Raw genomic sequence first — 72,089 nt, forward strand, 5'->3', positions numbered from 1 at the left:
TATTGCACTTTAAATCTTTATACAGTCCTTTGTGGAATCCGTTTGTAAACCTATAAGGCATCATAATGCATTTTTTCTTTTAGAGAGTCGCTTGGGACTTACGTTGAGCGTCCTTCAGTTCCATTAATATAATGCCTGTTATTGGAAAAAGGGCTTTAATGTTAATATTTTTCATATTCTTAAAGATTATTTTTATCATCTGACGATGTTAAAAATCATGAAATAACTCATTTTATAATAACTCGATTCTTTCTCTCCAGTATTTTTATACTCTCACTGCAAAAGTTTTCAAAGCAAAATCCAAAACCTCAAAAACCGTTACCCAACCAACTGTTCCAAATGCAAAAACGATTTCTTTATTCGAATGCAGGAGAAAAAGGAAACGGCCTGTGAAGAAATATGGCGGCGACGTCGGGCAGGGTCGGTTATAAAACATAACGTTGAACCGATATAACACCCGGGATATTGTGTGAACACGGAATTAGATGCGCTATCTCATACACTTTATGAAGCCTCGTGTTTCAGACGTCTAGTGTGGAGCTCAGATTAGACTACGACACTATGTTCTATAAATCGAACGTCTTTTATGAATATGAATCTTTATTGGTTGTGATACTAGCTAAATTATGTGTCTACCCACCTGTGTCAATTGCTTTGACATTGATTTTGGAAAGAAAGTAATCTTTGTCTAAACATATGAGTTTTCTTCCGTTAAATGAGAAAAGGCTCAACAATTTTAAATTGATAAATATAGTTTAAATATTGAATTATCTGTAAAATACTTTTTATTGCCAATTATATGGCAGCCGTAAAATTCATGAGAAATAATTTGGTATTAAGACAACTTTATTATTTCCTATATATAGACACACTACTCTAGGAAACAATAAAGAAAACAAGCTATTAAATAAAATACTTATTTCTATACGAAACGGGTAGGTACTGGAGCCACTTGATAAAATACTCATTTGTATATTAGTAGTTACAACTCCTCAGATATGAAAAGACAACTTGTTTTCATGTTAACAGAAATTAATTCAATAAGAGTAAACGAAATTACTCCGAGCGAAGTTGAAGCGATAAATATCAATTATTTGGAGACTATTTAAGTGACGCTGTATTCAATAACAAGACTGTTTTATAAAGACATTTTAGGAGTATTTTGGCACATTTTTCGATTTAATTAAACTTTTGTGTATAAAGCAGAAAAAATCTAGAAAATAGCTAACTCTACCCGGAAATCAAACTAAGAGACTTCTACAAAATTTTACTATCTATATGAAAATATGAGAGTCTGGACTAACGATCTTAAAAAAAGGTAAAATGCTCCACAAATAGCCAACAGGATAGTTTTAAAAGTTCATAGTCGTACCACGGTATACTTTACTTTTGTACTAAAACCCAAAAATATTAACCGACTATTTTATTCTCTCGACGCGACTTTATGAGCTTCTCTCAAGAGAATTCTCATTTTAAAAGAACCACTTTAATTTGAAATCTCTCACAATATTTGTCCAAGGCGAGTTATTTTGTTGTATGAGGCTGTGTTAATAAGTCGGCGGGGCGCGGATGAAAGGGAACGTGCCAAATACAACATAAATATCACAACATCGGACTTTTTGCCATTCAATCTAGTCTCCGTGGAATAAAGCCGCATTTGACGATGTTGCCTTACGACAAGGGGGGTATACGTTAGAGCTTTAACATGTAACAAAGCGATGGGAATATATTGTGTATCTTGCTTTTGATGAACCGAACATGGTTCGATCAATTGACGTTTGAGCTTTCTATGTTTTATTAATCACGGACTGAAATATAAAGAAAAGGGTTATTCTCCCAGTAGATTAGTTTTCAATTACTATCGAGAAATTGATTAAAAGATCTATAAAATCTGTGAATTGCTCTATCAAATATACCACTAAAGATGTTTCACGCTACAGAATGTCGCGACGGCCCGGGGCACAGCGAAAAAATATGGTATACTTTTTGCCTGATCGGCGTGAATCTACCTTTTCACTTGCAAAATAGCGTATCCACCATAAATATACTTAGGAATGTATGTTAAAAAAATCCACTCACGAACACCACCGAACCGATCACATTCGCCACACACGAACATTCGCCAACCCACAAAACAGCTCTAATACATACTCATCTTAAGACAATGTCAAAGCTGGGGTCGTTTTTTACCCAGGACGGGTGTAAGAGGCACGAGGCCCCCGGGAGCGCGCTATGATCCCGACATGAGGAAATACATTCTAAATAATAAACACCAAGCCAGATTAACGAACGCTTTTACAACAAATTCAGAGGATTTGCCGGATATTTTTGTTATAGAAAATAGATTGAAGGATTTTTATGTAATTTGTTTTTTACATTAAATTATATTGCTATAAAGCTGTGGGTTCCTATTACTTAAGTCGTAATCATTTGACACTCTAACATTCAGTGCCAGATAACGAACAAAGGTATTCAGTGTTAATATTTTTGGAAAAATAATCAGTTGCTTGATTTAAACTTGGATGAACCAGCTGTACCAGTGAAACATTTTTGGATTAAAATGATGTGTTAAATTAGTTCTACACAGCGTTACACAAGACAAAAAAGACAAATAGTATAACAAATACTGCATGTTAAGAGACCGACGTTCACAAGTTATTACTACATTATTTCGTCAACCGTTTTGTTGTAACACTCCTAAGTGCTCAATTTTATCGTAGCCTAAATATAGGACAACACCCACAGGACCTAAAAATATACGCAACAACGAGACATCCGGAGCGTCTGCAAACTTCAAAAATCTAATTACAAAATCTAATAAATTTGGCAATATGAGCGCTATTGTGCTCACACACGGCCTCTACGGCGTTGCTATTAATTTTTGACAAGCCCTGCCCTCGGTACAGACCTCGAATACTTTATTATATTTAATATTTTAGTTAATTACTTTACATGGAGGACGCGTGCGGTACTCCCGCTTAGTTCGTCAGCTAAAAATAAAACGGGTATTTGAAATTACGGGTTTTTTATTTGAAGACCAGCCGTTTTTGGTCGGAAAATTCTAGAGACTCCTAGAATTTTGGTAGTGTTTTTTTTATTTTTTGCTTTGTTAAGAGCCTTCAATTGAATTCTGTGGAAGTTCTCTATTTAATAAACCTACGTACAGCGCAGTGACCGCACTTCTGACTTGATTGTTTTTTTAGAAAAATCTAGGAATGTGTAAAACAAAATTCGTGTGTGTTGTTCGATATTGAATGAGCTTTATCAAAGTTTTTTAGTCGTGGTTGTGTATTTCGTTTAATTTTCATTAAATGTAATAGAGTACATGTAAATGGAGCAAACCAACTTGATTTACCTACCTTATAGATGAATATTTAGACTACATTATACCTACCTATCTAAATAATACACAAATATTCGTAATCCGAAATCCACAAACCTCAAAGCTCTTTGTAGAGATAAAATAAGGAATATGAATGAAATATCGTTTGTTATCAGTCGTGGTATAGTCGCTGTATCGGTATACTGTGTGGTGTATATATCGGTACTCTCGCTCCGCTCATACGAGATATATACGGGGACCGATACCGCGACACAGCTCTTCTTTATTATATAAATAATACGAAATGTGGAGGCTTGTTGCCAACGAGTTACTAAATAAATACGCATGTTAGGATATAAATAGAATTAACGGAGCACGTGTAACGCAGTGGTTAAAGCGTTGTCCGCTAGTGCTAAATGAACAAAAAATGATAATTCAGAACGATTGATTCGTAGAGCGAGGATTGGCTTTGAAACCAAGTTAGAAACAATATTTCTTATATACGTAGTCTCTCGCTTAATCATGGTAAATTAAAACAAAATTAGAGCGTTTTCAACACACACAAAGTATTTTAATTTCCATGAGTCGTCCTATAAATTATGAGTCCGTTAAATCAAACGAATAAACCAATAACATCCCCCTTAAACTTACGTTTTACTGTAACTGTTCTAATTATCACCATTGATCAGATTTTATATAAAACTTCCCTCTTAAATTGTTCGATAAAAGGTAGTACAATTATAAATCGATAGTATAGTTAATATGCAGAGCCGCCGGCTCGTGTGCGGTGTGTGACGCTGCATACCTAAACATTGTGAAACAAATACACGATCATGTTTGCTTCAGTACGACCGGGTGGAATATACACCTAATGTTTTGAACTTGCAGGGTTTTGTTCGGGTATAGAAACATTTATTATTATTACTGTCAGAGATATGTAGGAACAATCGGTTTCTTGTGTCAAGTCAAAATTTGATAGAAAAAAATTAACTGCTTTTCTAGCGGACTAATAATATGAAGTGAGAAAATTTGCAATATATATTATAATATAAATGCAATGTACTATAGATAGATTATATTCTGAGATAAACAACAGATAAATTGTAAACAAAAAAAAAACTAAGTACATACACCTAGAAACCGAAACCAAAATACATAGATAATTTTAAACTAATTTACATTATTTTGTACAACTGACTAACTGAAAACATTGCTATGAGTATAAATGTCAACACGTCAATATAGATTGTAAACGTAAACAAATAACTCATAAATATAACATTATTTTAATTCACAAACACATTGATACTCACAATGAAACGATTCCACGTAACAACATAGTACGAGTTTGTAGTGTTTCACGAATCACGCGGGAATTAGCTATCAATTATAAATGTTCACGTTCAATATCAAATGGACTGCCAATATGTAATTACATTCATATTGAAAAGCCTGTGGGAAGAGGAACAATGGGCTTGTTTTGTTATGAGCTTTGCGCAATTTTACATGTATTTATTATTTTGTAAAATATCGGCTTATGTTTTACCCCAAAATATTTTTTTATACTGAAACGACAAAATATTACCTAATCAGTTCAGGTATTTAGCTATAAAAGCATGAAAAACAGTGCTAATTATTATTATGAACTTACTATATATATTTATAATATTCTCACTAGTTCTGTTGTAATGCGTGAACATCTAGCATTTAATTTGTGTAAAAAAGTTTTGGACTTCTTTATAATTAGGTAAACCTAGACTCAAAAGACTTACCTATTTCCTACGACACTAGGAGACCTCAAATAAAACCCCTGTAGCCCGCAGAGGTTTTATTTGAGGTCTTCATATTTAAATAGATTTTCATCTCATTCTTACTTAAAGTCAAATATCTAAATAGAAACCAGATTCCTATCAATCTCTTAACAACCTACTAAAACTATCAATTTTTGTATCACGACGAGCAAAAGAAGCCAACTTATCACATATTCTCTCGTAGATTCTTATCAAACTGCCTCCGCAGACATTTTACCGATATGTATCATACAACACGCGAAAAAAGCACATTTTACTCTTATCTGGAATCGAATCTGGCACCATCCCATAGAATAAATTGTGTAGCGCAATTTTCCCTCATGGGTGTGATTGATCACTGTTTTGATTACAAAATGGCGGCGATTGTCACTCGTAACAAATGGGAAATAACGCAATCATATTTGAGCTTACTGCGAAATACACTACAAAACAAAATATTGTTTTATTTTCGGCAAAAATCCAGTGTGCTAGATAAATTATATTGGAATTGTGATGTGTATTTGATAATATTCAGATAGTTCTTTTTAAATCGCTTGGATTAGGTAACGTTGTAGGTTAATCAAATCAAAAAATCTGATTTACCCAGTTAATATGACTTTAACTTCATATTTCTTGCCTTGGCAGGTCTTTGTTTAGTGTGATTGTGAATATAGGTAGAGAGGAACACTTTCTATTCCTTCACTCTCAAAGCCTCCGTATATATCTACATTGTGTTACATACACAATTCTCGTAAAACAATCCATTCAGCATTTTCAAAAGATAAATCTTGAATCCATAGTTGTTAATCCGAATGCATCGAGTCAAGTCAGTTGGGAGCAAAAGCTTTCAATGTTAGACCCATATCCCCGTGTTATTACCCCCACTATCAGTTCCATTCGGATTTCTCTCGGGAATCGAACCTGCCACTTTGTAAGCTGCACCGCAACGCAGCCAAATCTTCGAGATATTACTGTAACATTGCAATTCGGGAAGTTTAACTCTTCTCTCATTGAAAATTACACTTTATTTTCTAAGGCATAAAGTTGTTTTTGAATTGTGTTAGTGGCTGTCGCTTTAAGCCCTGGTTTCAGCGAAAGGCGCAATTAAACTCACAGACACGTATACAACCTGCTGAAGTTAGAAAACTAATATTGTTGCTTTAAAATATACGAGTGTTTCTAAGAATAAAATTCTATTTATAAGAATAGAAGATTTTGTGGCGGAATCTCTTCAACCAACTAGAATCTTTCATTTAATATTTTTTCTTGTGTCGCAAGGATTTTTACAAACATACCAACAACGGTCACAAAGTACTACCAGATCCGAAACAACTATTTGTGGGTCGCACAATTAATTATTTCGTGTGGGTATCGAACCCACGACACAATGGTAGTGGCGTAGCAACCTTAACCACTGCGCCACGCAGCTAGAACAGATATTAGCTAGTTTTAGAAAATATAAAAACTTATAAAGATTTGTGATTGATACATATTTGGTTTATGACAATTATTGCATAGCAAGTTACAATAAAACAGCACGATAAAAAAAATCTGTGTTCGTATGTTTTTTTTTTGTCACACAACCTGACATTTTTTAATATCAATCACCTTTTATAAAATCTAATAACAGCAACCAACGTGTAGGTGCTTCAAGACTTGTTCAATATATTCTAAGCCCGTCCCGTTGGCTTTACAGTTATTCTCAATACTATTGATATTAAATTCCTCGGAGTCTATTTTTATATGCTATCACAGTACTCAGCCGAAGGTATTTTATGATTTAGTTTGTTCGAGAGCTTTGTTATTTCGATTCTAAAACTACCAACCCATTTCTGTCCTACTGCTGGGCAAGGGTTAGGTTAGACCTTGAGTCTACTACGCTGGCCAATTGCGCGTTGGGGACTTTGCATACCTTCAAGAAATGTTGTTATCACGTCACGTTCGCATCACGATGTTTTCCATTAAAGCTTAAATAATAATAAAATAAATATAACAATCTGGGTCACAACAAGAATTCTGTAATATGAGTTGAGTATTAAATAGGTAGGTACCTATTTTCCTTGAATACAAATTGTGGCTTTAATTCTCGTTATTGGGATTTTTGGCAGAAATGCTGTAAAACAGAACTGATTTTAAGACCAGGCTTTAAAGTTTAAAGTGGCGCATAACGATTCGAAGAAATTTGAACATAGCGAAACTAACTTTTTTCTTCTAGCCAGTTTAATAAATAGGCTTATTGTTTTTATAAATTGTCTAATAATAAGTTCAGCAAAAACGCAAAAATCACGACATAAACATACATACAAACTGAGAACATTCTTTTATAAAGTCGCTTTAAAATATGAAACAGGCACTTCAATTTTACAGCTAAATAGAAACATAGCCTCCATCTTGCCGTATATCTTGCTGAAATAGCTGAAACAAGGCCACATGGTCTAAGTTGCAGTTGGCAATAAAAGCAATCGTGTGTGAACTAGTTGTCGAACTCGCACTACGGTTATTGGTGTTATTGCCACTGAGGCGCCCCTGCAATCAAACCCGCAGTATAGAACTAGTTTCCAAGACAATTTCTAGAATAAGATTTTTGAAAATAAGTGCACAGTTATAGGTGAATGTATATACATATATTATATAGTAGATACATATGTACATAATATCACAACTATTTTACCCAAAAGTGTAGACAGAAGCATATGAAAAACCCATTAACGAGTTAGTCTGTCTGTATTGTGAGGACAAAGGCAATCACTAAGTATTTCTTGACTAGAAAACAATTTTGATCCAAATCCAGGATTTGAACCCAAAATCTTTGCACGGCAGATTTTGGGTTCAAATCCTGAATTGACACACATCATATTTAATATTTATTGCACGGGCTTTTATAACCTGTAAAGAATCAAAGGCTACCTTCTGCAAAGTAAGGAAAGCCGCGAAAATAGGCCTTTCTTATGAAAATATTGAGTCAAATAGTATCTACTAAAAATACGTCTTTAGTAGAATATTATTATATTTTCTACGAGCAGAATATTAAGCAAGCAGGCTTACTTCTATCTAACACACTGTGTTACAGCACTTTTAGAATAATATATTAGACGTTTTGATATATTTGATATTTTACTTTTATTCTATTCAATGGTATTAGTTTCAAAAAGATATTAGTTTGTTGTATGCTCTATGGTTATACTCTACGCATATTGAGTACTTTTGAGAAAGGATAGTCTATGTAATTTTCAGATTTAGCTATCGCTTTACAAAAATGTTACCCGAACGCTCTAGCATTTTAGGTGTGTTTCAATAAAATATGGCTGTAGTATTTATAAGACAATATTTCAAGAAATTATTGTAGGTACTTACATATTTGGGCACCAGCATATTATTATTATAAACCTCAATGCGCTTGTTTCACATTTTTTTCATATAATGTCGAGTAACTTATACATTTTTTTTAAAGTTTATAATATGCTTGAGGTAACTGCTTTACTTAGGGAAATTACTAAAAAAATAATAAACTGTAGTAGGTATGTAATAACATAACAAAATTTTACAAGACTGCAAGACTTACTTATTAACAATAACAACATGAAGCGTTGAAAAATAATCTCTTAGAAAATGTTCCGATAAATAATTAAGCAGGGTTCTAGTCTGTTAATATAATAACACTGTTTTTTCCTCCTTTCATATTTTATAAAAAGCTCTCGGAATTCGAGAGTAAAAAATGTAAAACTTGTTTTGAAAAAGATTATAAAAATCTTTTTATTAATAATTAGTAGCGCGATTTACCATGTCAGTGCTATAGATAGTTTGACATTTAAAATGTACTTAAGAGTTAGTTCCTTCGGCAACCGCTAAAGGCGCTGGGTCAGGCTTTCATGCCTAATTTGGCAATCGCTAACCGGTCATTGATACTAATTAGTGGTAGAAAACCGTGTTTCTGGATATAATAATTAGTTTTGTTCAACTTTTCAATCATAGATTTGATTGTTATTAGACTGCTTTAGTTGTTTAGTGGTGCATACTACAGCTAATCACAAGGTATCGGATTCAATTCCACGTCGGAAAAAGTATTTCGATACTTTTAATGTATGACACAAAATTTTAGTTCGTGTATTATGTTTTCAAACGACACAAACTCCTTCACTTTATCATTAGAATACCTAGAGCCTCTGTAAATAAGCTCGTACATGAAACACAGACCTACACAGACCTCCTCAGACAAACAGGCCGCAGTGCCGTGGTAATCCTGCGAGGACCTCGACTAATGAGCAAACTTGCCCTTTGACGACCTTAAGTAACGTGGGAGGACTCAAAACTAGAACGAGATATGCTTTTTATAACTGTATTATATCTAGATTATATTACAATTTCGTAAATGTGTTTTTTTGGGATTTTCCGATTGTTAAAATGTATTTATTTTAATTAAAATTATGTTGCCTATGTTCAGACATGTTTTTGTTAAGGGTTACTTTGCAAGGGATTACCCATGTGTACATACATATTGTCGATGCAGATTTTTTATTCTAAGACTATTCTAATAGTAGGCCAATTAAATGATAGCTATTGATAACGAAAGTAATTGCTATTCGTAAACCCTAATACAAAAAATAATTTCCGATTATTACACAGCAACACCAAATATTTTAACTATTCAAAAATATTTCCATTCGACAATAAAATATCACCGAAAGTCTATTTAAAGGCGCTGAAAATAAAATGATTGATGAAAATTATGTTCTCAAAATAGTCCTTCAAAAAATATTCTTTAATTATAAGTTCTAATAAGTTAGAAAGAAAATTGGAAACTTCATACTTTTGTCAAGTGAAATGTTTCCATACTTGTTACTTACATTTATTATAAGAAATTTTACTTAAGATATTAATTTTTGACATGCTTTGTAAGACGTGGCGATGATTAGGTAAGTTGCGTTAAATGACTAATTTACATGAAGCAGATAATTTGCAGCTGATTTTTAGGTTGACATATTTTTCTGAAGGTCATTGTCTAATTTTAAAAACGTCTTTAACTGCTTTTAAAATATACTTGTTTATTTTGTTATAATATGTTATTTTAACCGAATCACCACACTATTTCACTGTGCCTATTGCTTCTGCAAAATGACTTAATTAAAGACTATTGTACCTATTTATCTAGTCATAACCGATAGCGTCTTTTATCATGAAACTCTAGTTTCACTGCCTATGAGTACGTCTCAGTTAACGTATGTGATAGATTAAAAAACGTAAAGAGCGAGTTTTACTGCCTATAAATAAGTCTTAGATAACCTATCTATATACTCTATCCACCAGATAGGCTATCTAAAACAGCGGCAAATATATGTAAAACAGTAAAAAATTCATCAAACACACTATCTGAAACTTAACCAGAACCTCTACACTCTACAATTTATTAGCTTTTACCAACATAGTCCATCAGAATAGTGCTCAACTATTCAATTACGGTTCAAAACTGCACGTATTGTTGTCTGCTGGCCCCAGGTCTTTTGTGCTGCTCCTCAGACCCTCATTATACCCACAATGCAACCACTTGTTGTATTGTGTGTGGAGATCTTCGATGGTTTGTTGGATATCATGGCTTGTTTGAACATGATGGTCAATTTTGTACAGCAAGCTTGTTGGAGAGGCTGTGCTCTTTGTGTGAAGATATGGCAATTTAATGGAGCTGCATTTGAGCTACGAGTGTCTCTCGGTGATCGAGTTATTCTAGATATGTCGAAGGCAAGTCTACGGTTATTAATATTTTGCATAGTTTCAAGATTCGATAGATCGCCATGTTTCTATAGTCTTAACTAAAATTAATTTCACTTGGAAAGTAAGCCGACAGAAATGTTTTTGGTAACACAAACCTTTAGCAGAGTAAATAATCTTCTTATTAGTACCTGAAACAAATAAAAACTATATTTTAACAAAAACATGACATGCGAACATAATATCACGTCGTTCTCTCTAAGGGGTACTCAGAGACCTAAGATCGCCACATAATACGATCCCCACAAACTTCCCTTGCCTCATTCACATCCATCCATCTTGTCATGCAGAATATTATAAGTACAGTTACAAAAACCTCAAATCAAAATACTTAATCCACCAAAAAAATAATTTAGTAAGTACATAAAGCGTTAGGCCACAACTTATCCTCAGGTATAAAGCAGAACTCCCAGGCGACGTCTCAAAGCTATCAATGTAAACATAATTTCGCCGGAGCTAATAATACAAGGTCTTGATACTAGCGCTGTACTACGACCTTCTTGATACTTGCGCAATTTATCCTGACCTTTGACAGACCTGTTTACTTCACAAACACGTAAATCACAATTTAAAAGTTCTTTAATTTCATGTCACTTAATTTTTGTAAGGGTGTATATAAGTGTGGCGTATGGTTTGTGGCAAATAGTTTGCGAGAATCTGAAAGCCTGGTTCCTTTTTTACCAATGATCAGTTTAAAGAAATAATAACAAATATTTATTTCCCTTTTATTAATTTCTATTTTTGCACTTGCCCAATGGGGGACATGAATGGCTTAAAAAAAATATTTCCATATCGTCTCACTGCTGGCCGAAGGTCCCCTCCATATTCTTTACCTTTTTTAACCGTGCCTACTCAGCCTTGAGACCCGCTGCCTCCAAAATTGTGTTAGACGAAATTCGTTTAATAATTAATTAGTCATCTTTATTCATCAATAATAAAATAAACTATCCATACATCTAAAACAAAAACAAGAAGGAAAAAACCCTTAATTCAATAATGATTAATAACCTATTTGATGTTTTAAAACTAAAATAAGAATACGCAACACTTTGCTTTCAGAAGCTCAGGATATGCTAATCATGATAACATTTTAAGTAACGTTTTTCTTAGAAGAAAATAAGCTGCTATTTACAACGGTTTTAAATTTTATATAATACTACTTTTTGTACTGGATCTGCTCGCGGGAATGTGGAATGGCGAAAGAAACTGAACTGAACAATTTCAAAATCAAAATATTGCAAATCGGTAAGTTTATTTTTTAATTTTGACGGTCTGAGAGACATTGTAAAGTCTTTAGTCGTATTCATACTTCATATTTTGAACCTACTACTATTCGTTTATTTTAAGGGTAAGATCACTTTTTTGATGACTTCTTGACCGCATAGTGGTATTTGAGCTGGGCGTCTGAGTGCTTCGGAGGGCACGTAAAAAGTCAGTCCCGGCTGTTGTCTACTAAGATAACAGTCGTTAAGCCATGTCAAAGGGCTTTCGGGCGGCTTGAACAACTTTGACACTAGGTTGATCACTAACCACAAGACAAACAAACAACAAATGATGCTAAAAGCAAAATTAAGAAAACAAACACAAAGTAGAATTTGAATTGTATATAAGTATGGTATTAAAGGTTTTGCGTTATATTTATGAAACTAGATGAAAGTAGATCCGTTCGTGGTGAGAGCAAGTTTGATTAAATGAAGTTTGCCAAGTGCCGCGTCGTGTTGACATCGGGTGAAAAATACTGACAAATACAACGAAATGCTCTACACATTTTATTATGAGATTGAAAACCATCGACTTTTCATATTTTGTTAAGATTTTGGATTTAAAAGAAAGTATACTGTTACGGTAATGTATTTTTGTGATGAAATTTTCGAAGTTTTCCTCTGTTTTTTGTTTGAACACAGTCAACTTGCAAAGGTTATAGTAAGTATATTTAAGACTTAAAGATATCTCATCCTTTTCTAACTCTAATATTTTTATGTAGAAAATTGCCACTTAATATTACATTTTCAGGTGCAGCAGGTTTGATTCCACGAAGAATAAGATATGATGCTTCAGAATAATAATATAGTCGATTTCATAAAAAAAGTTACAAAAAAGGGTTTAGCTAGACGCCGCAAAAATCCAGATCAACCTTTAAAAATATTCTATAACTTAAACAAACAAAAACAGAATATTTTGTCAATTTGTTAGGACCGTTCATCTTCCCACACGCCCACAAGATGGCATTTGGCTAAAGCCCACATACTTCTTCACAGATAAACCTATTTACTTGATATATAGAAGCAAATTAGTTGTAAATTGAGTTGGCTTGAGGACAATTTTATTTACAATCTAATATTCGGGCTTGGTTTTATGTAAATATGTTTGTTTTGAAATTACAAAACGAAGAGTTTTATTTTATTTATCAATTTCGAATAGCCGCCATTGTAACGCAGTAACGTTAATGATCAAGAGTACTATTGGTTGATTTTATTACTCTAAATATCCGTAAAGCAATCATTTGACCCTGTGCTTGATAGTTCTTTGGTTGTGCCTATTTAATCTAGTTATAAAATACAATAATGTACTCACTGTAAAAATGACCATGTTACGCATTTTCCGTTAAGCCTACTAGTTAAATTTACCAAATGATGGTGATCGGCAAAACAAAAAAAACTGACAAAATCAGAAAATAGATTTTTGGCGTGTTCAGCTTGAGAGTTACTTTTAAATGCTACGTTACAGTTAAATATTCGCCAACCGAGTTTTTATATTCTAAAATTGTCGAAGAATCAGAGAATTCCAGTTTTTACCTACAAATTCTAAATGTTCACAATATCAAAAGTCATATCACCCTGAACCATATTATTCCTGTAACATGTTCCAGTGTAACAAATCTCTTGAGGATATACCAGTATGCGATATAGGCAGAACAAACATTGAATTATCATATTAATTGGTGAATTATAGTTTGTTTATTATGAGTCACATATCATGTATTACCCTCGAGGCTGAAACAGTATCATATTTCAATAGTAATATTGTTACAGACAAATTACAAGTTATTTAGGAGAGTGCGAGACTAATGCCATCTATGCGGATGTTGGAGTAACACTTTAAGAGTTATGGATTTTGTAATAGAATGTCTTTAGTGTTAATTTAAAAACCTAGAAACGAATGTATGTTTAGTTAGTTAGTTACGTTATATGCATTTAAAAAATAAAAAACCTTTTAACAGTAAAAAAAATTGATCGTTTAAGAACTTATATTTATTTTTAAGCAGATACAAAAATTCCAGGTCTCTTCATTTTGCCAAGGCGATAGATCGAAGAAGAAAAAGGTTTAATGTGCCTAGTACTACTGGTAGTAGTAATGTGCCTAGTACTACTAGTAGTAGTAATGTGCCTAGTACTACTAGTAGTAGTAATGTGCCTAGTAGAACGTCCAGTTGGGTTGAATATGAGACATGGTATTGCCAATGTCCGTATAAATGCAAACATTCATTTTAGCACAAAAAAGGGTATGTCCGTTCTGATGTACTATATTTATGTAAAGTTCGCTACTACGAGTATATAAGAAACTCTTATTAATATCCTCAAGCACATTACCTAAGATTAAAGCGTGCCAGTTCTTCAAAAACAAAATTTTAATACGAGATCTTTTCTCCGTAATCTGAAATTATAATATTGTTTTACTTTCATAAAGAAGCAAGTACATAAATATTTATTCTAATCGGTCCCGTTGCTTCTCTTCCTTTAGACTTAAGACTTAATGCTATAAGACCAAGTAATCCTTCCGACTTTTATAAACTTCTTTTGAAAATATCGTATTTTTATTTGATACATTATGCTGCTTTCAAATTTTGATGGAATATACAAATACATAGTACTTATTTATGCTAGTTAAGACATTTGGGCTTCGATTTAAAAGTCAATCACAATCATATATAATCACATCTGTTACAAAGTGGCGATTTATATTTCAGGCTGAAAATATTTCAATAATAATGACAAACCACTGCTAGAACTTTGAAATGGAAGGAAAACTATCATTCTTTTAGATTACTCCCCGATGTCTAATTGTAAAAACACTCTACAAGATTTATCAACCAACAATTACTTATATACTTAGCTCATCTTAGAAACTAAGTAATGAATTTATATTCAGCAATTTTATAACACAAATACAAAAAAAAAACATTTCGTAAAATCAACCATTTAGTATGAACAATACATAATCTTGCAATAATGTCGAGCTCTCAGGCTAGTCCCGCGAGCGTATCAATACCGATATGCTAATACGAGTGCACGCTCCGCGACTATACACTACTAATAAACACTATTGTCTGTCTGTTTGTCACTAATGCACAATTAAGTGTGATATTGATACCTACAGCTAATTGTTGTTTGATTTGCTATTGAATTTAAATAACTAGCAGATGTTTTCAATAGCTAGCTTTAAAGAAGCGTTAGTAAAGGCGCTTTTTCGTAATAATTCCTTTATGTGTGTTAACTGTCATATTTAAACCACCTGAACAATTTTACGTACACGTCACACTTTCATGTGTCATATACCATATATTTTTACGATGTTTGGTAGTTAATTTAGTAAGCTACCCTGAAGAAAAAAGCCAAGAAAACGGTTCCTTCTGTTGTCAATTAAAGTATTAGTCATTCAGTTATGTCAAAGACCTAAAGGATAACACATTAACTTTTCTTAATCACTTAAGACAATTCACGCTTTTTTCACCTTCACCAAAAATAAAAGACTTAAACAAAAAAATAACTATTAAAAGCAGACAGCTCCGCAGACTAAGTCTATAGTAAATATAAACGAGTTGATAAACATGAAAGTACGGCGCTCCATATTGAACACATTGAACACATTGAGCGGCAATAACGAGCGACGCCGGGCGGCGAGCTAGCTTATCTCACTTTTAAACGACCAATATACTTAAGTTACGGCTATGCAGTGATACGAACAGCTCTAACGCTTAGATATCGTGATATATGAGGTTTTATTCTCAATTATAATATAAAAATGTTAACTTGATCTTTTTTGGGTCTATCCCACTAGTCCCGTTGAGTTGTCCCGTGACGGGACAACTGGCACTATTTTGTCCCAGTTGTCCCGTGGCGGGACAAGTGACACTGTTTTGGTGCCAGTTGTCCCGTTGCAGAAAAATCACGGGACTAATGGGACAGAAGGAAGGGTCAAAAGAACTGGTTCCATTCAGTTGTTGTGTGACAACAGGTACTTGGTACTTTGGTAAGATAGCAGACGTTATACGTTGTGTTGTAGTACATTTTTACTTAATTTCTAGTAGATAAGTTGAAATTACATTAAGTACATCAGTACATGTTGAATTGACTTGAGTGTTTGAGCTGCTTCAGGGGCCTGTTAACGATATATTTTTAGTTTCCTTACATTATGTTTTTTCAAGTAGGGAATTTCGAATAAGCATTTTACATTTATGGAATGGAAGGTCATAGATATCACACTAACACTATCGTCAATTTATTTATAAAGTGAAAAGCCCAAATGGTAAAAAAAAACTTCGTGTGAATTTAAAGTTTACATAGAGTAGCGTACAATTCATCATCTGATATCTTACCGAAGTACCACGTACCTGTTGTCACATAGCAACTCAATGGAACCAGTTCTTTTGACCCTTCCGTCTGTCCCAATAGTCCCGTGATTTTTCTGCAACGGGACAACTGGCACCAAAACAGTGTCACTTGTCCCGCCACGGGACAACTGGGACAAAATAGTGCCAGTTGTCCCGTCACGGGACAACTCAACGGGACTAGTGGGATAGACCCTCTTTTTTAGTCTCTTTTTTAAGATTAACCCGCAATTGGCCAGCGCAGTGACCTTAAGGCCTAGCCGTTTGGAAGGAGACCCTTGCCCAGCAGTGGGACAGTCATGGGTTGAAAAACAACTATAATATATTTTTGTATCGTTGTCTTTTAGGTTTAACAACAAACATTAAATGCAATAGACATGGTTTGACAATCCTACTAATGTTTGCCCAGTTCGGAATTCAAACTTACGATCCCTGGATGCAGTGTTTGCACCGACATGTGTCATATTTAAAACCAGTGCGGTAAGTATATATGCAACGTAGTAATTTAAATTGCACTAACAACAGGTAAACAACACTTATGAAAATTTGTTGTTTGTTTGTTTGTCGTATGGTTAGTGGTCAACCTAGTGTCAAAGTTGTTCAAGCCGCCCGAGAGGCCTTTGACATGGCTTAACGACTATTATCTTAGTAAACTACAGCCGGGACCGACTTTTTACGTGCCCTCCGAAGCAATGAAAATTATAACAAAGTATAATGCTAGACAAAAATATCGCATGTTTTTAGTATCTGAACTTTTGTCAAATCATTGCTTGAGTCTGAGTAATCTCTGGAGTTGTTAAAAGTCATCACTAGATAAATGATAAAAATCATAGAAAAACATATTGTTTACTTTAACACATAAGATTCTGTTATCTCAATGATAGTAATTTTTATAAAGAAGCAAGCAGTTTCATAAATAACATTTGCATTCCTGTAGTAAAATCAAATAATAAGGTACCTGGGTATGTGGCCAGCCTGCCTCCGCAGCGCAGTGGTTTAGGTCACCACGCGTCGGGAGGTCGTGGGCTCGATTACGACACGGGACAATTATTTGTGCGATCCACAAATAGTTGTTTCGAGTCTGGTTGTACTTTGTGTCCGTTGTTTGTTTTTTTATAAACAAACAACGGACTATGACACAAGAGCAATCCTTAGTGCGGGAGTTGTCTTTTTTATAAAAAAATATAATGCAATTTCTGGATTTCAAAAAAATCTTACAAAAATTGTGGCTCTCAATCTTTGTATTTTTTTTGCCTTTATATTCAAGATAAATAACCACTCTTTAAGAATGTATGCTAAAATTAATTAGTTTTAGCTTCATTAGTATTTAAAAAAATGATAGGACTTACTTACGTATTAAAATAAATTCTTTATCAACTCCTACTATTATAATCCTATAATAAAATCTGTAGCATGTGACTTATAGTGCAGTGGAAACAGCAACAGTTTAGCTCGCCCATAGTTTAGTGCTACTAAATAAATCTGAGCCGAAAGTAATCTTAGTTCGCCTCGCTCGGGTAATAGAAATAAATATATTGTAGTGCTAATGTTAGTGTTTCATATACACTGTATTTAGTGAAGTACTAGCTGACCCGCGCAACTTCGCTTGCGTCACACAAGAGAGAATGGGTCAAAATTTTCCCCGTTTTTGTAACATTTTTCACTGGTACTCTGCTCTTATTGGTAGTAGCGTGATGATATATAGCCTATAACCTTCCTCAATAAATGGACTATCTAACACGGAAATAATTTTTCAAATCGGGCCAGTAGTTCCTGAGATTAGCGCGTTCAAACAAACAAACAATCAAACAAACAAACTCTTCAGCTTTATAATATTAGTATAGATTAGTATAGATTACGCTAGTTCAGTTATTATTTTAATGGTATTATAAGTGATGATCTCCTTCTTCTTCTTATCGTTTGGTTAGTGGGCAACCTAGTGTCAAAGTTGTTCAAGCCGCCCGAAGGCCTTTGACGTGGCTTAACGCCTGTTATCGTAATAGATAACAACCGGGACCGATTTTAACGTGCCCTCCAAAGCACGGAGACGCCCAGTTCAAATACCACTATGCATATTACAAATGTTGCTAATTTTGCAAGTTATAGTGTATCGCGTTAGGAATTTTAGTTACGAACATTCTTTTGAGTTCAGCTTTATGTTAGGGGAAAAAGACTATCTACTAAAAGCCTATATTTTAGTGAAAGGTTACACAGAGGCGTGATGCCACACCCACATTTTGACATTTATGTTAAATCCCCATGCGTTCGCTCCACATACATACATACATACATACATACATACATACATACATACATAATTCAATCAACCTATCACGTTTCCAAACTTAAAGCTTCCGAGAATTACTTTACAGGATTTCCTGAAAGCACGTTCGCGATATGGGAATAGATTCCGGTACATTTTCAGTTATGTAAATATTCATCAAATATATATTACGTATGTATGTGTCTCAAATATAACTCTATTTAAGTAATCTTTAGTCGCGGAACATTTTGTTAAAATACTATATTTAAAATTATATGATTAAAACCACAAACATAACTTTTAAACTCTCGCGTTGCATGTTTAATGTATAATAGAATACGGGAATTAACGCGAACACGCATTTTCCCTTAATACACGCCTCATATACACGAAGTCCTGTCATCGCTGCTCCAGTCAGCCTGCGACCACGGCGAGTGCAACCTGCGCCGAAACGTTAGGCATTTTAAGGTAAAATGCGTATTCGCGTTAATTCCCGTATTCTATTATACATTAAAACTACAAAGCTACATACATATACATATACACATACAGACCCGAAGTTCGAACCCGGTACCTTGAGATCAAAAGTTATAATACTATATTCGACCGACCGCCCCAAAGAGGCTGTAATTTACTTTTTTGTATATGTATAAAAACATATAGTTATCTAAAAGTAAATATTATTTAAAAATAATGAACTTAGCTAGTAATAAACAAACTGGGTTTTTTTCTAGTAAATATTTTATCGTGATTTAAAATGTTACATCACATGATAAATATTATGAGAGCATTATCTCAGCCTTGTCCTTATCTGATAACGCTTGAGTCAATGATAGATCATGTCACTAGGTATGCCAAAATAATTATCAAAGAGAAGATAGTATGAGTTTTATAAAATTTCACCTGAGAGGCGAAGCTGTACAGTAGTGTACAGTACAGGTACAATCGAGTATCGAGAGTTTGGAATGTAAAATGTATGTATTACAAAAGTAGTTCCAATGGCGCCCGTTAGAGGCGCTGATCGTATTTTTATACAACATTTTTCGATAACTACCCGGTTGTCGATAGTTGATAGTGGTACAGAATCGTGCTACTGTATGCGTATCTCGTATCTCAGTTGACAACTAGTGAACGTCAAATTTATGGACACTATTCAGTACATTACTGCTAAGACGTGACGTGTTAATCACTATAACCTAATGGAGAAAACAATGTACAGCATAGTCGCTTTCAAATAGTTATCAACGAGGATACATGTTAGACCCCTGGACAAAAAACAATTTCATTCGAAGCTTTAACGGTTGTCCTGAATGGGATTCGAACCCATAATAACCACGGTGAAAACCTAGATTTGTTGGTACAGTAAGATCAAACTAGATTCAATTTTCAACCCTGTTTAACTCCCCAGTAACACAAGCATTCGTGTAGGTAAATAGATAATCCATGTCCGACTTATAGGAGTAGATAAAAATAATATTTCCTGACAATAAGAATAAGATTACGCTATAGAAAGTCAAGATTGTAAGCCGTTGTTAACGTATAGTTATCATTGAAGAATTTGAAAGGTTTATAAGTTTTGAAGTACTTTCTTATCTACCACTTAGCTTCCACTAGGGATATAGATTAAATAATGCAGACATTCTATTTAAAGGATATCTCTTACATTATCTGGTGTCTCGAGAAGATAATAGTAACATAATATCGTAGACAGAGTACAAACAGACCCGATATACCACTCGTGGATCAGTCATACATTTTTCTATAAAAAATAAATTTAAATAAATCATGTATTAAAATCTAGGTAAAGCTTTCTACTAAGTTGTCAGACTATACATACTATGTAACAATCGCCTCTGGCGTCTGTCCGTCTGTATGTTCACTATAAACTCAATATCTACTAAACAGATTTTCTTGCAGTTTCCAGAATGGGTAGAGTAATTCTCGAGAAAGATTTAATTAAATCCATTTCACCACGCCGCTACCATTGCGTCGGGAGGTCTTGGGTTCGATTCCTACACGGGACAATTATTTGTGCGGTCCACAAATAATTATTTCGGGTCTGATCGTACTTTGTGTCCGTTGTTTGTAAAAGTCCCCGTGACACAAGAACAATGGTTACTGCGGCAAGTGCCTTTAAAAAAAAATCTACGGGACGGTTCAAACTTAATTAAAAATAACACTACTATCAGAATTTGGACTAATAAAAAATAAAGAAAACCATTACCAAAAGCTCACTAAAAGCCGCACAGGGAACAGAAATAAAAATGTAAATGCCAAGTAATAAGTAAATAGCTCTCACTGCGATGTGAGTTATGTAATGAGTTCCTGAAACGATGCTGTAATTAGTTTACTGCTAGTAGGGGAACTGATTTAAGTGGTTTTTCTTTTATATGTAGTCAATTTTCGTCGAACACTTGCTGCTATGTGGCCGTTTTCAATATCCTATCTGTAATATGTTATGGACTAGTATAGACACACTATACTTTTTGACTAAATGAAAACAAATGACATACCTACTTGGTGACGCTATACCGAATAGAAAATATGACAAAAAGAGTTAGCCGCATTGTTATCTACATCATTTCTCAAGTTTTGCGTTTAGCGACACATTCTGGGATCCATTTTTATTTATATAGATACCGGAAGTCTGACTTTACTAAGCACGAAGTTAATATAATTAAAGATCCTTTGTCAAATATTTTTTTTATATACTGTGTGTGTGTTGCAATCTAGTAATATAACACCGTAAAAGAACTCAAATTTATACAATCTTTAGCACTTCCATCTCACACATAGTATATGCCACGTCACGCAGAAGCACATAACGACCGACCATTATCTTTTATCTTAATAACTGAGATCTTTTTGTATCATATACTGTATCATTTTATTTAAGTCTACATCGTAAATCATGTTGCAATCCTATTTTAATAATTGTGCAACAGAAAACGTCTTTACAATGTCTGACCGATCCTAATCTTTGTAATCCAATTCACGATTTTTTTCTTCAAGTAAGATAGCAGTGATAGTCGTGTGGTATAAATAGACACCTCCCACGCAAGTGGTCGCAGGTTCGAACCCGTAGCAACACACCGATGGCTTTTCGAAGTTATGTGTGTATTAAAAATAATTATCACATGCTCCAACATTGAAGGAAAACATCGTGAGGAAACCTTGCATGCCTAAAATTGGTTTCATACATTTATTGAGGGCATGTAAAGTCCCCAAGCTGTACTTGGCCAGCGTGGTGGACTCAAGGCCTAACCCCTCCCTCACTACGAGAGGAGACCCTTAATAGATATGAATAAGATAGGATTTTTTTTTCTTGTAAGTTGTGTATTTTCAAAGTTGTGCCAATCGCCTGAAGGTGTTTTACATGATTAAACGTTTAATTTTACAGTTAAGCACTACCGAAATTAAGTTATAGCATGTACTCTAAAGTTTGGAGATGTTCAACAGTTTGATGTTATCACTTGTATAGAACAGTAGGTATAGATGTCTGTGGTTGGAACGAAATTGCATTAAATATTTCGCTAAAGACTCGTTTATGACCATAAGCAAGCCTTATATTCTTGTACCATAGTTCCGCCGTCATTTTATAACGGATAGAATTGTAATAAGAGACAAACGAAATTTTAGCAATTATCCGTTTATAATAAAGCCTTTGTTTGTGGTATTATTGCTCCTCAACGGATAGACGGATTTTAATTGTCATGAAGTGAAAAGTCAGAACATAAGCCGGCGTAAGCTCGCACTTTGTGTATAAAATGTTCATTACCTGTTTCAAGCAGTTAATCTCAAGAGCGAATACACTTATAAGTGAAGTAAACAGGCACTTCATAGTGTTGACAAACAGCGAACTATAAATAGCCATAATTATAATGTAGATGGACTTTACGGAAAACTATACAAATATCTAATCGTGATTTCCTTGAAATGTATATCACATAAGGAATGGATGTATGATGCACGTTCAAATATGTACGTGTTATCCACAAAACATAAACAATAATATTGCATGTGGTAAAGCGACGGTTTCTCGGAAATCTCCTGTTTTTCCATGCAAGAGTTTCTAGTTTCTATCAATGTACGATTGCCTCTGTGGCGCGGTGGTTAGAGTATCCTATTGCTGATCATGAATTGTCGGGTTCGATTTCCGGGTCGGGCAAAGAGCTATTGGTCCTCTCTCATTTATATTAGACTATTTAACTCATTGGTAGCCCGGAGTGTGTCTGTGGTGCCCAATAGGCGTACCACCTATTCTATAGGACTGACTTGTTATGATGAAACGTGGTATTTCACACATCGCCTACACCTAGCTTTATATCAGGTATGATACTATATACTAATTAAATATATGTTTTATTATATAGTTTGGTAGATAATATCACTTATATTTTCGTTACAATCTAGATACTTAACGGACTTATTGTAGTAAATGCTTAAAACAAACAAAAAAAGCAAAACTTTGTTAAATGTCTCATATATGTTACTTTCTTTTCGTAATATTTTTTCAAGGTTTACTATCAAATATTATACGGAAATGGTGCAGGTGTGACAACGGCTACAGTTAGTTTGCGACCACGGCCAGTGGAACCCGCGCCGAAACAACAGGCATTTCAAGGTAAAATGCGTGTTAGCGTTTAGTCCTGCATGATTTTTTATACTAACTTGTGTATTTAATGTAATGTTTTTTCAATATTTTATAATAAAACTGCATACATACACAAATCACCCCTTTTTCCCGTAGGGGTAGGCAGTTACAGAAACCTAGAAAAGAGAAAAAACAAAACAGAAAAAGAAACGTTATAATAAACACTTGTAAAAATTAACTGTTTGTGTGGCGCGGTCGGAAATGTGCGGCCGGCTGTTAACCAGGAGGTCTAGAGTTCGATTCCGGGGTCGATTATACACTTCAACCTACTCCTTCGGGTATAACAGGCGTAGTATTATGTTTGTAAAAAATATGATTTTATTAAATAACAGGAACCCTAAATAGAAAACTGCTAGTGTAATCTCCGCGCCACAAACACCAGTAATGCCTAAAAGATTCTGTACATAAGACTACATATGACTGATAATGAGTCAGTCACTTGCCAACTGTCTCGAGTTCACGCCAATTTTATCACTATACACTGTTCTAGATATACTGGTTTATAATAGTTTTATATTGTGTGGGAAATAAGTGATTTAAAAGGTAAAACGTTTATTATTGATATGTGAACTAATGTTTAATCTTCTCATAAAAATGCAAATAAAGTAGTAAATAGGTAAAAGCAGAAATATTTATATTAAAATGGAACTAAATAAGACCTCATACGTTATTTTTGTCTTGAGCATTTATCAGTGGTAACCAAAAGAGCAACTCCAAAAATCTTTATAGTAATAAAAATACCAGTTGAATGAAATCAGATAGCTCGCGCAACATTTTAGCTCGGTAAAAATGTTGAATACCTACGTTTTCGGGATTGGGACACTATCAACTCTAGATCGAAATAATATTTTAATTCTTTCTCCCTCTCCCAAAGTAATTGACAACCAGAAAAATGATGTCCGACATGTATTTTGTTTTTTTTTCTATATTATAATAACACTGTGAAACATTTATAAACATGAAAAACACACAACCGGAAAATCTGTCAAAAGTTAGTTTGTGTGAGAATCACATTCAATAGTTTCGCCTTTTCCCACAAAAGAACATCCAAATACCCAACAACTATTTTATCCAAGGATCCACTATAACAAAAGCCTTCAAATGCGCATATAATCCAATTAAATCAACGCACAGTTCAGTTCATGAATGTCAGTGGGTCTCAGTGATCCAAAAGTTTAGACCCTTCGCCAGATTGTGGTTACAACCCTAACTTCGGTTGTTATGGGTTACAAATAACCTTCAGAATAAAACTAATGGTGTATGTAAACCACTATTTTCAACCAAATTAGTTTTTCTAAGAATTCAACTAGCAGAGATAGGTTTTGTTCTCGGAAAAACTAATTTGGTTGGTATTTTCCGTTTGCAAAAATTGAGTAGTATAAACCTGAGGTTTAGGACTAGAAGTAACTAGATAGACTTGTTAAAATGAAATTATCTATTCATATTTACTTCAGATTTTTCTTCTGTTAACTTTAGTTAAATAATAACATTAACTTCTTTCTTATTATTGGTAGTGTTCTCTAGTTTCTGTCTACCCTTATGACACAAGGGATGATAATATGCATGTATGATGACTTCATGTTCATAAAAATATGGTAACTTATTACTTAGTAGATTCATTTAGGTTTTTACGTATTCCGTTTCATTTATTTATTTATTCTTGTGCCAACAGCGAAGAAAAACGTTAAAAGCTACATACTAGAGATTTTTAAACAGTTTGATAAAAAAATCAACGTCCTCGTTCCGCATAGACCCACACCCACGTGGAAGGTAGACTAAAGACCTAACTTTTAAGACACCACGAGGGCTCCTACTTTCATTCCAGGAGAGCCAAGCCAGTGGGACAATATTTTCATTTTATAAATAAGCCATTCAATTATAGTCCGAACCACTCTTTATATTAAAAGATACGTGACATTATTTTCTAGCTACCGTTGTGACGTAAGCAGTAGTATTTATTTGTTCACCTAGAGCTAATATTTTCTATAGAAATGCTGTGAGGCAAACATTGCGGTGTTTACGAACAAACAGTTCTGTTTGCTTTTACACTTAGAACTATAAACTGCACTGTATACGACAGTAGATGTATTACACTATATAGAGTTTATTATTACAAATGTTTATGTTCAGTTCAAAATCGGTGGAAGCAGGTTAATGCATCTTGCGGTCTAGAGGTCTTGGATTCCAATCTCGTCCATTGCACTCAATTTAGGAAATTATTAAGTAGTTCGGAATATCTATACTAATCTATGCTTAATATTATAAAGCTGAAGAGTTTGTTTGTTTGTTTGTTTGAACGCGCTAATCTCAGGAACTACTGGTCTGATTTGAAAAGTTCTTTCAGTGTTAGATAGTCTATTTATCGAGGAAGGCTATAGGCTATATCATCACGCTACGGCCATTAGGAGCGGAGTAGCAACGAAAAATGATACAAAAACGGGGAAAATTGTGACCCATTCTCTCTTCGGTGACGCAAGCGAAGTTGCGCGGGTCAGCTAGTTATATATATATATATATAATAGAATATAGAATATAATAAACATAACATGGCAAAAAATTATTTCAATCTGTAAGATCAATATTTGGTTATCTCACATTCCTGCAACAAACAATTTTATCGTCATTTTGTGCTACTTAATTGTTTTTTATTCAAGCAAGATATTTATCAGATATTCAATTTGCGGTTCAGAATAGCAAAGATAACCCGAAGACTTAATGGGTAAGGTCAGGGACCACTGATTATATTAACAATACAGTATGTCACGGTTATAATATATAAGCAAGAAATTTAAAGATGTATTTTATCCCCTAGCACTTCTGCACATACATACTAATCTATACTAAAATTATAAAGCTGAAGAGTTTGTTTGTTTATTTGAACGCGCTTATCTCAGGAACTACTTTCGGTCCGAGTAGTAGTAAAAATGTTACAAAAACGGGGAATTTTTTTGACCCATTCTCTCTTATGTGACGCAGGCGAAGTTGCGCGGGTCAGCTAGTATCCCCTAAAATATCCTCCTATACATAAAATTTGTACATAAAATAGCACTTTTCTCAAGGGGTAGTTAAAGACCGAAGATCGCCACTTGCTTTCCCTATAGACTTATTTTGCTTCATTCACGTCTATACTACATTTTTGTCTTGTCAAGTAATTTCAATTTAATTTTTTAAATCCAAAACCATTCCTCTTAACTTTTTCGCACATTTGCAATGAACAAATAAACTCTATCTTAATTGCAAACCATTTGCGCCACCTTAACCAGTTTCCATATTACAAGGCTGCTGGTAGGAGTTTCTCGAAACGTGAATTACTATTTTTGCCAGCAAGCACTAGAGATTTATAATCGTGAGTTCATTACATTCGCATTCTAGTCTCTGTGGCTCGGAGCTCAAGTAATTCACTGTAAGAATAATGCATTACTTCAAGATATTATAGATGCATAGAAAGATTGTCAACTTGAATGTTTATTAAGTAAGGGAGAGCGTGATTTGAGTCCAGATTATAAGAGATTGGTATTTACTTAGAGTAAATTTTTAGGTATGAATAATGAATAGATAAGAGTGCCTGAGAAGAGCTCTACATCCGTCATACTAATATAACAACAATGCCCAATTTTGATAAAATTTGTACAAACCTTCCGTCTGTTATCAGTGTGTTAGAAGATTGTGGGATTTTGTAAAGGTAGGTAAAATGCAAGTTCACAATATAAATATCATTCTATGCATGTACTTGCGTTAATAAGTGAGTTAACTTTTGCGTTAATATTATGATGTCAAAAAATACGGAAATTCAAAAGGAAGGCAGTTAGCCTACAATTGATGGTGTAATCTGCGCCTGAACTTCAGGCATTCTAAAGTTAACTCTAAAAATAAATGATTTGGCCTTGAGTACCACATGTTTTGTTTCGTCACGCCAAAAAAATAAGTATAAATTTCTTGTTATATATTTTTCCTAGTGCATAACAAATATAGTATAATAGCCGTTAAATACTGAATCGTTATATTTTATGGTTGCTGCCGGCGAGTGAATATTAGTCACGAAATGTATTCAAAATGTCAGAATTTAATGTTTTAAAATTTATTTTCTACTTGATTCAGTCGTGGTTGTAAATATTCTGAAAATATGAAATTACCTTGACTCTAACACTCGTAATTCTTCAAGGATGGTAGTCACAGAACAGAAGTAACTGCTGAAATTTTAAATCATTTAGTTTATTTGCATTGCATTTGATTACTAACTAATAGATAACATATTAACTGATACCGATATGATAAACATATTTGATAGTTATCAGCTTTTATACGCTTTCAACTAATGACGGGTTATAGAACAAAGTTAACTGATAACCGCGATTCATTGCTCTAATTTATATACAAATGCTAATTACATTGGCTTAACTAAAACATGATAATTTCTATTAAAATTGATCGTATTTAAAAATAATTTTAACAAGGCTTTAGTAAAAATATGATTCTTTTTAGAATCGTAGAGAATATCTTTCTTGAGCCTAGCCTTTCTTTCACGAACTATGTTGAAGTAGGCTACCTGGGTTATAACACGATACCCTTCGGTAAGACTGGTTGTCAGATTTTCAAGCATCCGACTGTCAGAGATCCTTGAAAATGACAGCCGGGTCCGAAAATTTAACGTGCCTTCCGGAACACGAAGGAAATCGATATGTGATATGGTCACCCATCCACAGAATAACCTCGGCAAGCGTAGCTTAACCTCAAAGATCGATGCGTGCGGCTGTTGTTAATGTTAATTGCCATGTGCTCCTCAATTGTAGGAAATATAAGCATCGATATTTTTTTTGCTTGTATAATAGGTATAATTTTTTGCACTCGATTTGCAGTCGTACCTACAAACTTTGGATAGGTACAAAGTTTATAGGTACGTCTGCAAATATTATCTCTATCAGAAAATGTATAACAAATCTGTACAAATACCACTTGTAAAGGTGACCGATATTATCAATGTATATGTAGAGATAATAGCCTCAAGTGTCAACTCTTAATTTTGTCGAAATGCAAGAGATTTAATATTCTCTACTTATTATCATCAGATTTCAGATAATGTTTTGTAAGATCAATCAATCAGCCTAGCCTAGTATTTATTATGCATAAAAACGCGATAGTATAAAGACTTAAGGGGTAGTAAAACCAAAATATAATAAGGCTGTAAAAGACCTAAATACTGAAAAAGCCTGAAAAAAACACGTCCATCAATGAAACGAATTTCATTTCAACTCCTAAATATTAAACACGCGTACTTCAACATAAAATAGCTCGCTCGGGAGGTTTTTGTCTTTATCAAAAAATGTCTGCTCCCCGAGGCATGATTCTTCGTTCGGACCCAAGTATATATGTTGTAGAATGTATTACTCGAGGCTATTAGGCTATAGTAGACTTTGCGAATAGGAAAAAGCGAGTTATCTTTTTATTCAATTTTATGAATAAGGTTTTTGTGAAAAAATATCTTGGATAGACTGATAAAGAGGATTTATGTAACGCAAATAAAGACATAAAGTACTGTTTTTTTACTTTTTCGTCTGGAAATCATGAGTATATTATTTGATTTAATTTAAGATGTGGCCCAAAATAATTACAATAAAATTTTAATCATAGTGTTTTAGATCGGAATTCAATCCTTTAGCAGTCAATATATTTTCTTCATCAATTTTATCAAATATATTTAATATTTACTAACACGTTAATGAACAAAATAAACTAAAAAGCAAAATATTCCGTCATACGAGTTAATTAAGATACACTTAATTGCTATACAAGTCATGAAAATTATGCGAAAGGCGACAGTAAAATAAATGTTTTTGAATACCTTAGGTATAATTATGTTACCAGACAGTAAAGTATTAACAAATAAATAATAATATAAACTTTATAAAGCTGACTCAAAGTTCAATGTAATAAGTGAACCATATTAAGTGCCTCTAAATAATAACTATGTACAGTCAAATATAAATCAAATAGTCATAAAACAAACTATTTACTCTGAGTAATATCGAGGGCCTATTCACACGGCACACATATTGCAACAAAAACGCGCGGTATATGAACGCGCGTTGCTGTGTGTGGCTGAAAAGATGATCTTTGCTAATATTAGCCCTGAACATGCCATTGTGAGAACAAAATATGCATCTGCATATATCAAAATTTTTAAAACGCCTTAACCGCGCGTTTAAAAAAGCAGGCCTTGTGAATAAGCCTTAAACGAAAATGATTGTAATAATAGATGAGATGCTCAGTCATTTGTACCATTTCAATCTCTTACGCATTATTTATTGATACAATTACTTTGTTACTCAATTCTAAGATTGATATCCAGTTATTGAGAACTCAGACATTCATGATTTTATTAACGTTTGGTCAATGAAGTAGCTAAATTTAGATTTTCATTTAACAAATTTGCGAGCAATTATTTACTTGTTTTAATAATACTCTAGAAGATTATAAATTATGAAAATTAAACGCTACTTTTAAATAACTTGCATAATATTTTTGTAAAGACACATTTTTGATAAAAAAAAGCGTACTGTATCGAACCCACATAAGGGATAAACACAAGGCAAAGAAGAAGATTAGTGACTTGATGTAACTAAATTAGCTAGATTCGAATTAAATCTCAATTTCGATAACAAACTAGATTTATAGGTAGTATCTTTATTTTTTTTTATTCAAAAAAAAAACGACAGCTCCCTATTGCTCTTGTGTCGCGGGGACTTTTACAAACATACAAACAACGAACACAGAGCACAACCAGACCCGAAACAATTATTTGTGGCGCACAAATAATTGTTCCGTGTGGAAATCGAACCCACGACCTCCCGATGCAATGGTAGCGGCGTGGTGACCTTAACCACTGCGCCACGAAGGCATCTAATTCTGAATCCACGCTAATAAAACAGTGATAATTAGCCAGCGTTTCAAAACTAAACTTTATAAACTTTTCTCCCTTTTCCAGATGTCCCACACAGTAGTGAGGGGAAAGCCCACAGCTGCTCAGCTGTACTTGGACACAATCTTCGACGAAGTGCTGCTCGAACGGGGAATCAAACCCGATGTAGTGCAGAGGGAAAATGTCTCCCTCGCTCAATTAATGTTCCACTGCTTGAAGAGACAGCCAGAGGGTGTTTTCATGGTAAATATCTTTGTAAATTATGTACACATACTGAGAAGTATTATATCAAGAGTAATATTACATCTTGAATACGATTTCAGTGCAAAAATGGTCCCATATAAACTTTTACGAAATTATGAAAAATAGAAAAAAACACAAGTTGTAAGGGAATAGGTCTTGTACATGTTTTTTTTGGATCATATATTCACGTATCAGATTTTTTTTGGATATAGACATTAAGATTTTATTTTTCTCCCATCGTACAAAGTAAACACGATCGACCCTGCAGCTTTCTGTATATTCGATATTCATTACCTTACTTAAAAAAACAGCAACTACCCAAGTTCTAGCACCGTTTTCAGAAATTCTAATCAGTATTTCCTAATTTCCTTTCTAACTTTTATAATGACCGGAAATTGTCGGCAATACTAATTCCCACTGAACAGTAAATTGAACAGTATACCAAATGTCATCTGTCAGTCGGCTTAATCCTGCGGCTGTAGTCGTCCGCGGCACATCGACACTAAGCTCATAATCTTGTCAGTCTGTCCGTACAGCCGCGATGATGTACCTACGTGGGCCGCTCATTGGAATATCTATTAATATTATTATGTACGATCAATGCCTGTGGCATCGGATGTGTCTTTGATTGGTGAATGGTGTAAACAAATATAGTTCTGTCTGTTATCTGAGAGACTGTAGGACACGGTGTAGGTAAATATTTAAATTGGTTTTTAAGAAGGCTAGTCTATTCATATTTATCTGACAAGTGTTTAAAATTTCCATTTGGTGTCAATTAGTACAAAAGTTATTAGCACACACAACCAAGCCTTGGACCTAATGTTTACTTTGTTTTATTTTATTAGAATTTATTAATCAGTCAGCCCACGACCACGGTCAATGTAATTCTAATAACTTTCAATTTTCAGTCGCGTTTAAGATCCGTTGCAATTTAAATATAAGAATTTATTAACCTACCAATAGCACGATAGACCGTCCATACTAAATAATATCCATACCGCTAAACCAAACCCAAATCTTAATGACATTTTGCATGAGTGATGAGATGAGAAACCTAGTTTCAAACACACACTCTTTAAAAATTAACACCTGGCCGGCTGAAATTCGGAATGGAATATTAAAGCATGCGGAGTCCTGCCAAATAACTAGTAGTACGATAGTTCCATCATAGGTGTAGGTAGCGAACTGTATCGATGTCAGCTGGCGTCACGAATTGCGTCCCCTCGTCACGGAACAACGCAGAACTGGAACTATTCCAACTATCTATCTAATATTCGGTGGAAAAACTGCAATGCAAAGGTGAAAGTTATTAACTAGGTAGGTTTTTGGCTTAGCTAAGCCTAAAAAGTTCCAAAAATGTTAGGTATTTTTGGCTTAGGTAGGCCTTAAAAAGTTTCAAGTAGTTAAGTACACAAGAACTATTAATGAAGTTAGTTTTAGGTATATTCCACCTTTGGCCAGCGTGATGGACTCACGGCCTGACCCCTCAATCGTTTGGGGGGAGACCCTTGCTCAGCATTGGGACAGTAAAACGCTAAAAAAACTTCTAAGGGCAGAAATGCATAAAATCAAATCCTACATACTTGATACATCAATGCATTTTTAAAAACGTGAAACATTTAGTAAATGTGCCGAGTCATTCTGGAAAATCTTTTAGAGATAAATACTTCGCAAATAAATAAAAACACATGCATAGTGAGTGACCGTTATCTGCAAATAATATGCAGTCAACGATTGACAGCTGATACAGTTATCAGAAGCTTCTGTAGTCTGGACAGTGTTGTTATCTTGACACACCCAAAATACGATCCCAAAGAAATACGAACTTATCACTTTCCAATTTGATAAAAGTATATAAAATTTGAAAGTATAAATGCAAATGACACATAGAAAAGCTACCTCAATATTATGAGGTAGCTGACTCTATCAATCTTCGTGGGAAGGAACAAGATATAACTCAAACCAAGAATGGCTAATGTTGACCATATTCAAACATACATCTATACTAATATTATAAAGCTGAAGAGTTTGTTTGTTTGTTTGTTTGTTTGACCGCGCTAATCTCAGGAACTACTGGTCCGATTTGAAAAATTCTTCACAAAAACGGGGAAAATTTTGACTCATTCTCCTAAGTGACGCAAGCGAAGTTGCGCGGGTCAGCTAGTACTAACATAAAATCACTCCTTTTTCCCATTTCCCACAATTTTATTTAATATTCATCTCATTTTCCCAAGACCAATGGAGCAACTGGCGAAGTGATCACAAACGAGCAGCTCCTGAAGCGTGCCGTCTCGCTCGCCCGTGCTCTCCTGGCCGCGGGTGCGAGAGGGAAGCGAGTGATGCTGCTGATGAGAAACCACCAACACATGACTGTGGTGTACTTCGCAGTAATATTTGCAGGCATTGAGGCTTTCCTGATGGATCCTAATACTACTGTCTGTGAGTCCTTCATATTATTATTATACCAGCCAGAATGTTTTCCGCACCTAAGTATATGATAACATTAGCGGCCCGTCCCGGTTTCACCCGGTTTAAACAGTTATTTTACAAAAAAAACCCTTATTACTCTTACACATAAACCATCCACCTAATTCACCCTATGTATAAGAAAAAAACACATCAAATTCCTTTGCGTGGCTTTAAAGATCTAAGCATAGGTATATTGCTGCACTGACTGCCTCCGTGGCGCAGTGGTTTAGGTCGCCACGCCGATACCACGGCAACGGGAGGTCGTGGGTTCGATTCCCACACGGGACAATTATTTGTGCGATCCACAAATAATTGTTTCGGGTCTGGTTGTGCTTTGTGTCCGTTGTTTGTATGTTTGTAAAAGTCCCCGCGACACAAGAGCAATTCTTAGTGCGGGAGTTGTCTTAAAAAAACTTGACTTTACTTTATATAATGATAGTATGTCGAGCCGACAATATTTTTACCATTCATTTGTTACTACGCCTTGGCGCTAAAACTTTTACCTAACATATTACTTTTACAGCCAATACAGTGAGTAATTTACAAAAATATATTAGGATTTCATTATAATGTTTGTCCGTTTTTTATGTCAGTCAATTATTTGATGTTTGTTTGTTTGTCGTATGGTTAGTGGTCAACCTAGTGTCAAAGTTGTTCAAGCCGCCCGAACCGACTGTTATCATAGAGTTATTTCATTATTTGATTAGAGTAGCTAATATCAATAAAATTGCTGGTCTGTTTCTAAGTTACGAAGAAACGGGTAACGGATATATTATACTCTCACGATAATCATATTAGTAGCGTCTGCAGTAAGCCTATAACAACAGCTGACTATTACATCATGTTACACACTTGTTTTATCAAATTGATATGTCAATCGTGTCACACGTGTAAGCAAATCTTAATGTCTCGAAATGCAAGGTTATTGATAGTAAAATATGTCTGATGGTAAATAACTTTAAAATGTGCCAGAAACCTAGTATTTTTTTTCCCCCATTGTTGTCCCACTGGACAAGGGTCTCAATCCCGAACGTTACATTCACCTCCATCGCGCAGTGGTTTCGGTCGCCACGCCGCTACCACTGCGTCGGGAGGTCGTGGGTTCAATTACCACACAGGACAATTATTTGTACGTTTGTTAATTGTTTCGAGTCTGGTTGTACTATGTGTCCGTTGTTTGTATGTTTGTTAAAGTACCCGCGACACAACAGTAATTCTTAATACGGGAGTAGTTTTTTTTAAATCAATTGTGCTAGGAATGTAGTAATTTCTTTTTTTAGCCCATTACTGTCCCACCGGCCAAGGGTCTCCTCCAGAACGTCATATTCAATAAAAAAATTGCCACGAATAATATGTGTTTGTAACTAGCGACTAGGTAACTACTAAAAATTTTAACTTTCTTCTCTCAGACGAGCTGACCCACTTCCTGAACCTCATCGAGCCTTCCTACGTGTTCTACGACCGGGAGCATCACGAAGTGCTGCAGGACTCCATCAAAGGCTCCGACGACATCAACCCCACCATCTTCGTGGTGAATGAGCCTGAGCATCTGATGGCGTTTGTCGCTGGGAACAGTGATGATTATAATAGTTTTCAGTAAGTTTTAAATGTATTAATACGTTCAAGACACGTTTGGTGTTTGACACTGGCCGTCGCGTGCTGACTCAATAGGACTGGCTGTCTCTGAATCCGAGTGATGCGACAACCTGTCACGAAGTCATGGGGTCGAAAATAGCAAGCCCGGAGAGTGTTTTTAATAAATATATTTTAGTTTCCTGGCTTCCTATTACGTTATAATAAAATCTCTCAAAATGATTTCCCTGTTTGTATTTATTATACAACTACACTGTACACTGTATACTGAAAAGTCTCATGTAAAAGTTAATTCTTCATCCTCAGAGTACAAGACGCGGATTTAGATGAAACCGTACTCTTACTCCCGACGAGCGGCTCCACCGGTCTTCCCAAAGCGGCTGCGTTATCTCACAGAGGAACAGTTGCACAACTACCTTCCGTTTGGTAAGTATATTACATAACATTTCAAATATTGGAATGAAAAAATTTCTCCCCTCGTTTGGGAGGAGATCCTTGACCAACAGTGGGACAGTAATGGATTAAAAAGAAGAAGAAAGGAAATAATGAAAATTAATAATATGAATTCACGACTTTCATGCAATGCTTTCTTTTGCCATTGGAGCAAGTGAAATTAGCCAAAAAGTTTAGCTGATAATAATGCAAGCATGCGCCAAAATATCTTATGAAAATACAAACACTAAAAAAGAGATATATTTTTTATTGCATATTCCATAGTAAAAATAGATCTCTCATATTAATTTATATTCCATCAAAAGTCAACCATTAACCCCCTCGCAACATTAGTCTGAATACCAAAAGATACCCGTATATCATACTAACGTGTCATATCCATCATCGTTTACCATTAAATAATACAGCCTTACTTCATACAGTGATTTATAACTAGAGATAAACAACCAACATTATTACATTTTCTACTAGAATGTAGGTGAAATTAATAAAATAGCAGTTGAGTAAATCCTAGGGCGTTACCTTCATAAATTATATCCGGATAATCCTTCCACGGGACCTTTATATCTTAAAAAATACCCGCTTTTTTGGCGGATACAATTTTTCATTTACTTTTTGCGGGTTAATGTGACGTTCGTACCTTTATGTTCGGGATATTCTTTATTCTGACACTAACTTTAGACGTGATTTCGTTATTTTTTTTAAGATATCTCTTTTAACATTTATACTGAGTTTATAATTGATAAAGTAAAAATAGAATCGCTCTGGAAGGGGATGCACTAGAAAGACATACACATCATATCGGTAATGAAAATTACGTAGTAGTAGCACAGTGCTTTTTAACCGGCGCGCGGCGGTCTTGTGTATAAATAATTTGACAAGTGGCGTTTTTTGGGTCTCTGCCTATCCCTGTATAATTTACTAGCTGACCCGCGCAACTTCGCTTGCGTCACATAAGAGAATCATAATTTTCCCCGTTTTTGTAAAATTTTTCACTGGTACTCAGCTCCTATTGGTCGTAGCATGATGATATATAGCATATATCCTTCCTCGATATATGGGGTATCTAACACTGAAAGAATTTTTCAAATCGGACCAGTAGTTCCCTAGATTAGCGCGTTCAAATTATAATATTAGTATAGATTGCATGTATAAAATAACACGATAACCATGTGATAGGCTTTACAAGTGCGTCGTATATTTGTAAAAGCTAAAGTAGTGCCTAGAATAAATTGCCTACAAAAAAACCGTGTAATATTTGTCAAGTTAACGCGCTAATTATTTATCTGATTTAAAATTCGCTCGAAGCAAATCAAGCAATATCTAATACTCAGCCCAATTCAAATTCAGTTGGTCCTGTGTTTATCTACTACTTAAACTTAAAACAGCCTCACTTTCCAGGGCATACCACACAAAGTTCCCAACGCCAACTGCTCAAGTAATGATCCTGACGAGCCTGCAGTGGGCCACCTTCACCATGATGATCACCACGTGCGTGGTGTACCACATACCAGTGCTCATCTCACCCAAGCCCAACACCGTGGAAAATGTGTCCCAGATGATCGAGAAGTTCAGGGTAAGGAAGATGTTTTGTTTTAATTATAATTATTATATTTATTTTCTAAAGGTGAAGAAACCTTGCATGCCTTAAATTTGTTTAACACTTTTATTGATGGCATGCAAAGTCCCCAACCCGCACTTAGCCACCGTGGTGGACTCATGGCCTAACCCTTCCCTCATTACGGGAGAAGACCCTTGCCCAGCAATGGGACAGTAAGGGGTTAAATTTATTTTATTTATTATTTTCTAATGATATTTGCTACTAACAAGCTTGTAAAATTATATGTGGAGTATTTTTAATTGTCGCTATTTGAAATGTTCGATAAATATGGAGCGAACCAATAGCCATATAACGGTAGCCTCCGGTTTGCGATAAAAAAATATTCAGATACAGACTAGGAAAACTCAACACATGTCCTGAACGAAGAATCGAACTCGAGAGCTTTCAGCCGCATACTCTACCGCTCAGTCCCTTCACATTTTATAAAATCCAGTCAAATCCAAGTTACTCCTAAATCTTAAAATAATATTCACTAAATCTTCAGTGCATTGCATCGCTTTAGCCAAGGCGCCTATTTTCGCGTTCTTCAGTTTTCCAAAAAGGGGGAGTATTTTTAAAAGCTACTTACCTACATCTGCGTCCACAGAGAAAGGCTGGAGGAAGGCGGATCTTTTATTGTTCGCCATTGAATTATGACCGCCAAATGTATGCGGAAGAGGTTTTCAAATCAAATTAGTTGAAGCAATCTTGCTTTTATGGATACTGTGAGGATGTTGTTTGATTGAGATTAGAAAACTGGTGCTTTGATGTCATTTGTTGTATGTTCTGGAAATTTAACTGAATTGACAATATCTAGATGTTCATGAACTAGTTACTTTACTAGTAGGCCAGCAGTGGGACAGTCAAGGTTGGGCAAAGGCGTGATTTAAATTGTCCAAATTTCGTTTGGCTCAGAGTCCTCAATTGGTTTTAGTTGTACCATATTTAATTTGTTACAATAATTATACCTATATATCAGAATTACATAGGATTTTAATAAATATTGCATATGAAAATTATCTTTAAAAACTTATTACCGGATTTCATGCCGCGGCTGTCTTCAATTACGACTACTTGTCACGTAACCAACTAAAAATTAACACTAATATTAAGTCAGTGAGGTCTAGTTTAAATTAATTCAACGATCTGCTCAAATGAGCTCCCTAAATTTAATCCTACATTAACCTTTGTTGAAGTCATTCAACGGTTCGCAATTGCTCCAGAATTTCTCTAGTACCTTTAAGATTGGCGCTCACTGACGGCACATTGAATTCTTTAGCATCCTTAGGAGTGCAGTAGTGCACAGTAAAGTTAACCGTAGTATTCTTTGGAATGCCATAGCGTTTTTACGCAAGCTGAGATATCTTCATTTAAACAAAGACTATCGACAAGTATGAGTCGCAAGTATCTTATACCAAACTACTAAATACCAAATACTACTTTAGCATCCCGAAGAATGCTCAGGTGACCCAAACTCAACACGAAATATCTGTTCCTAAAGCATTCTCACATGCTGGGTGCAAGTGAGAGTGTTGAAATACCTGAGGCTAATTGAAATTTTTACCACATAATTGTTGTTACTTTTTATTCGTACTTATGCCGCCAGTGGGCTCCAATCTTTAGTAATTAGTATGTACTATCATTGGCGTGGACAACGACATAGTAAGCTGTGTTTAACACTTTGATAACTGTTATATCTGAGGAGGCATCACGTTTTATATTAATGACAGTTTTCACGATCATTTCACCGCTTACAACTTTAGGTCTTTCTAGAATATTAACTGTTGATTAAAAGGTCGTTTTGGCTGGAATTATAATTGTTATCGTTATATTTTATGCTGCTATAATGTGAACCGAAAGTAATTAGTTCAGTATAAGCACAAATTTTTGCAATGGTTTTTCTGAAGATTATAGCCATATATTATAAATCATGTCATGTCACTGTTATCAATGTTTTTTAATAAAGGTTTTAAATACCGACCAGAGCAGACGATGGACCGTTTTACTAAGAACATTACAAATGTTTCCGTTTCAGGCAAAATATTAACTATAAAAAGAATGAAATCGAAATCAAATCTGTGAAAGTGATTATTTTTTAGTTGGATACAGATGCAAATAGATAAACCATATATTATTAAAATGTGTTTTGTTTCAGCCAACATGGACGTTCTTCGCTCCAGCGTTCGCCAGCGCCCTAGTCCCAGCTATAAGACCAGACCAGCTGACGTCACTGGAGATTGTCACTCTACTTGGAGCACCCGCCTCGCCTGATCTTATGAAGGCTTTTCAAGTAAGTCATACTTAAATGTGAATCATCATTTGGGTAAAGGGATATTACCTACCAGTTATTTATTAGCTGGAAATGTCTCGCTATCGACGACCGTAGAGAATAATTTTTGTTTAATGTGTAAAGGACTTTTTCGTGCTAAACTGATCGGTGGCCTTAGTGTTAGCAGCAAGAATTGTAATAATCAAGAAATTAACAAGCATTGTTTTAACTTGAAAGTGGTATAGACAAAAACACAATCATATTTGTAATATTAGTATCAATGTATCATTCAAATGTTATAGGACAAGCCGTACACTACCAGAAAATTTAGATGACGTCATACTATTGAAAACAAATGCTTCCCTGTTAAGATTCCCATTTAGATTGCTGCAGTTTTTCCAATTGCTTTTTTACTAAGGCTGGCTCTTGCTGGGAAAATGCATAAAACAAAATATTATGTTACTTTTAATTTTCTTGAATGTCTGCAGTTGGTCTCCGCTCAGACTTTCGACTTGATAATATTGACTAAAGACTGTAGAAAACAAGCTTCAGTGCGGACTCAAACAAAAACATTTTGTTAGCTAATAAGGTTTTACAATAAAAAATTATGAGGTATAAAAGAGAAAAAGAAATACAGTCGAATTTAGAACCTCCTCCTTTTTTGAAGTCGGTTAAAAAGATGAACGAATATTGCCAAAAACAAGAAAAGTACGTCATTAGACCCAATTTTTGATTGTTGAGGACATACGATATTATTCAGCGTTCGGTAAATGACCACGAAACAGATAAGGAATTGAAAACGGCCGTTAACAAACATACAAATAATATACACAATGTAAAACGAAGTGCATATGTTTAAGCACAAGCTACCAAAGACAGCTCGTTTGTGCGACGGGTACGGCAGCACCGAGGCGCAAGGATTCATCGCGATACCTGACAAAGATGCGCCCTTCAAATCCAACGGATGGGTCATCAACTCTTTGTATTATAAGGTATGTATTGTGTTTATAGGTCAATTACAATGGAGCCAATAACCTTCAGGAGAAAATATAAGTGCTGATGTTTTCTGGGCTCATTTTTAACTAACTATTACGTTACTAAACAAAGCTATTGATCGTGTTTTCTTCACCTGATAGTAGCTGACCCGGGTGGCTCATCACGCGAAAGAAATTCACCTATTAAATGAGCCTTTAGAAGCTTTAAATGAAGTTTATATTTGATTTCGAGTCTCCAATTGTCTCCATACAAAAAATCATATAAATGGGTTGGGTAGAAAGCTAAACACGATCATCGGAAACAAATTATTGACTGAATATGTAGTCAGAAGGAGTCATGATCTTCAGCATGAGGGAATCAACTGAAGAGGGGCAAGCTAAAAAAATAATTAAAGTGTAAAAGACAAACAGACAGACAGACTTTTGCATATAAAATATGAATAAGGAATTGAAAAGATAATACTAGGAATTAAAGAGAGTACGAATACTACATTCATATTCTATGAACCAAATACCCAATATACTTATAGCAAATACTAATAAATCCTTTCTTAGAACAAAATAACCTTTATTTACCTTAAGATAATAAAGACTACCTCAAAATATAACAATAATGAGGGAAATACAGGGCTTTTTCATCGCCCATTAGGCTTGCTTTACTCTTTTAATAAAAATATCTTAGAACTAAGGCCTGAAAACGAGTATATATTAGAGCTTTCAGGATAGGATGTTGAAGGGTTTTCGTGGAAATATTAAGTATTGACGAAATAAGTAATCTTATTGGTTAATACAAATAATTCAGTAAATGTTGGGAACGATAGCTTTCTCTCGTCAAAGCATTTCTCTTCAATTTTATTACACGTGCATAAATTATTGTGTGATATTTTAGAAAAATTACTACATTTTTCAGTTGAGTACCCATTACAACAACATCCCTATTGTGTATCTCATTTTACCACTACATTATAGCTCCTATGCAGTGCATGGCTGCTTAAACGTGACTTATTAATATTTTTAGAAACAATGTATTGCTTCGACTATGAAAACGTTAAATGAAATTCACATTAGGCTAATTTAACTTCCAGATTTTTTCTCGCATTCGTAAAAAAACACACTCAATTTTCCTGTAGTTCTGCTTTAGGTTCACTTAGTTTTTTGGCTATAAAATTAATATTTTTGTAGATCGTAGACGAGAACGGCAAGGAGCTTGGATTAAACCAAACCGGAGAGCTGTGGGTGAAGGGCGCCAGTGTTATCAAGGTAACATTACTTCAGTGCTTTTATAACATTTTATAGAAATCTTACTTCAAAGATCAAAGCTATAACGATTTAATTCTGCTTAGATTAGAGCTTTATTTTATGAACTTAACACGAACTTGACGTGTTCTGAAAGATTATTTGATTAATTTAAAGATAGCAATACAAAAGTTATCACTACAACCGTTTTGATTTTCTGTGCAACACAGTTTCAAATAATGCTTTGCAATTACACTTGGTTCTTAGTATAATTTATGATCACAAAGTTCCTGCTCCATATAGTACTTTCATCACTATAAATCAACATGGCAAAAAGTCACTATCTGTACATTACACAAACATATTACAAGTACTAATCAAACTAAGAATGTTAAAATATTTTTTTTATGACTGTCTATGGCGCGGTGGATAATGTAACCAACTGCTGTTCACTGGTTCGATTCCCGGGGCGTGCGAAGTATTATTAGTTTTTTCTTATCTATATTAGAATGTTTCTCGATAGTAGCTCGGAGTTTGGTAGCATGCCCGGTAAATGGCAACATGCTCCTATCACATGAGACTCACTTTGTAAATAATGAGACGCCCATAGCCAGTTGCGCTCACCGGTCGGTAAACGATCTGTGGGTTAACCCTTGGCGCGGTCATTCCATAGATGGGTGACCGCATAGTGGTATTTGAACTGAGCGTCGGCCGGAACAACTTTGACACTAGGTTGACCACTAACCATACGATAAGAAGAAGACTTTGTTAATGGCGAAACATGGCTGTATTATACTTCATTTTTTTAACGTGGCTAATGCATAAAGCTAAACCTGCTTTGGGTGGAGTGAGGGACTCTCCCACCAGAATAATACTTCTACCTAAGCTTTCAAGTATAAAAGTCTTGGTATAATATACAACACTAGCTGAACCGCGCAACTTCGCTTGCGTCACATTAGAGAGAAAGAGTGATTTTTCCCCCCGTTTTTGTAACATTTTTACTGGTACTCTGCTCTTATTGATCGTAGCGTGAAGATATATAGCCTATAGCCTTCCTCAATAAATGGGCTGTCTAACACTGAAAGATTTTTTTAAATCGTACCAGTAGTCCCTGAGATTAGCGCGTTCAAACAAACAAACAAACAAACTCTTCAGCTTTATAATATTAGTATAGATATTTAGCTCCGCCTTCGCCATCACCAACTAAACCTTCACCTTTCCTCCAGAAATACCACAAGAACGACTCATCATACCAGGAGTCGTTCACGGAAGACGGCTGGTACATCACCGGAGACCAGTTCCACGTGGATGAGAATGAGAGGCTCGCCTTCGTCGTCAGAATGAAGTTCAGCTTCAAGTACAAGGGGTGCCAGGTTTGTACAAGATCTTTTATTTGGTTGAGTTAATTTTTGAGCCAACTCACATCGAGTTGGAGTCGTTTCTCATTAATTCGTCATGTTTTCTTTAAAGACCGGTAATATCAGTAAGACGTTTGAAAATCAAAGAAAGAAAAATTTTAGTCTTTTTTAAATGTATTTATGCGATTTCAGAAAAGATGCTTTTTGTAACAATAAGATCTTTTAATATAGCACGACAGCTTTAAAAAAATCTAGCTATAACGTAGCTAACGTAGCTAACGTAACTTGATAATATATAGTGTAAAAAGAAAAAAGTAAAAATGTACGAACTTGACGTTAGCCGTCCATTCGAAGCTAATCCAATTTGTAAGTATTCACAAAAAGTTACAAAACCGATGTCTAAAGCAACAGGTTGTAGTATTTATCGCAACAAAAACAAAATTAATAGTTATTTACTCCAATAGAATTGTTACGAAAAATGTTTACAGTAATTGAAAATATTAGGTTCTGAAAGTTTTTTGAAAGAACTAATTCTTTCAACAATCTTTCAAAACCGAATATTTAAAGGTCTTAAACCAATTTTCAATATTATTTTGACAACTTCTAATTGAATTAATAACAAAATGAAAGATTTCTGAAGTCTTTATAAAAACGCTGAATAACGGCGTAAAGTCACTAACTTTATTAGTGAAAATTTCAGGTATAAGAATTATAATTCGATATTTCGACGACGAGGCAAATTGCTTAACGATGTTAAAGATTTTTCATCGAAAATACTGAATAGTTTTTATACATTTTTGATCCATTTAGCAAGCGAAAATACGGCGATACCTATTTTTGAAGAGCTACCTAAGATAGCGAAAATAATTGGAACATAATTATTTCTTTATAGTATGCTTACTGATTAAGATACTAAAGATTGAAAGTTGTTTAAAGTTACATTATTATTTTGAAGATGATTGGCTCACGACAACTGGTATTGGCTATTTATTAATTGTTTTAAATACTACTGAGCCAACTGAATCATCCTCACTGACTCAGGAAAACAACTTAAACTTTTCAACAAATTTTACACGAGCTTCCATCAGCAGCCAGTTCTTTCAAATCATGTGTCTATTACTCCACGCTCCTATAACATTCTTTAACATTCCTCAATAATCCTTTCTTCCTCTCAGGTGGCTCCAGAAGAAGTAGAGCGCGTAATCTTCTCAGTACCAGGGGTACATGAGAGCGTAGTATGTGCGACTGACAACGGACCTGCTGCAGCTATAGTGAAGCAACCTAATGCTGAGGTCACGAGGGAACAGATCCACCAGGCTGTTAATGGTGAGAGAAAATTCGTAATAGACCAGTTTCTTTGCTGTTTTAGGGCTGATACACAGATACCTGGGTTGTGGAATTGAATGGGAGTGCAGTGGATGCATCTTAGCTGATATGATGATGATAATGATGAAAAATATCTTGAGGCTGTAAATGAGATGTTTTTTAACTGATATAATGATTACGAAGGGTATTTCTTCGCGGTGGAAGCTTCAATTAGTAGTTGCCATACTACTGTAAACAGGATCGCGTATCTGACATCTACTTTACTTGTTAAGGTTTTGTATTTTTCCCAGCATGTTAATTTACTCTAGGACACCTGTTTCAAAATGATGAGTAATATTCTCGTAAATATTAAAAACCTTGGTTGCAAATTGCATAATCGGAGCTTTTAACCTTTCTACAAACATATTCCTTGTAAATAGTAAAAAATACAGCATCCAGTTTCAAAATATGTAAAATAATATTGCTCATACTAACCTATTGTTGAACATTTCAGTTAAATTCTTAGTGAATTTTCAGTAACATTGTTTGCCCAGCGTTATTCGCACCAACTTTCAGCAAACAAATATCAAAACATATTGAAATGTTAACTCTATTTCGTTTTTATTTTGAACGTCAGGCATTTTAGTGAAAAGAATGCAGCATTTTGTTCGCTAGTTCAGTTTATTGAAATAACTAACGGTTGGGCTGGTGTTATTGTTCATGTAATAGACAGTAATCGTATTTGGCTGCTACACGATTGCTTTCTTGTCTTTTTTAACTCGTTTAATGGTAAACAATGATTTGAATTTGAATTTTCTCCCGTTGATTCCCGTGGGAATTTAGGTCTCCCATACAAACCTTACCCGACCGTTAAAATATATTAAAGAAATAATTGTCTGGCTAAGTTTCGGTGTTCAAAAGTTATGCGCCTACATACTTTTCGGGGATTCATTTTTATTTAACTAGATCATTCAGTCTCATCAATTATCGTTGCGTTGATCGATCTTTCCATCTCTCTGTCATCTGGCATTTCAAGCAATCATTTCATTAATCCGTCAATCAATTAGTCAATAGCCGCCCTTACACACTTACTCTATCGCACGTTCTTGGGAGCGTACAAGATTAAGCGCGGGAAAGCAGCGCGCTCTTCGCTCTAAATTCTCTTGTTAAGTAAATCTTAACTCTACACCACTAACATAAAATTCATTTTGCAGCAAACCTGAGCGAACACAAGCGTCTCCACGGCGGCATCGTATTCCTTCCCTCGCTCCCTCACACGCACTCCGGGAAGACCAACAGAAAAGAGTGCAGCAAGATTGTATTAGAAGCCATCAAAAATGGACAGTGTTATTAGATATTAAGTGATTTTGTTATTAAATTGTTTACTGTTATTTATGAGCTGTTTTATTAATTTAACCTGCCTAGAACCTATGTAAATATGTTATACTAAATGGCTAATTGGATCTTAAGCGCGATGAAAATTTTTAAGGATACCAGGAGATAATATGAATTAAATAAAAAACACTGACTTAAGAAAAAAGGAATTTCAAAACCACATACTGTGACACAAACATTGTACAGGTCGTTATAGAATGATTCAATAACGTTTTATGTGACTGGTTTTACTAAATGTTTCAACATAGACATTGATGGATTACTTCCACTTTAATTATTCCAATTAGATCAGGAATAAGAAACTATGTTGACTTCCATCGCCAAGTCACTGACCTCTCAACCCACGTCAGAACAAAACTTAAAAAAAAAACAGAAAATTTCTTCTCTTCAAATTGGGAACAAACTTTCTGGAACATTTCTTTCTTAATGACGGTAACAAATTATATTCGGCATCATTAATACAACTTCGGAACTTTTGATACACGAACTTGCGGAGGTTGTTGAACACAATGTAAATATCGAGCACTCGAAGGCTATTTACAATTCAAACATGGCCGACGCCGGGCAAGAACCCGGGAACTTTGGTTAAACACTTCAGTCAGGCATTTTATTCATAACTCTACAGTTAATGCTTGAGAGGTCTTGTGCATATTTCGGACAGTTGGCTAAATATTTTCATTGTTTTATAAGAAAAACAATATTCGTTTATACGTAAATATAATAATATGAAGGTAAATACAATTTTGTATCTGCTTATTTTATATGAAACTTTATACGAAAAAAAAAATTATCATCACTTATTGGGGAGAGTTTACAATTTTTATCAAAATCGCGTTCAGTTTCAGTTGGCATGAAAATCACAACTTATTTGATTAAGCTTGTGCAAAAGCTGTTCATTGTTAAATTTCAGTACACGTAGTTTCATCAGGACTGTATAGCAACAGAGTAATTTACTTGCATGTACGTAGCAATCACACGCGCTAATAAATTTATACGTCTTTTGAAGACCCGGCCTTTTACCACCGCATTCACCCTGTCTTTCATCGTTACCGCAAAACGGTACCCAACCACTATCACTTCTATAAATACCTGAACCATTGCTGCATAAGTTCGAAGTGCTATTGTTGAGGTGGGAACAAAACGCGCAATGGATTATTAAGCAAGTGATGTTATGACCGGATTTTAAATTGAAGGTAGGAAGTTATGTGTGTGTAGTGAATGCAGTAATAATGGCCCATGTGCTTAGCGCTTTAATTAAGGGGGTGCCGGTGGTTGCGCTGCCTAATTAGTGTTCGGTACAAAGGTGCGTCCCGTCACGAAACTTATCCCGTAATCCTGTTAGAAATTTCGACAAAATTTTCTTATGTTAAGGTGTGTGGACATTACATTGGACTTGTAAATTGAAAAACTTTTGACATGACGTCCTAGATTCTGCTATAATTCGAAAAAAAACAACCGTATTTTCGCCGTATTTAAAGACATACATACAATATCAAATTAAATTTAATTAGGTATCTTGTAACCTAGTCTTAATTACGAATAACAACTTACATCTGACTAAAGCCTTCGTTTTATTATGTTGGTAAGCTTTTTTTCATTATTTCAAAAATCGTTCTTAGATTTTTTTCACTGATAACCTAATATTGTATTGTAATAATTCATTTATATTGCTTATTAAATCAGTAGTACACTTACAATCCAAACGTTTTGTTTCGAATTACATAAGCACAGACCTACACCTACACAATATACAGTTACAGTTTTTTTTAAGATCTAGGCAGAATAATCAAACATTTTCAACACATTTTTCCTTATCAGTCAAGAAGTTCCACCAAAAATTTTCACATACGAATCCTCCATTCAAATGACTCCGAACCTTTCTCAAAAATATTCAAAAACAATTGTCGCAAGTTCATTAAAACGTGTGGGTTGGTTTCTATAGTGATAATGAGTGATAATGAGGAGAGTTAGTTAATTGTTTACGACTGAAGCCGAGGTGGCGCACCGCTGGGTAATTGCTGTGCATACTCATTCTTAATGAGATCGTAATTACTGTATTAATTATCTATCACATATTATGCTAATTTCACTAATTAAGTGGTTAACGTGGTGGCAAAATTGTTTAGTTGTTGATGTAAGAGCGATTCTACTAAACTAATATCTGCAACTGAAACTTGTGTGAGTACAGTGAATGTATTTACTAAAAATCAGACAGCCCAAATTCTGGGCTCCTATAAATAATGTCCTAGCAGAAAATTTGATGTTTATTAATTAGTGTGATTCTACTATGAAGCCAACATCCTGTGATTGCTGCCAAGCTGATTAAGATACATACAAAGATAAAATCACGCCTTTTTCTCATAAAAGTAGGCCACTTGCGATCCTTACAGATTTCCTTTGCTTCATTCGCGTTCATACATCTTTCATTTAGATAATAAAAACCCTTATAATAATATTTACCATCAAGATACATAAGGTAGGTCTCGGGGAAAGATATTAACGTACTAAACCACTTTTACAAATATAAGTCGGCACGAGTATAACCACTCGCAAAAGCAATACTAGATAAAAGATCTTCGTTCTATCTATTCATCAATATTTTCTATGGAAAGAGTCCACGTGTACACTAATTAGGTTAGATCTTTAGAAACTGAAAACTCTCGCGTCACAGACCTCCAATATAAAGTGAAAAATACCGGCCAAGTGCCAGTGGGACTCGTGCACGATGGTTCTCTTACCAGCCCTGTCTTTAAAGTTATTTTTGAATACATATTTTGTGAATATTTAAGCACCTACCAATTGTTGTTATTCATATTGAGCAAAAAAGAGATAAAAAATCATCTTTGTTGTAGAGCATGTTTATTTTATTCTGTTTTTTAGTATTTTTATTATAGCAGCAACAGAAATACATTATATGTCGAAATTTCACTGTCTAACTATCACGATTTATGAGATACAGCCTGGTCACAGGCAGACAGACTAACAAACACACAGACCGACAGCAAGATCTCAGTGGTAGGGTCCCGTTCTTACCCTTACGGAACTCTCAACGGGCTAAAACGTAGCACTAATTAGTAAAACAGTTTGATAAGAAATCGTTACAACATCGCCTCTGTGCCTGCGGTTCTCTTTACTAAGTTTTTTTGCCTCTTGTTATATAATGCTTTTTTGGTGTAGTGTAGAGATTTTTGTTTTCAACATTGTGTAGGTGATTTAATTAGTAGGAAGTAAGTAACCAATGGGACTTTTTGGCTGGATATTGGATAAAGAGAATAGCATAGTTCATTTAGAATTTATCTTTTAGAAGGCATTGAGTGCAAGGGATTCAACTAGTACATGGTAATAATGGCGATATACCACCATCAACTACAGACAATCCAGTGGCTATGGAAAAAAAATATTGATATATTGGTATTATCATATCGTCAGCATGAAAAATTATTTTATTATTGATTTAATAGGAAAAAGCCTTCGGAAAATGCTAAAAGTGCAATCTCACTTTCAACACTCTTTTTCTGTACCTAGACAATAGTCGCCAAAGGTCGAAAATCACCTTACTAACTTCATTTCAACCAGAACTTCTCCCTACCTAGCCAGTTCCCCATAACACCAAGAAACCCCAGAACTTGTAAACTATCAGTAACCTTCATAAGTAAGTTAATTAATATAGCGAGCGAGCAACAGAGAGTTGGATAACTGACGTGTGCTAGCGGTGCCTTTGTTATAACTAATTAACGAATATCGACCAAGACCTGATGCTGTTTGTGTATTATAGTTTGTTTGTTTGTCGTATGGTTAGTGAGAGGCCTTTAACGTGGCTTAACGACTGTTATCTTAGTAGACAACAACCGGGACCGACGTTTAACGTGCCCTCCGAAGCACGGAGACGTCCAGTTCAAATACCACTATGCGGTCACCCATCTATGGAATGACCGCGCCAATGGTTGCTTCACCCACAGATCGTTTACCGAACGGTGAGCGCAACTGGCTATGGGCGCCTGTGTATTATTAATATTGTCCTTCGAAACTTAGAAATTAGAATTCTATACATACGTAATACATTGATATAATTACGCCTTTTCCAGAGACCAGAGAACGCCCCTTGGTAGGTAAACTTAATTCAAAATCAAAATCAATTCATTTATTCATATAGGTCAAATATTGACACTTATGATAGTCGTTACAATTACTGAATCTACAACTAGCTCGGAAAGGGGGTAGAGCCTTATGAGAAGAGCTAACTAGAAACTCACGGCCACTCTTTTCATTAGACTTCTATGTGCAGGATTATTTTTTTATTTAAATTGTAGACATTATGTTCATACATAATACATACACATTTCGCCATTAATGTTGTTAATGTGAATAGAAGGCAAACCTCTACCACGCTATATACCAGATACGTTACTTAACTTCGGGCTTCTATTGAGAAATGGCAATGGCTGGGCAAAAATTACTCCGGAGAACTTTTGAATTACTCTGTGGTAACTTAACGGTATGATTTCCTCCCGTAATGAGTTGAGTTAAGTTCCCCACGCTGGCCAAGTGCGGGTTGGGCACTCTCAGGCATGCAAGGTTGCATCACGATATTTTCCTTCACGGTTGCAACAAGTGATTATTATTTCTAATACTTATCTTTACGGTAACGTTAATTTATTACTTCTAACATCCATATAATGGTACGAAATACGACTGCATCGATAGTCTATTTTGTATTGGCAACTGACTTTATTGGCCAACCTAGTTTTTTATTGGCATACGGAATCATAAGAGTTATAGTAAATTCATCCGTAATGCATTATTGGCTATTCAATTGCAAAATCTAAATGGAACTTTTCAGGAACACCACTGCAGTACCCATTTCAATGAACTTATGAATTCCTGAAATTTTAATAAATGCCAGACTAAATTCATAGTGCCTATTTTTATGTTTTAGTACCAAAAAAGATGTACTGTCAAACTATGATGCGATTCCTAGTATAATGTAAAAGCAAGCTCGATTGAAATATCTATTAACCCCTTTTTCCGGTAGTTATCGAATTCCATAAAAAACATCTACGTGATTTGATTAAATTTCAGCAAAACACTCAAAAAATTTTTAGGAAATCTAAATCCAAATTATATAAAATACGGAAAGCCTAATATCTATACTGATATTATAAAGCCAAAGAGTTTGTTTGTTTGTTTGAACGCGCTAATCTCAGGAACTACTGGTCCGATTTCAAAAATTATTTGAGTTTTAGATAGCCCATTTATTGAGGAAGGCTATAGGTTTTATATCATCACGCAACGACCAATAGGAGCAGAGTAGCAATAAAAAATGTTACAAAAACGGGGAAAATTTTGACCCATTCTCTCTTATGTGACGCAAGCGAAGTTGCGCGGGTCAGCTAGTCGGTATATAAAATTCTGTTTGAATCAACTGATTGGAGGTAGAAGGCTAAGTGGTGCAAAAAAACTAACGTTTTAGGCGCATGATGCATTACCGGTGTATTGCGGCCAAGTGCGGGTTTATTAGAAGAAATGCGCTTTTAGTACTAAGTGCTGCTTTTTATGAGTTTAAACTAAAATGTTTTTAGGTGGTTTGAAATATCGATGATGTTCTAGTTAATGGTTTTCGAGATTTTATGCAGACGATATGGAGATAGAAGTAGGGGCGTAGCGAATGCATTATGGTCTCTTAGTTTTAGTTTAAGTTTTAATAATTAGGATAATTTTTGGTTTAGTTTTTTTACTTGTGAGCAGAGATAGATATTTTACTTTGCGCGACTAGCGACCTTATTGTGTATGAGATTTTGAGTTTTACGTCTTGAAATAAGCCTTGCACCAGTGGTCATTTATAGACAAATTATTTCATATTATTAACGTATAATGACAAAAATATTTGATTAAGAGTATAATTTTGTTGAATACAACAACAAAAAAGATTCAACAGCACAGACTTCTGCTCAACAAATTTTATTCATAAAATAAAACTGCAGCATACTTATCTTAATAAGATCAGAAAGTCACAAACAGTTATTTATATCCATCCAGTCAGAAATCTAGACCTAGATCAAAAAGTTCCTTCACATTTCACTTTCCACATGATTAAATAACAAAATAAAATATAATATATAAAAACTTTCTCACTCACTGAACCGTGACACGAGGAAAATCTTCTAAAACGTTTTTTAATCTTTCTTTGAACAATATTTGACTTTGTAGGAAACTTTATTTGAATCACAGATGTTGAGTCAACTAGATGCTGCAAGTTAAACCGCTGGATTTTTTCATTCACTTATAACTTTAGATATTTTGGATTTATTTTAACATTTCTAACAAATCTTAATTTACTTTAAAATCTGTGTATGTGTATACAATGCTTTAAAATGTGATTAATTATATACTTAGATAGGTATATAACATAAAAAAATCCTTAGTACTAACTATAAATTATGATTATAATTTTTTCTTGAACTCACATCACATGCGACTACCAGCTAGCTATCAACAAAATCTAATCAGCTGACTTATTTGAAGAGGCGCTGTATAAAATATTCTTTCAACACATTTTAATCATCAAACTCTCGACACATAACAGTAACGACAGTAGAATATCGCGTTACTGAAGATCAGTTATTGGCGTCGATAAATAACTTACTAGTTTACTAAATCGAGAACTATTTTATATAAGCACGATATAAGATTAATCCGCTCTCAGCCAGCGTGATAGACTTAAAGCTTCATCACTCCCGCATTCTGATAAGGAATCTTTGGCACAGTAATAAGTAAAATTATAAGGTTTGTGGTATCTAGGTGACTCAGTATCTGTGTATTGAGTACACAAGTCGATGACTCTTGTAGGTCTCGTCTCGATTGAATTGAAGTTGAAAGTTTTGAATGTAAGTAAACATTGTTATGAATGGCCTCTTTGTCTTGATCATATTTCACATTGGGGGCTTTTTCTAGTGGCTGGAGATTTGAAGTGTTTTTCGTAGAATCAATTTGATTGAGTGGGTCAATCGACCAATTTTAAACTACTTGAGCTGTTTTTTTATCAAATCCAGACTAATAATTTGAATTCAAAAGTCTGCTCATATCTTACATTTGCAAAAAAAAAACAAAACAATTTTGTAAAAGACTTTACATGAAGATATGGAAACACACATCGTTAAACAAAAGCTACTTTTATTAGATGTTTAGTAACAGCCCCTTAGCTGCTGATGTAGAGTATTTTGTACATTAGCCAAACTGTCCTACAAGTTTATTTACAATATGTTTGTAGACTCGCTTAGGTTGTTGTTTTAATATGACATGTTCCAAATAAATCTAAACAACATAAACAAATTAAATAAGTAGATATGTTTGAGCATACAGTTTTAATACCAACATAACTAAGTCCAATAACACAAACGAACAAGTTCCAGTGGAATTTCGTCATCTGAAGCAAGTGAAATCTACCAAATCCTTCCACCCTGTGGTGGACTAAGATCTAATCCCAAGAACCAACCCATGTCCAGCAGCGTCATAAGTTTAATATAATTCTGTGCCTGTACTGAAAAATGGTATAAGTCCGATTTTGTCGAAAATGAGTTAAGTATACCAAAATATTCGAAAAAAATGCTCTTTCGATGGGTGAAAACAGCTATTTTTTATCTTTAAAAATGAGAAAGTTAACAATGTACAAAAGAGGTTAACTTACCCTTAAATTTAGCAAGAGTGGGATATAAGTGCACATTAATCTCTTAACAAATTTTCGACAAAATCGGACTTATACCCTTTTTCAGTAGAGGCACAGAATTTAACTTGAAAAGAAGAGATTTGTTCAGCGGCTCTGTAGGCCTGTAAAATTATACATTTCGCCCTTTGTACCTTCAGGTGAAGGTAAACATGTAATAAGTTCTTTCTTGAATATTTATGGGGCCCTTTACATAGGGGTCAGTGCTACTGAATAATTAATACCAAGTTGCAAAGTTATTTTGGTTTTTGATGTAATTTCTGCAAATTCTTGGTTTGTGGACACAGTTAATGCTTGAATACTCTTGTGAAATTTTCTTGCAAAGAAATGGTAAGTACAAAATGATAAATGTGAACGTTTGGTAATTTAAATGCTTGAATGCATGTTTGTTACTCAATTCCGGCAAAACGACTGAACTTATAATGATAAAACATGGTACACAGATAGTTTATCACCCAGATGCTAGTTCTATGAACCCAGATGCCACGTGAACTTAGCCACAGGTAGAAGCCAGATTGCTAGATTTATATTTAAATATTAAACTGTAAGTAACGCTAAACAAATATTGTGAAGGATCCAACTAACAAAGCTTTGTTTCTTAGAAATTTATTTCCGAGACAAAGTAATTACACATATGTAAATGTATCTATATAATAATGTTTGTATGTGCTACAGGAACCTTACAAACATATAACTAACGAGTTATATTTGCTAATCACAAGGTTTTGAATTCAATTCCTGGAGCCGGTAAAATGTTATTGGGTTTCCCAATTCCAGTAATTTTCTGCAGTGGTTTGATAACATGAACTGTACGTTTCTTCTCAAATGTAACTGTATTTCATACATCCTTCGAGTAAAACAAGCTATAAAAATTATATACAAAAAATAGGCTGGAAATCTACAGGACGGATTTTCATACGATTTTTGCCATTAGGTAAAGTAATTCTGGAGAAAGATTTAAGTGTATAATTTGTTAAGGGTAACTCTATGTGTAACCTGGGCGCATAATTTTATATATACATTTTAGTATAGTTCTTTTGTACACAACTAGATTACAATTTTTTTTTTATAATAATAAAATAACCACTATATCTAAGTATCATTCAATCGTGTACTAAAGTTTAGTGCACATAAAATCTGGACAGATGATGTTCTAACATAAATCGCGGAGACTCGACCGAGGACCGACGACCACTGCATTGCGGCCGCCACTAAGTGCACGTGTACGTTGCACTACTAACACATGGCTTTATTTTTTAAAGTATTGTGTAAAAAACGTCTGTATCGCAATGAAACGGAATTGAACAGTTTTGGTTGTATTTTGTACCTCGGTTTGCTTTAAATGAGGATTTTGTTGAGAATTACAAAGTAGAGAACAGAAAAGCATTCAATATCGTAATGATTTTTTAATCAAGCAACACCTATAATTTGCATAACTTGATAGACTTATGAATCAACACCTGAGTGACTTGATTTTTTTGACAGCGACTTGGTTTCTAGAAGTCACTGACTTGAATACTTTGAAATAAAGAGATACTATCTAGTCATCATTGCCGAGTCATGGTCGGTGGTAGTAGTCGGCGTCATTATCATCAGCCTATCCTTTTTTCCAATTATGTTGTAGTCGGCTTCCAGTCTCACAGAATACAGCTGTATACCAGTATTTTACATGGAGCGACCTGGGTTAAAACACGATTCTCCGATTGGTAACACTGCTTCTATTAGATAGACCTATTAGTAGACACTAGAGGTGTAGACACCGTTAAATGACTCCAAAACTTAGAATACCAAATCGGAATTTTCTATTAAATTTGTCCGTTGCGATTTACCCGATATCTATTGTAAAGTGAAAGTCGTACAATATGCGGTAAATCTTAAATGATTCCGAGACAATTGAATAGTCCGGCGGCGTGGATCACGGAGCGGTGCAGCGGTGCAGCGGTGTAGTAGTGCAGAACAAACACACGTCATTTGATTCCCGGCCAGTGATGCGGATAGCTAATATCATTGCGACCAGACGTGGAGATCTACCTAAATATATTAGTAGAATTACTAAGGATAGTGTGTGACGAAATGTTACTCTGATGTGAAATTAAGTAATTCTGAAGGAATATAGACGAAATCTAGGAATAGAACAGATTGTATGATCTATATTTCGGTTTATTTACATGACACATATTTTTACACTCAGTTTTTCAGGCCTTGAACCACGCTGTTTACTGCTTCCATCACGCTGATCAAGTGCGGGTAAGGCACTTTTCATGTTGCATGTAATAAAATAGAATGTATTACTTTCAAAAAATGTTTTAAAAATTTTTAGGCATGCAAATGTTTTCCTTTAAATAATACTGCCGTAATATTGCTAGATGGGTCTTAAACGCGTTAAGAATTTTAAAGTTTACTATACTTCAAAATACAATTAATTTTAAAAGAGACAGAGTTTTCATTCCTTTGTGAAAACCGCATGAAGATCCGTCACGGTATTTTTGAGTTCATCGCGACCACACATACACATTTTATATTTACTAAAGGTAAACTATACTTTATTCACAAGTTTCAAATCACAGTCGGGTTCAAGTTGCGGTATGTGTGCAAATCCCCGCGCATAGTGTAGTAGCTCCGCCACAATCTTGTGCCGACGCACAACGCACTTAATAATGCAACGCGTGCTCGCTGAACGATTATGATCATGTTACAAAACGGTTATAGCCTGCTATAACTACGGCGTAGCTAGTGGTAGCTACGGTGTAGCTTCTTGTAGCTACGACGTAGCTATGGTGTAGCTTACCGCAGCTACGGCTTAGTTATTTCTAGCTAGTCGTAGCCGGTTGTACTAACTTTGATATGAATTTGTAAACAATCAGTGAGGCAGAGCCTTGACCCCCGAAGTACGTAAATTACTTAGAATTTTTAAGCGATTTGAATGTACAAACACAGTAACCGTTTACTGTTTTTGTTTGTTCAGAGCGTTAATTCTATTCATATAAAATATTGTTTGAAAAAAAAAAGTTGCAAAACCTCAGAAGATACACAGTTACTAACAACAAAAAACACTCTTTAATTATGCATTAGAATGTCTACTTTTTCCTCAGAAACTCTTAACACTAGGATAATGTTAATCAACTCTTTTTTCCCATAAATAACACTCATAAAACCATCCAACAACTATCGAACTACAAGCATGTAGAACACAAAGGTAGTTGTTCAATTCCGTGTGATTGTGTGTACCCTCGTCAAAGTGCCGTAACGCCACTAATGCTCTCATCACACATGTCATTAATACGCCCAGGTAACATAGCGGAGATGTTACAATAATACGAAATAATCGTAAACCGATAAACCACTTTTAACACATCATCGGTTAAATGTAGTTTTTACAGTAATTGTTGTACATTTACTGGCTATTGGATTTATATTCTGCTATGTGTCAAAAACGTTAGTAGGTACAAGAAAATTGTAGATTAGAACTAGAAAATAAAACGTGACTACTAGAAACTGATATCCCAGTATTTAGTAGGAATAACCAGCTCATGATAAGAACAATTCGCTATTTTCAAAAAGTACTTAACAGCTATAAGCAGAAAAAAGTGGTAGATTCGATGTTTAATTACAAACAAATATATATCTTTTTTTACCTGGTAAACAATAATATTCTACAATACTAAACAAATATAACGAATGGAAACACACACCAATAGGAAAATTCCAGTTTCCCGAAAAAGGGGTACTAACAGAGAACCTTCCACGATTACTTATATTTATTTTATTGAAACAATTTAAAATACCCTTCGTAATTACCATTAGAAGTACCCTCGACAGTGTATAACCCTCTTAACGGCTAATAATAACGGGATTATTATCGAAACGCTCCAACTTCTGTTGTGTTATCATTTCACGGCTGTTTTAGGGTTAAACGCCAAATATTGCAATAATATTGACCTTTGTATTAATATGAGCTGTTTATATAATTTGGTGATTAAGGGTTTAATCGAGTTTGATGTATATCCTTATCCTTATATACCTTAAGGGTTAAATAGGAATCCCAGTTTATGCCAGTTCTTTATTTTTTGTTATATAGTTATTGTTTTTTGGTATAAAGTGGTTTGATTTGATTCCGTGGGCCATTTTTACGCCTAATTTGAAAATAGTCGTAATTTGAAAAAAGTCAATCCTATCTTTGTTACAAAGGAACATACAAACATTTCATATACATACATTCAAACTTTCATAATTAATTTATATTACTTCCTGGCAAATTTGATAGACACCTTCTCTATAAGTGAACTAAATAATTGGGTACATAGCAATAGCACAATAAATGATATATATTCTCAATTGCTCACCATTGAATTATTTTCATTTGAAATTTTTCATCCAAATAACACCGATTAAGAATGAATAATCTCATACATAAACAACCTTAATATAGACATGAAACATATTTAATATTTCGTAATAAGTAATAAACTTATGAGACTTATCGACAACCCGTCACCGATCGAAAACTTTTTCAAACGCACACATTAAAATCTGCATTCTGATTGGTGCGTCACTCACTCACACATCGATATGCGTATTATAATGTCACGAATCACAACACGCAGGGCTGTCACAACTTTGTTAAGTAGCAACTAAATTTCCAATTTCGATTATTAGTTTGTTCAAAGTTTCCCGTGTGATATTGTAATGAGTTCGCTATTCTTGATCCTTTAGAAGTTGTTGTTTTCATATTTAGGTTATAAACTATTAGTTTAGTGGAGTTATTTTGAGATTGTTTTCAATTATGGTTAATATAGCTAGCAAGTAAACACTCAAGTTAATTATTTTATTGTTTACTCATAAAGTTTCAAGAAATATAAATGAGTAAAGTTCAAGAACTAACAGGTGGTAGTTTCGAAAGACAAATATAACCCTCCCTGGAATAAAGGGTTGTTAGTGTAACCTCGTAAATACGAAATACCTATAACAACAAGTTAAACCGTAAGCGATCAAAAAACTTAAAATTAAACGCTTGTCATCATACGATAATAATAAAAATACGATAACGAAAATTACACGAGCCGCTTATTTAATTAGTCTATTTTCCTTAAAGATATATTTAAATTAATTATTAAACTAAGATAATCCTTATAAAATTTACTATTTTTTCTAACTTAATGAAATCGATTTCAAAATCGGGAACATAAATGCCATGTTCATTTGCACTGAGTTCAATGTGGAATTCGAACCTACGATCATAGCGTGGTAGCATCATAATTACCATTGAGTTATAACCGAAATGACCGAATTAAGCAAATGTGTATTTTACCCTAAAAACGAAACACTCATATGAATTTATTCAACAGTTAACAACATACAAAAAGTAGCATTATATTTCAGCACAATTCAGCTGAAACATATTTCTTGCTAATGGAGGAAAGAAATATGATTTCTTGGAGAGCAATAGACCTTTTTTTCTTTAAGAACCTTGAAATTCTAAGAAGCTCTGTAAAGTTTCTTCTATAGAAACACTTTTATTTGATTTGGATCTGCGGTAGTTTATTTATTTATTTATTTATTTATTTATTTATTTATTTATCTTCAATAAAATATATGTGAAATAAATAAATAAACTAGTCTATATAAATTTATTATAAATATATTTATATATTTAAATTCAATTTATGCAATAAGCTATAATGAGGATTGATTCCCATACCGGGAAAAATATTATTGGCTCCTTCCTATAATTCCTGTTGAAATGATTTCCAATAATATCCTGGGTTATATGAATTATTTATGACAGTAGACTTATTATTTACTAGCTGACTCGCACAACTCCGCTTGCGTCACATAAGAAAGAATAGGTCAAAACTTTCCCCGTTTTTGTAACATTTTTTACTAGAACTCTGCTCCTATTGGTCTTAGCTTGATGATATGTAGCCTATAGCCTTCCTCGATAAATAGGCTATCTAACATTGAAAGAATTTTTCAAATCGGACCAGTAGTTTGAGATTAGCGCGTTCAAAGAAACAAACAAACAAACTCTTCAGCTTTATGATATTAGTATAGATTTGGAATATTAGTATAGATGACGTGACATAAGAATAACGTATGCCTATAATAACTTCCCTATTACAAATTTGCTGTTATAAAAAGGCATATCATCAAACTATTACTGGCCGTGAGTTTCTTGCTAGCTCTTCTCATAAGGCTCTACCCCCTTTCCGAGCTAGTGGTAGATTCAGTAATTGTAACAACTATTATAAGTGTCAATATTTGACCTAAATGAATAAATGATTTGATTTTATTATTTATTTTCCTTTTTCATTAACAGTGTAATTAGCCTAGCAAACCCTTTTTAACTATATCGCATGTAGCGGCTCGCTACATACAGCGACATCTACTGGGACCAGCGCGCAACCAACCACCACGCGCAGTGTGACTGACGTCACAAGTCCTGAATCGCGCTATCGAAGTTTGCATTGCAACTGACTATATATACAAGTTCCCGACTACGACAGTGGGGCAGCCTAGGCCCACCAGGCATGATCACCTCGCCTGGTCGGAGGATCCTCCCTTTGTGTTGGAGGAATACGATCACCTCGTTCCTCCACAGTGGTGACCCCGACGTGATTGGAAGCAGCCTTCACGAAGAGCAGACTAGCAGCAGCAAACCTTCGCACCCTCATCACTCCTCACTCCTACAGCAGCAGTCGTACAACTCCAGCCAGCATCTTCGGCCACACCAGGGCACTCCACGAACATGTCGCTCACGCACATGACTGGCATACCCTACGGCCTCAGCGGCATCCAACCTGGGCATCATCGTCACGCTACTCTGACGCACCCAGGGCACCGCAACGCTTCGTCTCGACTCACCGCAGACAACAAGCACCTCGCCCCGACTCACTGGGGACACTTCACCGCACACCGCACACCGCACACCGCACCTCTCCGACTCACTGGAGTTAGCGGCATACAGTTCCGACTCACTGGGACTTGCGGCATACAGTTCCGACTCACTGGGACTAGCGGCATACAGTTCCGACTCACTGGGACTAACGGAATTCGAGTTCCGACGCACTGGAACTCATCAATGTATGGCACTGGAGAGACTGACTGACATGAAGAGAAGATCGAACTACGGTCTGAGGGGGAGTGATGTAGCGGCTCGCTACATACAGCGACATCTACTGGAACCAGCGCGCAACCAACCACCACGCGCAGTGTGACTGACGTCACAAGTCCTGAATCGCGCTATCGAAGTTTGCATTGCAACTGACTATATATACAAGTTCCCGACTACGACAGTCGGGCAGCCTAGGCCCACCAGGCATGATCACCTCGCCTGGTCGGAGGATCCTCCCTTTGTGTTGGAGGAACATGATCACCTCATTCCTCCACATCGCACACCGCGAATCTCGCCCTTAAATCTAGTTTGTAGGTAATTGCATTTGGAAAAAAATCTTAAAATTATTTGTATAAACAGAACTACTAGATAGAATATGTGAATTAAAATAGGTACATATAACTAATTACTCTTACAAAACTAGGCAAAAAAGTGGATAAATTTAACGCATTATTGTTCCACAATTGGGCAAGTCTTTTCGGAATGAGAAAGAGCTTGGAATATAATAACTAAACTGAAATGTAAATTCGTTTTGAAAATTACGCTTGCGAGCTATAATTTGCGCATTCCTATATAAATCACTAGTTGATCTAGTAAACACTAGGTTGGTTCGTGATAGTAATTAGCGCGTGGACCCGGGTTCGAATCCGTGCCACCTGAGCGAAGCCAGCAATTAGTTGTGATTTGATTACTTACGGGCTGGCATTGTGGACGGAGACGACGTTACTAGAGAGATTAATGTTAGATAATATTGTATTTGAAGTCAAGAGAACATAGGCTTAGGTCGCCACGCCGCTACCATTGCGTCGGGAGGTCATGGGTTCGATGTCAGAGTTTTTTTTTGGAAAGCGAACTCTTGTTCTAAATATTACTCTTGTGTCGCAGGGATTGTTACAAACATACAAACAACGGACAACAGTATAACCACGGACTAAAGTACAACCAGACCCAAAAAAATTATTTGTGCGATCCACAAATAATTGTTTTGGGTCTGGTTGTACTTTAGTCCGTGGGTCCACATTTTCCGTGTGGGAGTCTAACCTAAACCACCGTGCCACGGAGGCAGAAATAGTTAATAAAAAAAAGCATATAGTTCCTAGAGGAATGCAAAATATCTGAACTTAGCTGTCCTAATCTAGATTTCACTCGTATTTTATTCCTTGCGGCCGACCCACACCCAACAGTGGAAAGTAACAGCCAGCTAAATAGCTAAACGTTTTATACCAGCAGGCACTACTAAAATGTTGGTCCGTATATTAGTACGTAATGTAAAATTGAAGTCTTGGCACAAAGTGGATCAGTTGACGCGACACGGGCGACGCCACGTCGACCTGCTTTACAGCCAGCACTCCTGGGCGCTCTCTTATGTCTACAGGTTTTCAACTAGGGAATATTGAAGAGCAATGTCTTTTAGTTAATAGATCTTAAGTATTTTACGCAATCCTGGTACTTAGTAATAATTATTTCATGAAACACTTTCGATAAATGTGCAATTATTTATTATGTAATAACAGTTTTAAAGGAATTATATACATATTATCGAAACTGGAATATGCTTGTTATATTATTATGACTGAAACCGATTGTATGACTACAGATGATGTAGATTGCATCAACTTCTAGCAATGACGTTTCAATCCCATATTGAGTAAAATAAAACTTACACAATACTTGTATAAACCATCAAAAATTCCAAATTGAGGTATATATTAAAGCGAATTAGCAAGCAAGAGCTTTATTAAAAATAATGATGATTCAAAGTACGATGTATTATAACTCATACAAGAATCAGGTTGAAAATTACTACACACAAGCAACGCTAACATTTGCTTAACTAAAACTATAACTCCTATAAGAGAAAATACACCTAACTGATAAAACTCCCGCAGGAAAGAAAAACATTACAATTTTTTTATCTATTTCTTCAGTATACACAAAAAAGCCACTATCAAGCCTCCTTAAAAGCCTCTCAATCCGTAATCACTCAGCAAGTACCACAAGACACGGTTGTAGCAGATTGATGAGCGCGCCGACAGCTGATGGACCCGTATACAATGGACTCTGCACAATTACTGCCTAACCCTGATTGATTGACACCCCATGGAAACATGGGGTCTTGTAGCTATAGAAAGAAGATGTAATAATAATAATTTAATTATTACATCTTAATACAATTATATTAAGATGTAATAAGCGATGGATATTTTTACTTAAGCAGTTATTGGCGTTGTAACACTGATAGAAATTATTCAAAAATTTTGAGTACATTTTATCCTATCTTTCGTTAAAGTTAGCAATTCTTTTATTAAAAGCAGATTAAGGAAATATTTAGGTAATTAATACAATTTGAATCCACAGTGGTAAAAATAGTTACTGTGGCCAGGAACTGAAAATCATCCTGTAATACGTTTTCTTATTGAAACCAGATAGCAAAGGTTTTAAGAATGAAAATAAACTTAACAAATTAAATTATTCTAAATGTATCATTTACATTTCAAATAGTCAAACCCATCCCACAAATAACAGTGATGGTTGCGTTAAACGACTTAACCATCGTCAATTAATCAGATAGACTTCAAAACTTCGCCTATAATCCCATCAGATAGACAGATGGTACAAATAACCGATATCGAAACATCTGAACATTGTACAAAGATTTATTAATATTAGCGGAAATGATTTGTTATTCAAAACGGTATTAGTATAATCCGTCGGTCGACAAAAACGAAACGGCCGGTATGCTAATGTCCATCTAGTAAAGCTGCGATATTTAGAAAAAACGACACGAGTTCGACACGACATTTTTGACTGTGTTTATGAGGAAATCATTCATTAATTCCTTAAACTTCTAGTACGCCTAATTTTAAAAAACAATGTATCAGAAGCAGAGTTAAAATTAAAGATGTTTTAATATAGTTAGTGCCTCTTTTGATTCTATCAAAGTTTTTTTTTTTTTGGCAAGTAAACTTAATTTTTCTACGCGGAATATCTTTAAAATGCAATGCAGCCCTGATAGGTAAAATGTTTGATTGATTCACTACTTATTCAAAATATATATTCTTCAAAAAGAAACTTAGGTCTTCTAATTACTAATACCGTGCATGAAATCTTTGACGATTGCTTTTCCAGAACTTTCTGCACCACTCTTTTTTCTATTTTTATTATCAACGCTAGGAATTTTTCATCGTTTATTCTAAAGATCCTTTGCATACCCCGCGTAGGTCGAATAGCCGGGTAGCCGGGCGCGGCCGGGTACAGCCGGGTATAACCGGGTAGCCGACAGCTTGTCTCAACAAGAAAACTGACGGCGGCCGCGAACTCTTGCCCGAATTGAATAAATAATTCATGAGCGAACGGTTAAGATTCCCCTCCTTGCCTAGGCTGCTATTAATGCGGTCTCTTGTTTTTATTTAAAATGTTTTTCTCACCTAAGACGGTACAGTGTTAAGTTTGCTTTTCTTTTCAAAGTACTTCGTACTGGTGTTAAGAGCGGTAGAATTGCAAATGCTTTCTCATTATGTTTGGTCTAAGCTGGTAATTAAAGAGGTTTTTGTAGCTTAAACGCTGAGTTAACGCTGCGAGGCGAGTTTTTTAGTATTATCACCTTATTTTCTGGTTCACAGTTGCATTTGTGAGTTGGTTAAAAGCCAAATGTTTATGTGGACTGGCTGCAGATTGGCCGATTCCCAATACCATATCGTTAGATAGGGAATCTAGATAGCAATAACTATTATCTTAATTTTGATGTATTTGTGTAGATTATGCTGATATTGACCGTAAGTAAAAACAAACAAGTTTGTAGGTGCGATAAACGCAATGAGTGGCATACCTAGCGGACGTCGTAAGGGTTTTAATATTACAACATTAATTACGAAAAAGCAAATTAAGTGAATAAATATAATATTTTTTATTGAATTCTAGCTATTAAGAAAGAACGTTTTACAAAGAAATAATCATCTGATTGCACTTCTAAGTATCCACATCTTTTAAAATAATATAGAATTATTACTTTGACTTCATTAGAAATTCTGCAGAAATATTATGATTAAAAACTTTCAAGAACTTTGAAGTTTATTAAATTCTAATGTTTTCTGTCAGCACTTAAGTAAATTAATGCCTTCGACTATAATTTACTTAAATGTAATAGTAATTTTAGTTTAATCATATAATAATATTACTTTTGTGGTGACTGATAACTGAAAATAATTGAGTTTAAAGTCTGGGAATTAAATATTAAGTTTAAAATAAAACCAGACTTTTGGAACGCATTTGACTTTAACTTTTAATAATGTTGTAGTAAGAGAATGAAAATATTGTTGGTTACAGTGTGCCGACTCATTCATGAAAATGAAATTTTGTAAAATACTGAAGATGTTCGTTTGTTAAAAACCAATAGCGTCTGATTCTAAAAGACTGAAGCCTACATTAATATATTGGTATCAACTTCGAAGCATGGTTATAAAATGATATATCCATTTCAATATGTCAATTGGTTAAAAATCCATACCTGCTAGCTGATACCATTCCATTTATACGAACCTTAAATAGCTTTGATAATGATATTTCAGTCACACGCTATAAAATAGGTAGTGATGTAGGTTGTCTTGAAGGACACACTAACCCAATTTGCGTTGACCTTCACAAGGTTACTCGAACTCAAAGAGCCTGTATGAATATGAACTGAATTGCTAAGCGCGGAGTCTGTTCTCTCATATGTTTTAAATTAGACAGGGTACGCGTAAGGAATATTTAAAAACTAGCTAACACTAGTTTGACGTGTGTTATAAAAGGAAAATAGACATGAATGTACTGAAAAATATAATATTTTTTTATTTTTCATGCAATTCATGCTTTAAAAAATGTTGTATCTTAAATACACCTTTGTTTGCCGTCTTAAAAATAAGGATTTCAAACTGTACCTAAGTGGGAAATAATACTATAATTTTTCATTTTATCTTGAAAGATTTTACAGTGTATCTCAATTCGATGATTATTTTCTTTGGCTACCTGAAAAATTATTTAAGCCACTACATAAATAAGACACAATCTTATCTCACAAATACAACTCAATGGGAAAAAATACAAAATCAAAGCCACTCTAAAATTAGCACAAAAGTCGTCATGACACATGAACACTCGAACTGTTTGGCGCGCCTCCAAGCCAATGAGACCTAACCCTTCAAGCTCTCACTACAAAGAGGAATGCACCGAGTGTCTCGCAGCGAAAGCCGAAGGAAATTGGGTCGGACCCACTTACACTACGTGAAAATGGGAAACGTGATTTCCTATGGGAATGTAGTGAAGAATTTGGATTCTGTAAAGATGCTAGTTTTAAAGTGAAGAAATAGCTAATGTTGATTTTGAATTTAGTTTTTATTGAGTTTGTTTAAAACCAACTTCTATCGTTATTTTCTGTGCCTCTATAATATCATGGTATTGAGGAACTATAAGGAGGAGTAAAATATTTTATTACGCATGTTGTCTGCTATGATTCACAAACAGTTCCTAATCGCTTAAATTATCTGGTAACTCCACATTCTATAAGCAGCACATCAATCAGGCCGAGATCTCAGTCGATGCAATTTGATCAAAACGTCTGGTAAACAAATAAATAAATATTTGTAACACAACACACACTACTAGTCATCTTTTACGATAGTTTTGATAGTTTTAAACCCAGCTTTCGATCGCAAGTCTCATCGCATTAGCCATTTATAGTTTCTCAAATGTTTAAAGTGCTACTGTGAAAAAGGAGAATAGCAACTTTGTATCAACATAATTATACTCGTTAATTTTTACCCTCTCATACAAGACTGAGCGAACAATGCAAATTCTCTCGACTCGAGAGCAAACCTCTACATTATTACTTCATTTACAAACGCTATTAACTCGCTAAATGCTGGTGTATGATGAAAAATCGCTGCTGCTTGCTGCTTCATTATGAAAAGATTGTTAGAAGCTTGTTTTAAAACTAGCTCCTTCCCGCGACTATGTCCAAGTGAAAATATATTCTAGGATAAAATCTCTGATTATTTCAACTGTGGTAAAATTTTGGCCAATTTACCATTGATTTTCACTATTTGTTTTTAAATTCTCAATCGTAGTATCGTAGAGATTCATATATTATCAGGGCGCGTCCCCTTGTAAATTTTCCTTTAAGAGTTCTTTAAAAGGCAAAAAAGAATTTACTGCCTATCTTAGACAATGAAAGGCAAGAAAGGAATGTTCAAAACCAAATTTCACAACATTTCTTTAATTTAGAAAGCAAAACACACCCCCTCTCTCCACTTCAACAAATGCATAAACTATCACTTTGTCTACATAATTAAAACAATTTCACCTTTAACCCAAAACAATACATGTCAACGACTATAAACGCAAAACTATCTTCAAAATCGCAGTCCTGAAACCGCAACTTAACCGTATAGACACAGTAATTGAGTAGAACTAGGGTGGCCAGTAATTGTGATAACCGGCCGCGGTCAGTTCATGATAGTGCTCACATTCGCCGCGCCGAGGAAGGGTCACCCTAATGTGTGAGGAAATTTGTTTAATGAAACATCGCGCAAACATAGGGTTGGAACTACCAAGAGGTAACTATGGGGTTATTTTATAGAAGTTAAGAATATGAATAGTTGAATGTTGAATTGAAGATTTTTTGGTATACATTATTTGAATTCGATCGTAGTTCGTATAATTAAATTCTGTAGTTCTTGAAGGTGTGGCATTCTTAATGAATTTAAATCCCACGTAACAAGGATTAAATTAAGTATGCACTCATGGCGTACGGCATACCGTCAAAACATTTTTATCCAACCCAGAAATCGAACCCGGTCCTATCCCGGCAGCAGACACGGCCATTGTAAGGTTTTAGCAGAAAAAATAAATTTGTTGGCCAATATTTTTTTTTACTTACACAGGATGATAGTTGCCACTACTGCTTTTGCTGGGCGCAAAAGTACCTCTTCTTCTCATATAAAAATTCCAAACTACAGTAACTAACTAAACCCATGGTAGTGAACGCTCAGGTAACGTATGAAAGGTCTCACGTAATGGAGGTCCGCGACAAATATGATCACAGTTAATGGACTTGTTTGTCGCCGCACACGTTTACAGCGAGTGCCTCTAATGATACAACATCGAGAGGTTTATGCTATCGCTGATGATGGCCCGCTGTTATGGTGAGCCGTTTTATGAAGGGGTTTTGACTTTTATGTGTTAAGGGAAATTGTGTGTGCTTTTTATAGTAATTATATATTGAAAGAATGATTATGAGTTTCCATTATGGTTATTTTTAAGACCCGCTACGATGTAATTATTTATTATATAGGACTTTCGAAGTATACATATATAACCTAGCATTAAAAAAAATATTTTTCAAAATAGCAACATAAATGTTGTTTTCTTGACACAGCAGTAGTAAATACGACTGTTGCATGGAAGTCTCGTGTTCAATCCCGGGTCGGGCATTCAAATCTTTTTAAGATTCTTGCTAGGTTTTTTAGAAATACGCCAGTCGCATAAACCTATATACCCTGAGATTTACAGAGCACGTGTAGTAAAAGGCACTTCATCTCATAATCAATTTCCATTGAAATGCAATGAAACTAAAAGACCTGATTCAGAATGTAGTACCTGTATTATGGCACTTGTCCCTTTTAAATAAACTTCTTTCAGTTGCTAGTTTCAATAGAACTTGTCGCCGTGGACGGATATCGGTCAGCGGGTCATGTACTAAGAACTAAAATAAAAGACTCTAAAGAGGGATTTCAGACTTTAAAATCTCACGTTTTAGTAACTAGTGGGCTATATTGTGAAATAATCTGTATGTGTATCGTGTATCTCTGTTGTCAAAGAGTGGAGGTTCGTCAAATTGATGGTAACTATTCAGTACATTGCTGCTTTAACGTAACGTATTAATCACTACAATCAAAGGGAGAAATCAATGTACATCGTAGCGATTTTCAAATAGATGTCAACTAAGATACGTGATTCCTCTGGTAGTCCTCTGGCTGTTTGCCGTTCACGGTTAATCAAATGAAATGATTGTCATAGAATTAAGCATGAAGATAGCTCAATATCCGAGATCAAACATAGGCTATTTTCTGCAATAAAAATACGCGGACAGAGACACGGGTTTAAACAAGTATTGCGCAAAATTAATTCAAGAAAGCCATTTCTCCGATAACATAATCAGTTCACCGCAGATCGTCTTTTAAAGAATTGATGAGCCATTTCAAGTGAATGCGGAAACCCAGCCATTCTACAATGATTATAGCGGTGAATTAACTAGCTGTCAGCCGCAGCGCCGCTCGCTTCTATTTACATTTAATTTAGAACGTCCGACACACGATAGTTTTTGAAATGGAGAATTAATATTTTAACTGAACTATTGAATAAAGGTAATTTGAAATTGAAGCGTGTCTGTGCGTTTTAGATAGTGAAATGTTGTTTCTGTGGAAAATAAATTTATTGTTTATTTTTTATGCATGTGTCATGATGAAATCATGAGTTCGTATAGGTTTGACTGTGGCGCAAAGGAATGTTTGTCAATACGAAAGGTATGTTGTGTAAGAAGGCCGTAACTTCGATTCTATCCAGAAACATACATACATGTGAATGAATTATGTGTGTTTTTCCCAACCAGTGGAAACTTGCGAAGGTAGTTCCGATTTATAAGGCTGGGGAGGATCATCTTGTGAGCAATTACAGACCCATCTCAATCTTGTCGACCCTAGCTAAGATTTTTGAATCCTTAATCTGTCCTATAATTCAAAACTACTTTAAAAAACATGTATCAATTCACCAGCACGGATTTTTATCCGGTAGATCAACTTGTAGCAATTTGGTATCTTTTATTGAACACGCAATTGAGGTGGTTGACTCAGGCGGGCAATTGGATGCCATTTACACTGATATTTGTAAGGCATTTGATAGAGTGCCTCATGATATTTTGATCCAGAAATGTGCAGAATAAGGCTTTGCAGAGTCTCTTCTCAAATGGTTTTCTTCATACCTTACTGACAGATATTTTTATGTTGTAGCTCATGGACATAAATCTGACATTTATAGGATCACTTCTGGCGTTCCCCAGGGCTCGCATTTAGGCCCAATACTGTTCACAATTTTTATAAATGACCTGCCAGGGTGCCTGAGGAACACCGTGCCGTTCTTATTTGCTGATGACCTAAAAATAGTAAAAATAATCGAGACTGATTTAGATGCAGAATTGCTTCAAGAAGATATAAACAACCTATACGAGTGGTGCACAGATAACAAATTGCAATTGAATACCAGCAAATGCTGCCAAATTACATTTACACGAAAACTACAATACATTAATAAGACCTACCATCTGCATGGTACAAGTTTAACCAAGGTTGATGTTGTTAGAGATCTGGGTGTTATATTAGACAGAAAATTAACTTTTGTTCCTCATATTGACGTTACGGTAAAGAAGGCTTCAAAAACACTTGGTTTTATAATCCGCAATGCTAAGCCTTTTCACAATCCCAGCTCTAAAATATTGCTCTACAACTGTTTTGTTCGTAACATCCTCGAATACTGCTCCGTAGTTTGGCGTCCACATTACGCTACCCATATGCTCAGAATAGAACGTATCCAAAAACGCTTTTTAAATCACCTATCTTATTCTGCCGGTATTGCAAAACTTACTCCTAGTTACACTGAGCGACTACAATTTTTTCATATTAAATCACTCGATTCACGCAGAGATTCAATAGACCTATTGTTCCTTTATAAACTTTTAAACAATTTTTTTGACTGTCCGCAACTAATAGAAAAAATTAAATTTAATGTCCCCTATAGATATCCACGTAGTCCTATTAATTTATTACATCCTCCTTCACGTAAAACTGTTCTCGGCTACAACTCTCCCATACCAAGAATTAGTAGACTGTTTAATAATTCCACTAACAAAATTGATCTGTTTGGTAACACCCTCAAAAATTTCAAGAACCAAGTTCACAACAGACTCGATAATGACAAACATTCGATTTGAATTAGATTTTAACAATTGGGTCACTTTATATCTAATATAAATTTTTTATTGAAAGTACTGGATCATTGATAGTTTGTAATCTGTCTTCTATGCATGTTGTGTTTGCCGATTAATATTGTACACATATATCCTATTTTTCCTGTGTATGTTTACCTATGTAAGAAAAGTGTAACAATTGTAGGCGAACCATAAATAAATAAATAAATAAATAAATAAATTATTGAATTTAGTTTAGCGTTTTCTAAGTTTCGTTTTAATAAATAAAAGTCTACGCGATCTAAGCCGAAAGTCTCCAAATGAAAGTAAAATGTTTTAGTACATTCATCCCTTATTCTGACATCAAATCCGTCACCTCATATTTCTCAGTCAATCACAAAGATTACCAAAACTTTACTCTAATCAATCAATCTTATGTCCAAAACCATGTAGAAGCACTACAATATAGTCTTAAATCTGACCCACGTCATAAACTATAAACTATAGCTCACCTAACCGTGTCGATCACACAAATTGTCCTTTGACGTCACTTGATCCACTAACTTATAACCACGTTACTTACCCAAAGGGTAGCCGCATTACCCTATAACATGGTTACCCTATAACCGGGTTACACTATTACCCAGTGTCCGGCCGGATATCCGGAGGGAAATTCGTTTATTTAAAATACATTTTATGATACAATGTAGACGGGTATTTTAATAGACATTTTTAAATTTTGTGAATAGGTTGTTAGTTTTTTGCGGTACTGGCATGACGGTTCATTGTTTTGAAATATTTTAGGTTAAATAACTTGAAATGAAGAGTTTTTGTGGAATTTTATTTAACCAATTTGTTTAGATATTTTGGGTCAAAATGTGTTGGTAATTAATTATATTTTGTTCCACATATAAAAGCTTACTGTCAACTGGCCGTGGCTTCATTTGCGTGTTTTTTATTTGTTTCAGTAAAAAATGTTGCCTGAGCACTGACAGATTAATAAATGCCCGCAGTTTCAATTCTGTTCATGATAATGCAAGGCCATTGAAGATTATTTTTAACAAAAAGCTCTTTAATATAATTTTTCAATAGAATACTATAAATCACACCAAACATAACCACACTCACACAACACAAAAGTTAAAATTGAAAGCCGATTTAAACCAAACTAAATCTAAAATCGAAGAAGGGAAAAATGCTCAGCTACTGTCAGTATCGGAAAGACGTTGATCGTGTTTTTAACATATCGGAAGTATTCGGCAATATTCGGCAACACTCGGCATCTGAAATATGGCAGGCATTGTGGCCTTTCCGCCGTATTTCATCCACTGACACTGATGTATCAAATATTTTGAACTGTAAGCTTGTGGGGATTTATGGGTTAAAGATTTGAATAGAAAAGAAGAAATAGATAAAAGGCAGCTATAGTGTAGTGGTTAAAGAAATTGCTACGTTGCTATCGCCTGCAGGCCGTGTCTTGGGTTCAAACTCGTTAAAAATATGTTATCTAGGAGTAGAAATTGTTGTTGTTTAAGATGTGTTAAGCGTTAGTTATTTTAAGGTTCATAATTTTTGTAATACCTATAAAAATATTTCGTACAACAAAATATATTATTTATTTAGAATCGTGCTTCAAAGCTCTTACGCTAGAGTGTGTATATAAGGTACGGTGTGCTAGGTAAGGTAAGGTTTACTAGGCTTTTCTAGTAATGTAGACATAGATAATCCTGCACTTGCATTAGAGGCACAACTGAGTAGCTATCGAGAAACATAAAATACAGATCAGCGCCCCTAGCGTACACTCCAAGAATCATATTTTTCAAGTCATTTTCAACATTCATTACCCGGTTATATACCTACTTAAATCGCAGTACAGTTCTCAGAATACCCTCACACATGACGAGCTCACTAAGAATAATATATCACAATAAGCCACGAACACTCGCGTAAAGCCTGTAAGCTCGCATTAGTGTTGCTGTCATCTTTAATCCATTTACACGCACTTATATACATACATACTTATATACAT

The 72,089-nt window shown here is 34.8% G+C and overlaps 1 protein-coding gene across 2 annotated transcripts; it reads left to right on the forward strand.

Moving 5' to 3' along the window:
* Positions 1-23,267: 23,267 nt before the first annotated feature.
* On the forward strand, positions 23,268-45,230 carry LOC142981755 (uncharacterized). Of its 2 annotated transcripts, none has more exons than XM_076127855.1 (12): positions 23,268-23,370; positions 30,383-30,559; positions 32,794-32,998; positions 34,438-34,624; positions 34,928-35,047; positions 36,476-36,650; positions 38,830-38,964; positions 39,804-39,935; positions 41,121-41,198; positions 42,401-42,547; positions 43,708-43,858; positions 45,052-45,230. In XM_076127855.1, exons 2-12 carry the CDS (start codon positions 30,383-30,385, stop codon positions 45,189-45,191), a joined length of 1,647 nt encoding a protein of 548 aa, XP_075983970.1. In that variant the 5' UTR covers positions 23,268-23,370; the 3' UTR covers positions 45,192-45,230. The 2 variants fall into 2 exon arrangements, with proteins under 2 accessions (XP_075983970.1, XP_075983969.1); XM_076127854.1 differs by lacking the exon at positions 23,268-23,370 and adding an exon at positions 23,829-23,943.
* Positions 45,231-72,089: the final 26,859 nt, after the last annotated feature.

This window comes from Anticarsia gemmatalis, chromosome 20 (genome assembly GCF_050436995.1).
Source record: "Anticarsia gemmatalis isolate Benzon Research Colony breed Stoneville strain chromosome 20, ilAntGemm2 primary, whole genome shotgun sequence".
Taxonomy (NCBI): Eukaryota; Metazoa; Arthropoda; class Insecta; order Lepidoptera; family Erebidae; genus Anticarsia; species Anticarsia gemmatalis.

Bases quoted from the DNA above. Each gene is read 5' to 3' on its own strand.
- LOC142981755 (XM_076127855.1), top strand. From the start codon at position 30,383: ATGTCCCACACAGTAGTGAGGGGAAAGCCCACAGCTGCTCAGCTGTAC. The intron at 38,965-39,803 runs GTAAGTCATACT...CATATGTTTAAG, and splicing joins ATCTTATGAAGGCTTTTCAA to CACAAGCTACCAAAGACAGC. The intron at 43,859-45,051 runs GTGAGAGAAAAT...TTCATTTTGCAG, and splicing joins GATCCACCAGGCTGTTAATG to CAAACCTGAGCGAACACAAG.